General features: G+C 46.0%; 2 protein-coding genes across 2 annotated transcripts; both read left to right on the forward strand.

Annotated features, from left to right (window-relative positions):
• Positions 1-25,284: 25,284 nt before the first annotated feature.
• Positions 25,285-31,427, forward strand: SPATA31F3 (SPATA31 subfamily F member 3; the record flags this gene model as incomplete). The annotated part of the gene is made up of 4 exons (XM_080708943.1): positions 25,285-25,453; positions 26,687-26,747; positions 27,686-28,176; positions 31,099-31,427. 4 exons carry the CDS (start codon positions 25,285-25,287, stop codon positions 31,425-31,427), a joined length of 1,050 nt encoding a protein of 349 aa, XP_080565069.1.
• An 11,011-nt stretch (positions 31,428-42,438) lies between these two features.
• Positions 42,439-58,248, forward strand: LOC308272170 (protein SPATA31F1-like; the record flags this gene model as incomplete). Its single annotated transcript, XM_080708944.1, has 6 exons — positions 42,439-42,561; positions 42,671-42,854; positions 52,099-52,223; positions 53,304-53,349; positions 53,855-53,915; positions 54,690-58,248. The coding sequence occupies 6 exons, from the start codon at positions 42,439-42,441 to the stop codon at positions 58,246-58,248; spliced, it is 4,098 nt and encodes a 1,365-aa protein (XP_080565070.1).
• Positions 58,249-72,089: the final 13,841 nt, after the last annotated feature.

Raw genomic sequence — 72,089 nt, forward strand, 5'->3', positions numbered from 1 at the left:
TTGAGGACACAGCTCAGATGTAGAATGTCCCTGGGTTCAGTCCTCAGAACTCCTTTCCCCCCATATTGATGAATAATTGAACAAACTGTGCTATGACAGTGAGCACACAAATTTAAGACTGGGTTTAATATCTTTACGAGAAGCGCCCCTTCCTCTGTACAGAACACGTGTGTCCAGGGTATGCCTGCGGTATGTGGTACGTGTTAGGACCATAAGTTAGAAGAGAAAGGGAAAATTTACGCAAGGAGAAAACTCCATACACGAGGAGTGGGGGCAAGAGAACTGAAAGGATAAGAAAGGGGGAACGAAGCACAGGAATCCCGAGAGGACCGACGCAGATGGAAGACGGAACAAATGAGAGGAGAGAGATTGCAATGGACAACAAGAAAGATGGCATTTTGAAACACTAGCATTTTAATAACAAATCTTATAAGAAAGAGAATTTCTGAGATCTGTGGGACAGTCAGTTATCAACTCCATGAAAGGCGGTGATGGAAGGCCATCTATTCTTCCCCCCTTTCCTCTCCTCCCGTCTAAACCTTCCTTCCTTTCCTTCTCATCCCCTCAGAACTGCATGTGCAGACACCCACAAAGACAGAAAATCTGTAGAGAAACGCACCCACACAGACGTTTATACCTAGGAACACATATGGTCAGGTTTAGAAGAACCGTCGCTGTAGTTTACGTCCATGTGATGCAGAAACACGCACCCACGAGGGTGCATCCACAGCCTCGGCTTCCACACAGACAAGATGAAATCCAGAGCTCACTCAACTGAGATCAGACACATACAAAAGAAAATGCACCCAGGGCCAAATAAAAATTTCAGGAATCCTTCTGTTAGCATCACAGAGACACCAGCAGTTACGCGTGCTGATTCCTGCATTCGGATCATTCCCTCTTCCAATTCCACATATAAAAATCCTCTGCTGCTGCTTTAAGCACCGGCTTAAATTATCATCATCCACATGAAGCTTTCCCAGATCACTTCAGCCAAAATAACCTCTCTTCCCTTTATAGGAGAGTTATATAGCAGTTCATCCGCCAGGCACACTCTCAGAATCTTTGACTATTATTGTATGGGTATCTATACTTCCAGCTATGCAGGGATCATATAACCTTTAAGTTTTGGGATTCACTAGCTAGATAACATTTCTATCCTCCCCATGCCTTAGGCAATAAATAGCTTTTAATGGGTAGTGCCACGTCGCCTCTTAGGGAGGAAACTAGGACGCGCAGGAGGAGGGCGGCTTGGATGGGAAATGGCGGCACTCTCTCCCTTGTTAGGAGGCTGGGGCTGTGGTCACGGCAGCAGCCTGGTGTACAGGGCCATTCTCCCGGCCTCTGCAGGGTCAGGAGGGTGAGGACTAATCGGAAGGAGCAGGGCTCAGCATTCCTCTATGCAGAAAGTGCATGGAAGGCTCAGTTTGGTCAAGTTCTTTGAGCCAAATGGTTTCTTTGGGATGAACCCACTGAAACTAAAGTGAGAAGAGACTGAGGCATAAGTCAGGGTGCTAATGTGCTCATCGGTACTGGGAAATGTAACCCCTGGGCCCTGGCACCCTCCAGCTGCCATCAGGGTATTCTCTTCTCTAAGTAGGTCTATTTGTGTGGCAAGTCCCATTCTACTCAGAAGGTATTTGATAAACCTGTAATCAAGTGTGTGTGTGTTTGTGTGAGCGTGTGCACACGTGTGTGTGTGTGTGTGTGTGTGTGTGTGTGTGACAATCTCAGGTGCTAGTGTCACGGAGCTGTGACAGCCTGGTGCCTCTGTTACAGCTGGGGCACACACCTCACGAGAGGCACTGTGTGCAGCTGAATGGCATTGGAGGCCTCGGGACCCAGCCTTACTCTTTGGCTCCCATTTTTAGATTCCTGTTAGTACCATGGTTCTATGTTCTGTTTTTTTGCAAAATATTTGCCATGTGACTAGTCTGAAGTATCAAATATGTTATTCCTTATCATACTGAGTCTCCTTAGTGTGAGTGAAATGAAGGAGGGCCAAGGCTTAAGGGCATTTTGAATCAAGCGTCTTATCACCACAAAGTTGCTGTGTGACCTTGGGCTAATTATTTTACTTCTTGATTTAGTTACCTTATATATAACATGGGATAATAATTCATAGATCTGGTTGTTGGTAAGGAATGAATGAGGTGAGGTGCGCAACAGGTCTGGCACCTGGTGATGGTGCATAGACGGGTTCGCTCCTCTTTCTTCCTTGTGTTCTTGATTTTTTTTTTGGGGGGGGTGGTCTGGGGACGGAACCCAGGGGCGTTCGACCTCCGAGCTACACCCCCTGCCCTATTTTTTTTTTTATTCTTTATTTTGAAACAGGGTCTCACTGAGTTGTGGAAAGCCTCACTAAGTAGCTGAGGCTGTCTGTGAACTGCCATCCACCTGTCTCAGCCTCCCAAGCGCAGGGATTGCAAGCGCACGCCACCATGCCCGGCTTGTTCTTGAATTTTTAAGCCTCTATTTATAGTTCATTGTCATTGCCAGAGATGGCCAAAGTCATCTACTATACATGGAATTTTCATAAGATTATCCCCAGATAGTTGCTTTGGATCCTGTGGTTCTGTCAGGGTCTTTCTTTTTCAGTCCTCTCTCCCCATGACAGCTCTTTTCTTTTTCTGAAGTGAAATCTTTTGTAGATACAAATTAAATTTCAGAACAATGAAAAGCATTTCTTTAACTGGTGGGAAGAAGATGTAGAATCTGAAAACATTTCTGAAATCATGACTCAACTTTCAACAGGGATTTCTTTTAGATGTATTATTTAAGGCAGATGAAAATGTAATTATTTTCTTTGGTTGAGTGGTTAGTTTGCAGTAGTATTTAAAAAAATAACACATTTGATATAACAATAAGACTAAAAATTTATTTTTGCAATAATAGTAACACATATTATCTGTAAGATATGAATAAAACTTAATGATTTTATTATAAAAGCTTTATTTGCATATTATTAATTCATAAACATTTCTACATATGTCTGTTTACACCTGCTCATGTCATTTTTTATTTGGTACTGGAGGTTGAACCCAGGGGAATTCTACCTCTGAGTTATACCTCCAGCCCTTTAAATTTTTTTTTTTAATTTCAAAATAGGTTCTCATTAAATTGCTGATGCTGGCCTTGCGTTTGCAATCTTCCTGTCTCAGCCTCCCAAGTACTGGGATTACAGGTGTGTGCCAACACACCCCTTGTATGCCTGTCTTTATTATTATTGTTATAACTAATTGCTACTTTTTTTCGGTACTGGGGATTGACTGTGGGCACTCTACCTCTGAACTATACCCCAGTCCTATTTTTTAATTTATTTTGAAACAGGCCTCATTAAATTGCTAAGGCTGGCCTCAAATATGCCATGCTCCTTTCTCAGCTTCCAAGTAGTAGAATTACAGGGTATGCCATGATAACTGGTTAATTGCTACCTTTTATTGGGAATCTACTATAGGAGTTACTAGGAGGCATTTAAGAAAATTATACATAAAAATTAAACATATTTATGGAGTACTATGTGATGTTTCAATACATGTATATTGTATAATGTCCAAATAAGAGTAAACATCTATCTCCTCAAACATTTTTTATTTTTATAGTGAAACATTCAAACTCTTACCTTCTAGTTTCTTTTTTGAAACATGTTCCTATCTTGAGACAGTTTTTATTATTTAGTTAGGTATTTTTAAATTTTTATTTATTTATCTTTTTGGTGGTACTGGGGTTCCTGGAAACCCTTCTACCTCCGGGCTACATTCCCAGACTGATTTTATATATTTTTTTTATATGGAAACAGGGTCTCTTAAGCCAGCGCGGCTGGCTTCGAACCTGTGCCATCCTCCTGTCTCCGCCTCCCAAGCATAGGGATTACAAGCGTGCGCCACCAAGCCCGGCCTAGTAAGGTATTTTAAAGCATGTTGTTTTGGAAGATTCTGGTTTTATTTTTTTAATTTTTTGGGGGGGGAGTACTAGGGACTGAACCCAGGGGGATTCTGCCTCCAAGCTACACCCCTACCCCTATTTATTTATTTATTTATTTATTCATTCATTCATCCATTCATCCATCCATTCATTCTTGAAACAAGTTCTCACCAGTTGCTGAGGACCTCGTGTGCGTGTGTGTGTGTGTGTGTGTGTGTGTGTGTGTGTGTGTTACTGGGGATTGAATTGAACCCTGGGCATTCTACCTCTGAGTCACACCTTCTGCTCTATTTTATTTTATTATTATTATTATTTTAAATTTTGAAACAGGATCTCACTGAGTTGCTGGTGGCCTCACTAAGTTGCTGAGGCAGGCCTCAAACCTATGATTCTTCTGTTTCAGCCTCCCAAATACTAGGATTACAGGCATGTACCACCATATCTGGGTATAATTTATTTCTATTTTTTCAGTTTGTTGGGATCAGAATATAATATAATACAATCCATAAGTTGAAATTAGTTAAAATGTCTCTTCTAATATATGGGTACTGCTCCATTGTTCTTATGTTTTCACCTTAAAATTTTATTGTTGAAGAGAGTAGATGATTTGTCTATAGTCTAGATCATATTACTGTGGTTTTAGAATGTTCATTTTCCTTGTGTATTTTCTGTAAAATAGTATTTATATTCAGGGCTTTGATCACGTTTAAGTTAAATTATTTTTTAGCAAAAATACTTCATTAGTAGTGGTGTATACTTCTTTCAGAATACACATAGTATCTGGCTGTTTATGATGTTGGAAGTGTTTGAAGATTAAAGACCAGATCCATCCAGGCATGGTGGCCCACGCTTGTAATCCAGCATTCAAGAGGCTGAGACCAGAGGATCACGGTTCATGGACAGCCTCAGCTACTTAGGCATTTTGCAACATAGCAAAACCCTGTTTCAAAATAAAGAATAAAAAATAGGGCAGGGGGTGTAGCTCAGAGGTAGAATGCCCCTAGGTTCCATCCCAGACCTTCAAACAAACAAACAAACAAACAAACAAATAAATAAATAAATACCAGGATAATTACTGCATTATGGTCTTCAAAAATTTTGATTTTGAAGTTTTAATTTTGATGAAGCCAGATTTATCCATTTATTATTTTATAGATCATACTTTTGGTGTAATATCTAAGAAATCTTTGCCTAATTTGAGGTGACAAAGATATTTTTCTATGTTTACTTACAGGAGTTTTAGCTTTAGGTTTAATATTTAGTTCTTTGAACTTTACAATTTTTTTAAGCCAGGAATGGTAGTGCATGTCTCTATTCCCAGCACTGGGGAGGCTGAGGCAGGAGGATCATAGGTTCAAAGCCAGTGTGTGGTAACTTAGTGAGACACTGTTTCTAAAGACAATACAATACAATGCAATGCAATGCAATGTGCTGGGGTTGTAGAACTCCCCTGATTCAATCCCCAGTAATACACACACACACACACACACACACACACACACACACACACACACTTCTTGAAGACCATTATTAGAGCTGCATCGTATAGAAATTTGTTTACACTGACAAAATGGTGATATTTCTACTCTATTAATAATACAAAATCTCACAAATGCAAGTAGCATCATATGAGTAATTCCATACAATATTTAAACTAACTGTTTCACTTTTGAGAAAATAGAACTGGTATTATTTCTGCCTTAAGTATTTGTTACAATTCACTGGTAAAGACATTAAAAACAAAATGGAGACCAATGCTATGTCTCCATATGGCAGAAGAGAGAGAACCTACTTCCACAAATCATTTTTAATATATATTTTATTGGTGCATTGTAGTCAAACATCACAATGGAATACAAGACTTGTGTGGTTATACAAGCATATATCATCCACTTAGCCTTTATCCTAACCTCATCCTATTCCCTTCCCCTCCCTCATTCCCATGCTTGATTTGGTGATTAACTTTGATATATTTGTTTACGTACATCATGTGTTTTAAAGAGATTCCATCTTCCCCCATCCCATCCCCTCTGATTGGTCACCTTAATTGCTCCTCCATAGGGCCCTTTCTTCAACTAGATCTCCTATTACCCATTTCTTCCTAGTTTTTGCATATTAGGGAAAGCATCTAATTTTTTATTTTCTGTGATATTTCTCTGTGTATGCTGCATTGGAAGTTCTGAACCCACTCCTGAAGGCCCCGGCGCAGGCCTGGCTACCCGGCAGACTCTGATCCGGGCCTCGCTGGCTCCAGCACCAGCCTTGCCTGACGGCAGGCCCTGATCCTGGCTTTGCTGGCCCCAGCACCGGCCTCACCTCTTGGCAGGCTCCGATCCTGGCCTTGGAGGCCCCAGCACCAGCTTTGCTTTACGGCAGGCTCTGATTCCGGCCTTGGAGGCCCCAGCACTGGCCTTGCCTCACGGCAGACTCTGATCCCGGCCTTGCCGGCCCCAGCACTGGCCTCACCCCTCAGCAGGCTCCGATCCTGGCTTCAGAGGCCCCAGAGATGGCCTTGCCTCACAGCAGGCTCCAATCCCAGCCTCGCTGGCCCCGGCTCCAGTCTCACTCCTTGAAAGGCTCTGAACATGGCCTCAAAGGCCCCAGTACAAGCCTTGCCTCACGGCAGGCTCCGATCCTGGCCTCAGAGACCCCAGCACCAACCTTGCTTCATGGCAGGCTTCGATCCTGGCCTCACTGGCCCCAGCTCTGGCCTCACTGCTCAGCAGGCTCCAATCCCGGCCTCGGAGGCCCCAGCACCAGCATTGCCTCACAGCAGGCTTCGATCCTGGCCTTGCTAGCCCCAGCTCTGGCCTCACCCCTCGGCAGGTTCCAATCTCAGCCTCAGGCCCCAGCACCGGCCTTGCCTCTCAGCAGGCTCTGATCCCGGCCTCACTGGCCCCGGCATCAGCCTCACCCCTCAGCAGGCTCTGATCTCGGCCTTGGAGGCCCCAGCACTGGCCTTGCCTCATGGTGGGCCCCAATCCCGGCCAGGCTGGCCCCGGCACCGGCCTCACCCCTCGGCAGGTTCCAATCCTGGCCTCGAAGGCCCCAGCACCGGCCTTGACTCATGACAGGCTCTGTCCCGGCTTCGCTGCCCTGGCACCAGCCTCACCCCTCGTCAGGCCCCTATCCTGACCTCGGTGGCCCCAGCACCTACCTTGCCTCACAGCAGTCTCTGATCCCAGCCTCGCTGGCCCCAGCACTGGTCTAACCCCTCGGCAGGCTCTGATCCTGGCCTCAGAGGCCCAAGCATCAGGCTGGCTTCATGGCAGGCTCTGATCATAGCCTCACTGGCCCTGGCATCGGCCTCAACCCTCAGCAGGCTCCAATCCTGGCCTCAGATGGAGGCCCCAGCACTGGCCTTGCCTCACAGAAGGCTCCAATCCTGGCCTCCCTGGCCCCAGTGCCGGCCTAGTCGCCTGTCAGGCTCCTATCCTGGCCTCAGAGTCCCTGGCACCAGCCATGTTGTGCATTGGGTTCTGGTCTCTATCACTATAAGTAGGTTGTCTACAGATGTTCCCTTTTATCTATCTATCTTTCTTTCTTTCTTTTTATTTTTGGTGGTACTGAGGTTCCTGGAAACCCCTCTATCTCTGGGCTACACTCCCAGAGACATATCTCTGGGTTTTTTTGTAATTTTAATAATTACAATAATTTTGTAATTTTAATGATTTATTTATTTATATTTTAATGGTGCCCTGTATTCATACATCATAATGGGATAAAAAACTTTTGTAGACATACATGCACACATTGCCCAGTTAGCCCCTACCCGATCCCCACCCTGTTCCCTCCCCATCCCTCCTTCCCATGCTTGGCTTAGTGGTTGACATCTAGTATTATAGCAATTTATCAAAAATTAACATTGATAATCTCACAAAACAGTTTCATTTGTCTGATACCAAGCTTTTGATGACTTAAAGGTAACATTTCAATATTTCTTTTTGCTTTCTTTCTTACCAGAGAATATTTTTTCTCTTTTTTTAGACTATCATACATTTATTTTTCAGAAAAAAATCTATCCTAATATGGAATATGGATTCTAGATACCCAAAACGATCTTGAAAAAGAACAAAGCTAGAAGATGTATATTTTCTGATTTCAAACCTTATAAAGCTATAATAATTGAAACAGTGTAGTACTGTTATAAAGGCAGATATATAAACCATTGGAGTTAAATAAAAGCCTAGAGCTAAATTCTTCCCTATATTGTCAAGTTATTTTTGACAAGGTTTCCACAAACATTTGGTGGAGGAAATAATCATCGTTTAACTAAATATAACTAAATATAACTAAATGAAAAATAATAATTTCATGAAAAAGAATAAAATTGGACCCTTACCTAACACCATATACAAATATTAACTCAAAATAGATAAAAGACCTAAATATAAATCTTAAGACTATAAACTTTTAGAAGAAAATCTGGGTCATAAAACCTCACAACATTGAAATTGGCAGTGATTTCTTGGATATGATTTCAATGGCACAGGCAACAGAAGGGTAAACAAACTCCTTAAAAAATAAAAAATACTGCCGGGCGTGGTGGCGCACGCTTGTAATCCCCGCGCTTGGGAGGCAGAGACAGGAGGATCGCGCAGGTTCGAAGCCAGCCACGCGTGCTGGCTTAGGAGACCCTGTTTCCAAATAAAAAAATGTAAAAATAGGTCTGGGAGTGTAGCCCGTAGGTAGAAGGGCTTCCAGGAACCCCAGTACCACCAAAATAAATAAATAAATAAATAAATAAATAAATAAATAAATAAATATAAAAAAATTTAAAAACTGTATATCCAAAGACAAATTAAACAGAGTTAAAAGTTACTGATAGAATGGGATAAAATATTTCCAAATGCTATATCTGAAGGTATATTAATATTCCAACTAGATATCCTAAAAATTAGCAACAATAAAAGCAAACCATACCATTTAGAAATAGGTAAAAGACTAACATAAATAATGAATCTCCACAGATAACCAATCTTAGTTGTCTGTTGGATGGAAAATCTTGTTTCTCTGGTTCTGGTGTGTGTTACCTATTTCTTCTTTATAGTTAATCTCTTTGAGTATTTTCTCTAGTGCTGGTTTTGAAGACATAAATTCCTTCAGTTTCTGTTTGTCATGGAAGCTTCTTATTTCTCCATCTAATTTGATAGAAAGTTTTGCTGGGTAGGACATTTTTGGCTGGAAGTTGTTTTCTTTCAGAGTTTGGAATATGTTACTCCAAGCCCTTCTGGCTCTCATGACTTGGTTTGGGAAGTCTGGAGTGATTCTAATTGGTTTGTCTCTGAATGTCACTTGGCCCTTTGTTTTTGTTGCCTTTAAGATTCTCTGCTTGGCTTCCACATTGGTCATTTTGACAATTATGTGGCATGGGGATCCTCTTCTCCGATCCTGTCTAAAGGGAGTTCTATAAGTTTCCTGTACCTGTGTATTGACTTCTTGCTCTATGTTTGGAAAATTTTCTGCTATTACTTCCTTGAAGAGATTGTTAATCCCTTTGGTTTCACCTTCTTTTCCCTCCTCTATTCCAATTATTCTTAGGTTAGCTCTCTTAAGATGGGCCCATATTTCTTCAATGTCAGATTCCTGCTGTTGGATTTTTTTTTTCTAAATTAGAAACTATGCGTTCATTTTTTGGAATGATCATCTTCTAAGAGCGAGATTCTGTTCTCCATGTGGTCTAATCGGTTGTTTGTACTTTGAATTGAGGCCTTTACTTCATTAATTGCATCCTTTATCTCTTTTTGGCTCTCTCTCTGAATTCTTTTCGAAGCACCTCTATTACTTCTACAGTTATTTTCCTGATTTGATCTTCTAGAAATCTCTGAATTTCTGTTTTATCAGGTTCTGAAGTTATGGGGTTGTGGGCATTCATTGCTCCATTGTTATTCCTCTTTCCCATGATTTCGGAAGTTTGTGCCTTCTCTGGGTTCTTTCCTGGGTCACTACGACTTCACTTAAGGTGCTCTGGATCTTGAGTCTGTGGTTCTCAGTCACCACTACTCCTTTACTAGGTTGTATCACAAAGTCTCAGACCCAGGGAGTCAATCAAGGCTGCTTTAGACCATGAGGGGTGCCAGGTTGGGCGTTCTCCTGCGGGGAGTTGTGACTATGGTGTGATATATCTGCCACCACCACTACCCCACTGGGTCAAGTCCATGGGAGTGCAGTACTGGGATTTCTCCCCTAGGGGGCTGCAATTTGACTCACTGTTGTTGAGTGTGCTGATGGAGCTGTAGTGGACTCGGTGAATTCACTGCTGCTACCGCTGGTGACAATATGGCACCACTGCCACACCCTCGGCCATGAGGCTGGCGTATCTCTTCTCTGGTTTTGAGCTCCGCTGAGTCCCTGCAGGATGTGCGGAACCCAGCCCCTGGGAGCTTTAGACGCTCCCTGCACCAAAAAATCTGCTGAATTCCGCCTGGCTGATCCACAGTGGCTCACCTAGACTCGCTGTCTGCCGCTTCTCTCTGGAGAGTGGTGGGCTGTTGAGTGCATCGGTCTGGTGCCATCTGGTGAGCTTGCTGCTGCCATCGGCAGTATGGTGCTGCTGCCACGTCCTCAGCCATGAGGCCGGCGTATCTCCTCTCTGGCTCTGAGCTCCGTTCTGAGTCCCCCTCCTCTCTGGAGCCTGGTGCTGCAAGGGAAGATGGCGTCCGCGCCACCTAAAATATATATTTTATTTGGAAACAGAGTCTCTTAGGCCAGCCAGGCTGGCCTCGAACCAGTCCAATCCTGTCTCTGCCTCTCAAGTGCGGGGATTACAAGTGTGCACCACCACGCCCGGTGTTCTTCTTTTCTTTTTTTTAATATGCAAAAGCAGTACATGTTTTTTGCAAAAGCTGGGACCCCAAATACCTAGTGGTAATACATTTTGTCTTCCCTTCAAAGGCAGAGGTCCATAGCTTCTCTTTGGAAAGCAGGCTCTGCTGTTCCACGTGCACCCTGGCCTCCCACTCTGCGCAGAGGAGCGTGGTGGCCATGAGAGCTGATGACTCCCAGAACATGCAATGTGTAGGCCCATCTCGGCTATGCGGGGCTCCCTCTGATACCCCCCAAACCCTTTTGCCACTTAGCATGTTGTCCAGACTTCTCGAGCATGTGTGGTAGGTGCAGTCAGTCTACTTTTGGGGAGATTTCCTCAGAAGCTTAAGGTGGACTGGACTGGATCTGCCTTCCCCACCAAATTCTACCTTTGGGCAATTTCTTCAGAAGATCAAGGTGGGTTGAATCAGGTCTCTGCCTCTCCAAAATAATAGCCTCCACCTCTGCTGCTGGTACTAGCACCCGCTCCATCTTCCTCCTGGTTCTCTGCTGAGCTCCTTTCTTACATGATATGGTGTCCAGAATTCTTAAGCATGTGCAGCAGGGGCACTCCCCTTTCGCGGATTTTTTTCCCAAAAGTTCCAAGTGAATTGGATAGCGTTTGTCTGCATTTCCTGAGTCCTGGCTGCCGCTGCCACCATCTTAGCCCCTCTCCAATAATTTTTTTTTAAAATAAGAGAAGACAGTGTGTGTGTTTTGAAGGGGTTGTGAGATCGAGCACTCAGGAGCAATGAATTTTATCTCCTTTCCAAGAGTGGAGGCCACAGCCTCAACACGTAAAGCAGGGTCTGCTGTTCCGGGCACACCGCAGCCCCTGGCGCAGCACGGGCGGAGCGCAGCAGCCAGGTAGGCAGAAGTCCCGGGATGCGTGGCTTGGCTTCCGCCCAGCTGGGCTCCCTCCACCATGCCCAGCTCATTTTTCTTACAAGGTGTGTTGTTAAGAGTCCCCAGCATGTGTGGCTAAAGTGATCTTTTCTCTAATCCCTTCTGGGGTATTCTTCCAGAAATTGCTTTTCTTGTGTGGTGGGTGCCTCCTTGTCATCTTGCTTCTAATTCTGCCGTTATCCCCTCTCTCTCCTGTATTCTAGATCCGAAGTCATGGCTGGAAGTGTCTCCTTAAGTTGTCCTGATCTGATATTAAACCGAAATCTGGTGTCCAGGGCTTCCCCGAGGAATGCTTGTCCTGTTTGGCGGCTGTGACTACCACTGTGACCGTGGCTGCCGCCATCTTCTAATTTGCCAATTTTAACAGCCAGTCAGCACTTTAATTGTTTTACAAATAAAAATCCAATGCTGATTTTTTTCTGAAGCTCCACATGGGTAGCCAAAGAATATGTCTGGGTCAATATGATGATTCCATGGAGAGTCCTTGGCTGCCTTCTGGTAATTCAACTGGTTTAATCTGAAAGTCTCCATATACTACAATGTCATGGGCTAGAGCCATGCTGGTGACTCCTTTTGCTGTCTCTAGAAGTTCTTCTATTGTCACAAATCGAGGCAGACTAGAGTGAGGTCTTTGCACTCTTTTGGAGCTTGGGGAGTCCGACTGTATTTTTTTCTGTAAAGCTTCATCAGAACATTCCACAGCACCTCCCAGGCCTTGCTCAGAATCATTTGATTTTTATTTTCCTGCTTCGTTTATATGGAACTTGTCAAGGTTTTCAGACATTCTCAATTAAGTTGATTCACTTTCCTGCCACGGTTCATGTTCCCCATCCAGCCGCTCTGCCGCGATCAGGCCGCCCGGGTGACTCCACCATGGCCCCTCAGAGGCTGCATCCCTGGCCGCGCTGTGGGCGGTCCTCCATGCGGCTCACAAATCATTTTTTATAATGGCATTAACACCTCCCAACACTGTTACATTGAGGATTAACTTTCCAACACATAACTTCTTCTTCTCCTTTTTTTTTTTTTTTTTTTTTGAGGAAGGGATATTTATTTGCTCACAGTTTTTGGAGATTTCAGGGTTGATTCCATGTCAGGCCATGTCTGTGGAGCTCAGGGTAAAAGGCAGGAAGCAGAGAGGGAGAGGAAGCAAAGGCTCTGCTCTCACACCATGGAGCCCAAAAGCAAGAGAGCAAGCAAGGGGATTCAAAGACACGAGCACAGGAGAAAAGCAGGGCTTAAGAGCCCCGCTAACAACCAATCTTCATTACCACAAAATCAGCGCCTTTCATAGCCAGAAAACACCATCACCAGAGAAACAAAAAAATCACCAGGCTCCAGAGAGAAAGCGGACTGAGAACAGAGCTCAGAGCCACAGAGGAGATACACCGGCCTCACGCCCGAGGATGCAGCAGCTGCGCCATACTGCCGGCGGCAGCGGCAACTTCCCCGGACGGCTACAGCAAGCCGAGGTGAGCCGCTGCGGAACAGCCAGGCGGGATTTCTCGGCTCAGGGAGCATCTAAAGCTCCCAGTGGCTGAGCTCAGCACACGCTGCAGGGATTCAGAGTGGAAATCAAAACCAAGAAGAAATACGCCAGCCTCACGGCCGAGGGCATAGCAGCGGTGCCATATTGCCACCGGCGGCAGCAGCAGAGAATTCACCGAATCCAGTACAGCTACATCTGCGTACTCAAGAACAGTGAGTCAAATTGCGGGCCACAGAGGAGAAATCCCAGTACTGTACTCCCTGGGACTTGACCCAGTGGGGGAGGGGCGGTGGCAGAGATATCACACCATAGGAGAACGTGCAACCTGGCACCCCCCCCCCCCATAGTTTAAAGCAGCCTCTATCGACTCTCTGGATCGAAGACTCTGTGATACAACCCAGTAAAGGAGTAGTGGGGTCTGAGATACTACTGACTCGAGATCCAGAGCACCTTAAGTGAAGTCATAGTGACCCAAGGGAAGAAGCCAGAGAAGGCACAAACTTCCGAAATCATGGGAAAGAGGAATAATACTGGAGCAATCAATGCCCACAACCCCACAACATCAGAACCCGATAAAACAGAAAATCAGAGATTTCTAGAAGATCAAATCAGGAAAATAACTGTAGAAATAATAGAGGTGCTTTGAAAAGAACTCAGAGAGAGCCAAAAAGAGATAAAGGATGCAATTAATGAAGTAAAGGCCTCAATTCAAAGCACAAACAACCGATTAGACCACACGGAGAACAGAATCTCGCTCTTAGAAGATGATAATTCCAAAAATGAACGCATAGTTTCTAATCTAGGAAAAAATATCCGACAGCAGGAATCTGATATTGAAGAAATATGGGCTCATTTTAAGAGAGCTAACCTAAGAATAATTGGAATAGAGGAGGGAAAAGAAAGTGAAACCAAAGGAATCAACAATCTCTTCAAGGAAGTAATAGCAGAAAATTTTCCAAACACAGAGCAAAAGGTTGATACACAGGTCCAGGAAACTTATAGAACTCCCTTTAGACAGGATCGGAGAAGAGGATCCCCACGCCACATAATTGTCAAAATGACCAATGTGGAAGCCAAGCAGAGAATCTTAAAGGCAACAAAAACAAAGGGCCAAGTAACATTCAGAGGCAAACCAATTAGAATCACTCCAGACTTCCCAAACCAAGTCATGAGAGCCAGAAGGGCTTGGAGTAACATATTCCAAACTCTGAAAGAAAACAACTTCCAGCCAAAAATGTCCTACCCAGCAAAACTTTCTATCAAATTAGATGGAGAAATAAGAAGCTTCCATGACAAACAGAAACTGAAGGAATTTATGTCTTCAAAACCAGCACTAGAGAAAATACTCAAAGAGATTAACTACAAAGAAGAAATAGGTAACACACACCAGAACCAGAGAAGCAAGATTTTCCATCCAACAGACAACTAAGATTGGTTATCTGTGGAGATTCATTATTTATGTTAGTCTTTTACCTATCTCTAAATGGTATTGTTTGCCTTTATTGTTGTTAATTTTTAGGATTTCTAGTTGGAATATTAATATACCTTCAGATATAGCATTTGGAAATATTTTATCCCGTTCTATTAGTAACTGTTAACTCTGTTTACATTGTCTTTGGATATACAATATTTTTTTATTTTTTTAGGGAGTTTGTATACTCTTCTGTTGCCTGTGCCATTGAAATCATATCCAAGAAATCACTGCCAATTTCAATGTTGTGAGGTTTTATGACCCAGATTTTCTCCTAAAAGTTTATAGGCTTAAGATTTATATTTAGGTCTTTTATCTATTTTGAGTTAATATTTGTATATGGGATTAGGTAAGGGTCCAACTTTATTCTTTTCCATGTAATTATTATGTTTCAACAATATTTAGTTAAAAGATTATTATTTCAACCACCAAATGTTCGTGGAAACCTTGTCAAAAATAACTTGACAATATAGGGAAGAATTTAGCTCTAGGCTTTTATTTAACTCCAATGGTTTATATATCTGCCTTTAGAATAGTACTACACTGTTTCAATTATTGTAGCTTTATATGGTTTGAAATCAGAAAATATATATCTTCTAGCTTTGTTCTTTTTCAAGATCGTTTTGGGTATCTAGAGTCCATATTCCATATTAGGATAGATTTTTTTTCTGAAAAATAAATATATAAATATATGATAGTTTTACCTAAAAAAAATTGAAAAAAAATATTCTCTGGTAAGAAAGAAAGTAAAAAGAAATATTGAAATGTTATCTTTAAGTCATCAAAAGCTTGGTATCAGACAAATGAAACTGTTATGTGAGATTATCATTTTTAATTTTGGATAAATTGCTATAATACTAGATGTCAACCACTAAGCCAAGCATGGGAGGGAGTGATAGGGAGAGAATGGGGTGGGGATCGGGTGGGGGCTGACTGGGCGATGTGTGCATGTATGTCTACAAAAGTTTGTATCCCACTATGATGTATGAATACAGTGCACCAATAAAAAATAAAATTAAAAAAAATTTTTACAAAAAAAAAAAAAGACACGAGCACAACCCCAAAGCCACACCCCCAGGAACCCACTCCTTCAGCCATATGCCACCTGCCTAGGTTACCACCCAGTAAATCCATTGCAATCCTAATGACTTAATTTTATCAACTCTGAATATTAATACATGGGCTCTCTAACTATAACAACTTTAGTTGCCAGTAACATCCACAGTATAAACTTAAGCTTTATTGTTGACACAAAGTACTGACCACATGTCCATTTTATCCCTGTCTTTCTCCCTTTCTCATATTAAAGATAGAATGCTATTGTGGCTCCGACAAATCTTCATGTACCATCAGCATCCTTCAGAAGACAAATGGAAAAAAGTGGGTCATGGTGGAGCATGCTAATAATCCCAGCATTTGGGAGGCTGAGACTGGAGGATCATGGTTCGTAGACAGCCTCAGATACTTAGTAAGGCCCTTTGCAACTCAGTGAGACCCTGTTTCAAAATAAAAAATAGGGCTGGGGGGGTATCGCTCAGAGTCTGTAGAATGCCCCTGAGTTCCATCCCAAGTACTGCCCCCCCAAAAAAAACCCCATCTGTGGAAGCTGTATACTTTCATACAAGTGGAATAATCTCAAGATTCTTTACTGAATTATATCTGCCAAGTCCAGTACATTTTGTGCAATAAAAGTTATAGTTTACAGACACTGGATTAGGAAGTGGACATCTTTTGGATAGAACATTACTACTACAGTTAACCATATGACCTATAAAGATTCACATCTGGCCCACATATAAAATATATTTATTCAATCCCAGTAGACTCATAAGTCTCAACTTATCATGATGTTAAATCAAGTCTAAAATTTTATCTACATGTTTTAGGTAGTTTAAATAATTTATTGAAGATCACCCAAGTACATGTGGTGAAGCAAAATTTTATTCCAGATCTAGTTTCAGGACTAATTTTAAAGCCAACATCCTTAAAATCATTAACAACAACAACAACAACAACATTTGTTACTGGGGAATAAACCCAGAGAAACTTTGCCACTGAGTTACATTTTCAGCCCTTTTTATTTCTTATTCTGAGACAAGGTCTCACCAAGTTGAGGAGGCTGGCCTTGAACTTGTCATCCTCTTACCTCAGCCTCCTGAGTAGTTGAGATCACAGACATGAGTCACCTTGTTCTGCTAATTTTCTAGCACATGAATTTTGAATTAAAAACATAGCAGTCCATTTCATCTAAGTTGCCAATATATAGACATTAGAGATTATTTATTTACTTTTTTATTTATTGTGGTACTGGGGATGCAATCCAGGGGCATTCTACCTCTGAGCGACACACCCAGCCATAATTTTTTATTCTTTATTTTTGAAGCAGGGTCTCACTGAGTTGCAAGGAGCCTCACTAAGTAGCTGAGTCTGTCCACGAATCGCAATCCTCTGGTCTCTGCCTCTCGAATGCTGGGATTACAAGCATGGGCCACCGTGCCTGGCTACAGATTTTATACTATGAATTTATTATCTTTTTAATATCTTGGGAATTTGCAATGAACTATTTCTATTGGCAGTTTGTGTCTCTCTCCTCTCTCTCTTTCTCTCTCTCTCCCTCCCTCCCCCTTCTCAATTTTCCTACAACTTCTTAGAAGATGAAAGATTCTGGTCTTGATGAGGATCCTATCTCTGGGCTGTGGACTTATGCTTAGCATAAGCCATTCTTGAGTTTCTCAACCATATTACTTGAGTTCCTTAGGATGTCCACAAGTGACGTCCATGCCCCTGAAATTGAATTAAATTTTGTATGTGAGAGAGGAAGGTAGTTTCATCAAAGACTAACAATGTTGAGAATTGTTGCTCTTCGGAGGTCAGTTGCTCCCAAATACATGCCATTAGCCCAGTGCCCTATTGCTTAAAGATCCTTGTGTGTGTGTGTGTGTGTGTGTGTGTGTGTGTGTGTGTGTGTCTGGGGATGGAACCCGGGAGCATTTGACCTTTGAGCTATACCCCCTGTCCTAGTTTTTTTATTCTTTAATTTGAAACTGGGTCTCACTGAGTTGCAGAGGGCCTCACTAAGTAGCCGAGGCTGTCTGTGAACCACGATCCTCCAGTCTCAGCCTCCCGAATGCTGGGATTACAAGCGTGCGCCACCACGGCCGGCTAAAGATCCATTTTAAGACACATTTAATATATAGTTGCTGAAACCTGCCTTGAAAGATTTGGATGTGTTAGGACTGGGGTGAGGAGAGGGAATCTATATTTTCACAAGCTTTCCAGTGATTCTGACGTAAGGACAAGACTGAGAGCCACGGAGCAGGGCTGGTAAAGTTCCTGTTGTCTGAGACAGTGCAGGACGAGGAGTATTGGGTGGGCGGGTGCTGCCCTCTAGTGGCTCCGGTTGCCATCTAGAGATACCGGCCACGCCAGGGTGCCAACGTGCTTGTGAACGCAGGTGGCCTAGGTACCCTGACGCTGGCCTGGAGGTCCCTGTCAAATTCCGTGCAAATTTGGGGTCTTGATCATTAACGCTGATGTTCTTGTGTAAGTGGTGATTTGTCTGTCCCCAGCACCTTTGCACATCTTAGGTATTTGTTAGTATTTTCTTAGTGAGACCTACTGAAACTCCTTAAGGTTTGTGTGGAGGGACAAGACTCTATTGAGATTTTTCTTAAAGAAAAATAAAAACACTTGTTGCTGCATTATAATTACACATAACTATGGGATTCACTGTGACAATATTTGTACGTGCACATAACATAAAATTTGGTTAATTTCATTCCCCAGAACCCCTCCTTTGCCTCTCCTTTCCCCAAAGGAGTTTCTTTATTTTATTTTATTTCTTTATTTTTGTGTGTGTGGCACTGGGGATGGAACCCAGGGGCATTCTGCCTCCAAGCTACACCCCCAGCCCTATTTCTTTTTAGTCTTTTTTTTTTAATTTTTAAACAGGGTCTCACTAGTTGCAAAGAGCCTCACTAAGTAGCTGAGGCTGTCCACGAACTGTGGTCCTCTGGTCTTAACCTCCCAAATGCTGAGATTATAAGTGTGTGCTTTGATGCCTGGCAAGTTTCTTTAAATGGCTGTATGACCCATGGCATTATGAATTGTTAACCATGAACAGTTCCATGAAGGAATTTGATGATAATAATTGTGGCACTGCAGCCTTATCATGGAAGCACGGTCTGGCTCAAGCAAGTTTCCTAGAAACAAATGAGTAAGAATCCTTTACAGCCGAGTAGCCCAGCATTTCTCTTGTTGCTGTGCAAGCCATGAGGCTGGAAGGTCAAAGGGATGATCCACATCCTCCTCATTCAAAATGACAGGCCTCGCTTAGGAAGATTGATCTCACTGTCCGGTCTGCACAGGCGCCCTCTGTCAGTGAGCGCCAGATCAGGGAACAGCCCAGGGTAAAGGTTACTCTGCAGGAAGACAGAGGCCTTTTCTGCTCAGTGCATGTCGGACTCCTCAGCTGTGACACTGAGGAGCAGGGGCTGAGCTAGTTGCTGGAGAAGAGTCTGCAGCAAGAGGTTTTAAGGCATTAGTTGGAGGACAGGGGTTGTTTTAGCTGTAAGGTAAGCAGTGACCTGGTTGGAGCAGGTGTGAGGTTTTCAGAATGTGCTGATTTTGCCCGGGGCAAGAGGTCAGGTGAATGAGGGACAGAACTGTTCCTGCAGCATAGAGGGCAGCAGAAGCTGCTAGAATCTAGAGCTAGTTGCCTGGGAGTAATAAAAGTAATACAGTTGGGCATGATGGCTCGCACCTGTAGTCCCAGCACTTAGAAGGCTGAGGCAGAAGAATCTCTTGAGTCCAGGAGTTTGAGACCAGACAGGACAACATAATGAGACCCTGTCTCAAAAATTAATAAATAAGGCTGAGACAGGAGGATCTCAGTTCGTGGACAGCCTCGGCTACTTAGTGAGGCCCTTTGCAACTCAGTGAGATCCTAAAAAAAAGAAAAGAAAAGAAAAGAAATAAAATAGGGCTGGAGGTGTAGGTCAGAGGTAGAATGCCCCTGGGTTTCATCCCCAGTACTGCAATAAGTAAATAAATAAATAAATAAATAAATAAATAAATAAACAAAAAGAGTAGCACAGATTGAGTATCCCTTATCTGAAATGCTTGAGGCAGAAAGTCTTTTGGATTTTAAAAATATTTGCATATATATAATGAGGTATCCTGGGGATAGGACCTCTTTGAAGTCTAAATATAAAATGTTTTGTTTCATGTATACCTTATTCACAAGCCTGAAGATTATTTCATGTAATATTTTCAGTGTGCCTGAGTTTTGACTGTGACCTGTCATACAAAGTCAGGTGTAGCTGGGCGTGGTGGCACACGCTTGTAATCCCCGCTCTTGGGAGGCGGAGACAGGAGGATCACGCAGGTTTGAAGCCAGCCGCGCTAGCTTAAGAGACCCTGTTTCCAAATAAAAAATATAAAATAGGTCTGGGAATGTAGCCCGGAGGTAGAAGGGCTTCCAAGAACCCTAGTACCACCCCCCAAAAATAAGTAAATAAAGTCAGGTGTAGAATTTCCCACTGTGACTTTTTGTTGGTACTCAGAAATTTTCAAATTTTGGAGCATTTGGGTTTTGCTGAACTACTACTAAGAAGCTGACACAAGCTGCCTTTGACTTGAGTTTTGGTAACCTGTCATACAGTGCTCTTTGGTAGAATAAGTTTTCTCATTCCTGTGTTTTGAAATTTCACAAGGTCAGAAAAGATGTTGAAATGGCTCAATTTTATCCCATCCAGATGGGTTGTTCTTAGGTTATTTTTACTATAAAGATCTATTTGTTTTGTAGATATGAGGCACATTTTTAAAAAGACATTCACTAATCAATTTGTCAAATTATAGAATATTCTTCCTTATAGCTGGTATGTGTGTGTGTGGTTTGTGTGGTATGTGTATGTGGTGTGTGTGGTATGTGTGTGGTGTGTGTGTGATGTATGTGTCTGTGTTTGGTGTGTGTGTAGTGTGGTGCATGTGTGTGTGTGTGTGTGTGTGTGTGTGTGTGTGTGTGTGTGTATGTGTGTGGCAGGGGGTCCTGGAAGATGAATCCTAGAGGCATTCTACCTCTGAGCTACAATATTGTTTCTACAATAGTTGAGTTTGACCTAGGGCAGGTGTATTTAAATCTCCTCCTCTTCTCCATCTTAAGGCCACTCTGCCTAGAGGGAGCTGGATATCGCTGTAGTTTTTATACTTCTGTTGGTGCACTGTAGTCTTACATCGTGCTGAGGTTCAGAGTGTGGAGCCGTTCACGCATGCAGCCCCTAGTGAGCCCCCACCCGGCCCCCACCCGGCCCCCACCCGGCCCCCTCCCGGCCCCCACCCGGCCCCCACCCGGCCCCCACCGGGCCCCCTCCCGGCCCCCTCCCGGCCCCCACCCGGCCCCCACCCGGCCCCCACCCGGCCCCCTCCCGGCCCCCTCCCGGCCCCCACCCGGCCCCCACCCGGCCCCCACCGGGCCCCCACCCGGCCCCCTCCCGGCCCCCTCCCGGCCCCCACCCGGCCCCCACCCGGCCCCCACCCGGCCCCCACCCGGCCCCCTCCCGGCCCCCTCCCGGCCCCCTCCCGGCCCCCACCCGGCCTTCTCCTTGCCATACCCAGGAGTGAGGTTGGCATTGGTCATTCTGTAAATGGACATTGTGTCAGCTGAAGTGTTTTCCTCATCAAATATCTCCCCCTCCACGCACCTTCCCTCCCTAGACTCTCTCCATCACTCCACTGGGGCTTCTCCTCCTTTGTCTGGAGTCCCTAAAATATACCTTCATTGGTGCATTGTAATCACACATCGTCATGAAGTTCAGAGCGGTCGGAGCCTACATGCACACAGCACGTGGAGAGCCCCAGATCCCACCCCGATGAATTCTTTATATGTCCTAGATATTGATCCTCTGTTGGAAGAGAAGCTAGAAATTTCTTTCTCGAATTCTATAGGTTTCACTTCGCCCTGTTTTTTCCTTGCTGTGCTTTTAAATTTGATGCCACCCTATTTATTGACTTTTGGTATTATTTCCTGAGCCTTAGGAGTCCTATTGAGAACATTCCTGACTACACCTATATGTTGGAGTATTTTCCCTATATTTACTTTTTTTTTTTTTTGGTGGTGGTACTGGGGGTGGAACCCAGAGGCTTTCTACCTCCAGGCTATAATCCCAGACCAATTTTATATTTTATTTAGAAACAGGGTCTCACTAAGTTTCTGAGAGCCTCGCTAAGTAGCTGAGGCTGGCTTCAAACCTGTGCAATCCTCCTGTCTCAGCCTCCCAAGTGCGGGGATTTCAAGCATGCGCCACCATGCCGGGCTATATTTACTTCTAACAGTTGCAAAATTTCTGCTTTTATTTCTAGGTCTAGATCCATTTTTAATTGACTTTTGTGCAGGCTGAGAGTTGGGGATCTAGTTTCAATCTAAGATGTCCAGTTTTCAGAGCACCATTAGTTAAAGAGGCTATATTTTTAGCTAGGCATAGTGGTGCATGCTTTTAATTTCAGTGCTTCTGAAGCTGAGACAGGAGGATCATAGGTTCACAGCCACCCTCAGCAACTTAGCAAGGCCCTCCACAACTTATTGAGACCCTGTTTCAAAATAAAAAATAAAATTGGCCTGGGGTATAGCTCGGAGGTAGAATCCCCAGTACCAGAAAACAAAAAGAGTCTATTTTTTTTTCCAATATAAGCTTTGGGCTAGAATCAGACGATTATATCTGTGTGGGTTTGTCTCTGTGTATTTTATTCTGTACCATGCTGTGATTTTGTTATTTTGTTTTGTTTGTGGTACTGGGGATTGAACCCAGAACTCAGGGCATTCTACATCTGATTTATACCTCTGGCCCTTTTTTATTTTCTGTTTTTAAACAGGGTCTTTTGATAGATTACTGGTAGCCTTGCTACATTGCTGAGGCTGTTCTCAAACCTGTGATCCTCCTGTCTTAGCCTCCCAAGTCCTGGGATGACAGGTGTGTACACCATGGCTGGCACCATGCTGGTTTTGTTACTAAGTCTCTGTAGTGTAATTTGAAGTTGGTCATTGTGATGCTCCAACTTTACCCTTTTTGTTCAGAATTCCTTTGGATGTTCTGGGTCTTTAGTTCTTCCATATGCATTTTAGGATTGCATTGCATTTTGGTTGTTTTTTTTCTTTCTTCATTTTTGTGGTACTAGGGATGGAACCCGGGGACATTCTACCTCTGAGCTACACCCCCAGCCCTATTTTTTAGTCTTTTTATTTTTGAAACAGGGTCTCACCAAGTTGCAAAGGGCCTCGCTAAGTATCTGAGGCTGTCCATGAACTGTGATCTCTGGTCTCAGCCTCCCACATGCTGGGAGGCGTGTGCCACCACGCCCAGCTTTGGTTGACACTGTTCGTCTCAGGGCTGGACACACACTGAGTTCTCATGATGCCTGACTGGTGGAGGACTGGATGCTGGAGGAAGGCCTACATGGCCTTCTCAGAGTTTTCGATACTAAGACCATCCAAATACCAGGGTGAGGACTCTCAAGGAAATTCAGAAATCTCAGGGTGTTGGAGGCACACTACCATGTTTCCAGGGACCATCCATGTGTGAACTGGTGAACACAGAAATGGTGGTTACTAGAGTTGAGTGGGGGAAATCCTTCCTGTGCCTAAAGGTGTCTAGATGCAGAATTTCCTAAGATACTCTTTCAGCCACAAAGTGCAACTATGGCACATTCAACAAAGAGCCACATGCTTGTAGTCCTTAATCAGAAGTCTAGCCAATAACCTTCCTTTCTGAATAGGCCAGATGCCAAATCTGTAGAGGAAAACCAGCCCTCAGCTAGAGCTCCCAAATGCACCTCACTCATATGCTTCTACAGGAGATAGTGTTTATATTTTCTATTCGTCTCAAACTGTATCACATGGCCTAGAAGTCCTTTTTTTTTGGTACGGGGGATTGAACCCAGGCAAATTCTACCTCTAAGCTAGACCCCCAGCCTGATCTTATTTTTTATTTTGAAAAAGGGTCTCAGTAAGTTACAAAGGGCCTCACTAAATCACTGAGGCTAGCCTCAAACCTGTGATCCTCCTGTCTCTGCATCCCAAGTACTGGAATTAAAAGCGTCTACCACAGTGCCCAGCTAAGAGTCCTTCTTTTACTCCCAAGAATAACTAAAAGGACAGCAGCTTTGTGATTTTCTTGACACATCTTACATGATCCTTTTCATGAACCTCTTGATACTAACCACCATTGAAACGGGGGTTTCTTGAGAGGAAACCTGGCAAGTTCTTGTCTACAGTGAGCGAAGAATGATACCCGCAGACCTCAGGAAGGGGAGTAAAAGGTTTATTGGAAGCAGCAGGGAATGGGGGGGGAGGGTGGCTGAACACCCCAAAAGGGGCTGAGTCCAGCAGCTGCCTTCAGGACAATACTTGAGAGTAGCCCAAGCCAAATTGCCTTCAGGTGCAGGCTGCTTTCTTCCAGAGTCCATGCAATCTGCCAGAAGGGAATAGAGAAAAGTGGCCGAACACCCTAAAGGGGCGGTCGGAACTCCGGGATCCAGTAGCTGCCTTCAGGGTCACTACCCGAGTGTCGTCCGAGCCAAGTGCCCGTCAGTTGCAAACTAATTTCTCCCAGAGTCCACGCGATCTGCCAGAAAAGAGGTACAGGTCACCCCTAGGGGCCTGGTCAGCCTTGATGTCCAGCAGAGGCCTTCAGGTCACTACTCGAGAGTCGCCCGAGCCACGTGCCCTCAGATGCACTCTGCCTTCTCTCAGGGCCAACACGACCTGCGAGAGAGAGAGAACAGCTCCCCAAAAGGGGAGGGGGTCCCGAGAGGGAAAGTCCCAATTTGCCATCCAACTAAGGCGAAGGCCTAATCGTTTTCAACTTCTTTTGGTTGGGGTGACTTTTGGGAATTCTGGGAAGCAGCTCTCAGGATTTGCATAGGGTATTTGCAAGTCCTTTGAAGGGTCTCCTTTCAGGAATGCCAGACTTTCTCAGTGGGTTTGTTGATTAGTAAATAGATGGCTTTGTGAAGCTCTGGCCTTCTTATCTCTGAGCCTTTGGAATTTCACGTATTTGTCGCCCCTCAGGAAACTCAGGAAACTCAGGAAATTAACTTTTTTCTACCTAGGCATTTTCCCTATCTGCCTATTTCCTTTCTATCTCCTCACCATCATTGTCTGTGACACCAAAAAACATTATTTCATGGCATAACAATATAATGCTTGTCCTATTGTATTTTTAGTTATCAATTTGGTTCATAAAGTTCCTCTGACTTAGCCACAATCTTTCTTCAAGTGACCACAGTGTGTCTAAAAACTAAGTTATCTGGGAGAATAGATACCACACTATCATTATATAGAAAGAGCTTAGCCATCCGGGTACAGGGAGTAGCGAGAGCTTGAATGGGGGTGTGCTGCCTGTGACCTTGGCATCTTTTATCTCTGGCTCTATAGTCTCTAAAGACATAGACTAACCAGACATAGTCTAACCAGACACCCCCATCTCTACATTGAATCACCATACAAGTTTCTCTAAAACAGATAAGTCTGCGATGCTATGCCTCCTTTGTGAAACAGGAAGGCTTTGTGATGTAGCCTGACGGTCTAGATCCATCCTCTGTGAGGCAGAGACGACAAGGTCTAGAATCTGGAGGCAATGGGTTCCAAGACACTGGAGGCCTGGCAAGAGGAATGGCTCATGCAGTTTAGATCATGGTGATCCCTACCTTTGTTCTGTGGGATGTGGGATATTCCTTATATACCTATGGATCCATCTTTATTATTGCTTTAATTATTTGGCAAGTGAAAAAGAAGCGCCGAAAATCAAGGTTGGGATCTAACAAAAGCTGTTGCCAGGTAGGGAAATACCATGACCATGACTGTATTGATAAACTTCCAATGAGGAGATTTTATCCCTCACTTTCTTTTGATACTCTTACCCCTTGTTTCTTTTCTTTTTTTTTTTCTTTCTTTCTTTTTTTTTTTCCTTCTCATGGGAGTTTCCTCACTAGATCCCAGAACAGCTCACAATTTGGGTGATCTTCCTGGTTGGTGACCATTTAGGGGATTTGATAACTGAAGCCCTTTGGTTATTAGTATCTCCTATCATTTAATCTGTTCCAATTTTCCTTCCATCTCATCTTGAATTCCCCACAGAATGGGAAAGCTTCTACTCTCAGTCCATGGAATGGGACTAGCAGAAGGTTTGAAGTATGGAAGTACTTCAAAGTGAGTAGGAAATAAGCAAAGGTGGAAAAGGTTGGGTGATGAAAGACAGGATCTGGAAAGGAAAGGTAGAGAAGTATAGAACTGTAACGGTGGAAAAGACTGGGAAGTGCTTATGTGTTTTGAATCATTTTAGACATGAAAAGAAAATACTGACCCAGCTTCACATTCTTATGTTTTTGTCTTTAAGCATCACCGAAGAGTCAAACAAAGGTCCAGAGATAGAACATCAAGAGGTAAAGTCCAAGTCTCTCCTGATTTCTTCACTGTGAGTTCCCATAGGGCCTTACCTTGTGATCCCTGATGCCAGAAGCCAGGTGCCCTATCCACTGAAGGCTTTAATATCCTCAGTGACGACTACTAACGGAAGACTTAGCTGGGAAATCAGAGTCTAGGAACACTCCAAAATTCTCTATCTGACCTTCCCAAGAATGAAGCAGGAAGTAGGCAAATGTCCTTGTATCACTTACTAGTTTTACAACCCTGTAGAAATCACTTCATTTCCTTATCTTATTCTCCATAAAATTGGTGTAGCAGCAGTAATCTTGCTTCACGCACAGTGCAGCTGTGAAGATCAAGTGAGATTAGGGGCAGGACTGTGAATGAGAGAGAGAGAGAGAGAGAGAGAGAGAGAGAGAGAGAGAGAGAGAGAGGGAGAGGAGAGAGAGAGGAGAGAGAAAGAGAGAGAGAAGAGAGAGAGGAGAGAAAGAGAGAGAGGAGAGAGAGAGAGGAGAGAGGGAGAGAGAGAGAGAGAGAGAGAGAGAGAGAGAGAGAGAGAGAGAGAAGAGTTGGGGTTTTCAGTCTCCTTTTGTTCAAAGGCCTTCAACTTCTTATAGGATGTCCTCAAATCCTCTCCTGCTCTACCTAACCTTGTCTCCTGGTTCCTCAGCTAAGAGAACTTCAAAGGAAGAAGCTGAGAAGCTGAAGAAGTTGCTCTCTGTCATGAAAAGGTGATCTATTGCTCTTCGCAGTCTCCCAACTCCCAGTCTGGCTTGGGGCAGGGATGAGGAGAGGGACAAGAGCTGGGAGGGACACACACAGCAGAGGTTGGTTCACTTGTTGAGAGGGTTGCCAGAGCCAGCGGCAGGGGGCTTCAGATATCTCAGAAGGGGAGAGTGACCCAATTCTACTCTTTGCTAAGGTCACAGTAGTTCCTTCAATTCAGGATTTGACTCGTGCATAGTTCATAAAAGATGTTATTGGGTTTGCAGTCAGCCACGGGTCATCCAGTCAAGAGAACAGATTTTGCATAGAGAAGTCATCATTGCCTATTCTCTTTACACACACACCCTTTCAAGGGCAGTTTCTGGGTTTGGCTGGACTCTGCTGACATTACCCCATTTGGTCTCAGGGAGGCCTGTTCATCTTATCTTCTGTTTAAAATTTTTAGAGAATAGGACTGATTTGCAATAGATGCTAGAGATGGCATCAGGGACATCCCATACTTTTCAGTATGAAGATCTAATCTTTCACAGTTTAGATGTTCTAAGCTTCAGATGTCTTTGCCCCCAGTGGAACTGATCCAGGTTGGTTCTCTCTGGTGATGTTCCTGGTGATGCCCCATCAACTAACCACTTGGCGTCTCCATTTGCCTGATTCCTTTCTCCTAGTTCAGCTTCTCAATAAGGGTAACAGAAAACTGACCTAAGCTCTCCATCTTATCTGAGGGCTGTGCCCTCCTCTAGGTTGTCTGGACTTTGCTCCAGACCCTTGACCTCGCCCACCATCCCTTGCTAAATGGCATTTTTCTAGGAAGAAATCAGAAGGGTATACCCAGGAGGTGTAGGCTCAGGACTTAAAGGAATCAGAAGGGCTGCAGGTCCAGCCACACCGTCCAAGGAGGCAGATGTTCCTCCATCAGTAACAGTTCCCGCGATTCCCTTCCCAGCCAGGGCTGGTTTCCCCAGGTGGAAAGTGTGCGGCGGCTCCTCTGCACAGACCCCTGCTGCCAAACCTGCAATGCCGTGGCTCTGGAGATTCAGCAGCTGCTAGAGGGTGAGGACAGCCAGGTGTTCCCTGCTCTGCTGGGGACATCTCAGGACTCTTCTTGCCTAGAAATGTTGTCCACATCAAGTGTGCCTTTTGATCAGAGTCAAGATCTGGGCTCCAAGAACTCTAGACAGATTTCACTGGTATCTGGATCCATGCTGCCACAATTAATGGGCCAGAAATCTTTAACTCAGTCAGCTACCCAGTCAGTTGGTACAGTCAGCGTCCAAGATCACCAGTGGCCTGATCACCTCCTGCAAGGGGAAAAATCTCAAGTGTCAGATATGTCCTGGAACACGGGAGGTATGTCTTCAAGTATTGAGGAGCCTGAGGTTCCTGCGAACCAGGAGAAAAGGAAGAACAACTTCTCGCTTTTCTTGAAGAACCCAGGTTAGTAGCTCTTGAATACTAGATTCCCTTTCTTTCCCTGGACCCCGAGCTTTTAAAACACCCTATGACCTTGCATTCCCTTCACCTGAGTTCCTGTGTTCAAGACCCTGGGGTACTGGTAAGTAGGAGGATATAAATGCATGCACTTCCACACGGAGGGTCCCCATGGTCTGTGGGGGGAGTTCTTGTGGCAGTTTGTACCACACCTATTCCAATATTTTCAGTCTCAAAAGCAAACAACAACCTTTCTTTTTTTTTTTTTTTGTCATCTTGAACGCTACATCTAATGCCTCTATTTAAAAGATAGCTTACATCCCCCTGACTTTAGGGTTAACGGAGGTCAACCAGTCCACTGCAAAGCAGAAATATGACTGTGAGCAGGGCCCAAGCCCCATTCCACGGAGCTGGCTGTATCCTTCCCGACTTTCATCTTTTACTGGGGTGTCTGGCCATTGCCTGGGGGGACACACTTAGGCTTCAGTGTGCTATCTCTAGGTGGCTTTTTGTAGTTTATCTTCTGCACAATGAGCTCCTGGTTCACCTCTCTCCACAACAAGGCAGCCCGGGGCCTTTTCTCTTTAGTCCTTTTCCCTTCATTTATGTACTGCCTACAGTTTCCTCCATTTCATTTAGTCCTAGCCTTTTTCCATGTTTCTAAATTGGGCTTCTCTACCTGATCATTGGTAAGTTCTGATCAATGCCTCACATTTGATTCTGGCCAAATGTGAAGCCTTGGTGTAGTATCCATTAGAGAGAAAGCTTCAGCTCCAATATGGGCTTGCCAGCTATTGTCCAGAAATAGCTTTAGATACAGAGAACCACATAGTATACGTCCTGGAACATATTGTAGCCTGACCTGCCAGATCTAGGACTGTCCCTGATTAAAGAAGCCCATTTCAGTCCTCCAGAGGGTGGCAGCATTGTCCTGGAGCATCACAAGCTGCTGGAGTTCCACCCCCAGAGGCTGTTAAAATAGCAGGTTGAATTACCATTCCTGGGGCCTGCTTCCAAAGATTCACCTGTTTACCCAGTCATTCCTATCCTCAGATAACCAACAGCCCCTGCCCTAGAGCAGCACAGATGTGATCTGTGTGTCTCCTGGAACATGTAGCCCCAGAGACCTTGAGGACAGTGATGTGTACTGATCCATGGTGGCAGCAGTCCAGTCCAGTACTAGTCCACAGTCGCTTGCTCAGGCCAAAGCAGTGTTGCAGATTATAAACGTGAGACGATCCACCAAAGCAGCATCCCAGCTCACATATGTAGTTGCAGGGACTTGCAAATCACTGGGTCTTTAACATGCCAGGGGTTCTGGCAGCAGCATGGTTTCTTTGTCCTCTGGAAAGCAAGTTCCTAGACTTGGAGGCAGAACTCAGTTGCTACGCAAATCAGGAAGTGATTCACTTAATACTGACAGGACTTGACCAACACCATGTCTCACCAGATGCTGTTACTGACAATCCTGAGCTGCTTGGACCCTATCCAGGGGGCCACTGAGAAACTGGAGACAAGTGTGCCTTCCTGTAGGGCTGTCTGCTCTCTGTTTTGTGGCTCTCTCCAGGGCCGTGACCCTGGCAATCACTAGCCAATCTGCAGTCACAGAGATGGCACTTGGGCCTATCAGAGCCTTTGACTCAACCTCATCTGAGGAACAATGTTTTAAGTTCTGGGCCAATGAGACTTGTGCAGACAATGTACACGCATTACTGGTTGAAGTACAAGTGAATGGGGGTGCTGTCTTTATAGTGCCAGACAGGTCCTGACATCCCTTAGTCACCCAAGGCACTATCTTGCCCAAGCTGAGCTTCTACCTGAAAAATTCCTGGAGGTGCATGTGGGCAGGTCCCATAAAGACAAAGGATGCAAGGGAACAAAATTTTGCCATCCCAAAGACTATCTTCACATAAATGACCTTTAGGAGTTTAAGCAACCAAAAGAAAACGATGCTCTAGGAACTCCCTACCCCACCAGGCATCCCATATGCCCCAGATCCAGAATGAGTCTGCTTAAAAGAAAAGCTAATAGTCAAACTAAAAATAGCGCAGCAGAGTCAGAGGCAACCTAGTTCCCTGTCAATGCCTCATGGTTCTGCCCACTGTGCCTTTGAGATCTCACAACCCACTTGGGACATGGCAGGTGTCCAGGTACTTTGTGTAGAGCTGGAGGCCAAAATGAGCAACCCAGCCTGAAGAAGGGCCCCTGTTGCCCTCATCCCAGGCCTTTGCAAGGGTGAAGACAACTCTCTGCCTGACAGAGAAAGTGGAGGACCCAGTGGGATTCAGAGCAGCTGGGAATCACAAAGAGGGAGGTGCGGCACTGGGGCCAGAGAAAACACCGCTTTGCCAAGGTTCAGGGGACAGCAGGGGACTTCTAAGTAGAACCCTAGGCTCCCTGGCTTCCCACATGTATCTCCAGGATCATTCTCAGATAGGACTTTTGTTCAGCCAAGATGGTTGCTTTGGGTGAGTAAGGATCTGTCTAGATCTGTAGAGTCACCGTCTCTGTCCTCTCAGCTTGGTGTTCCAGGCCAGAACCTTCACCAGTTTCTCCCTCACCTGGAACTCCCAGAGCATCCTCCAGGATTCCTTGAGGGAAAAAAAGACCAGATAAGAATGTTTTGCAGAGCTGTTGGACTAGCTGAACGATTTCCCCCAAACATTCCTGAGAATTCCAGGCCTTATGATGTCAGTCTTTACAGGACCAATGTAATGTACCATAATTTGCTGGGCTAAATTTTGCTAGTGCAATATTTGAATGGGCCATGTTTTTCATATACAAACTTTTCAGGGACAAATGTTTTAGGGCCAAAACCGATAGAGCAACACTTGGCAGGGTCATATTTTTCAGGATCACATTTTCCAGAGCCAAGAGTTGGAGGGTCAGTAAGGAAAGTCCATACTCACAAAAATTCCACCTTTCCAGAAACCGTAAAACTTGACTTGGGAGATGAGATGACACTCTATTCACACTGGATTAACCCTGAAGTAAAGGATCAAAGGCATGAGGAACCCCTTCTTCTCTCCAAGGCTGAGACAGTGGACAGATCCAGAACAAAAGAAGCTGGGAAGGATCCAACCTACAGTAAAGATCATGTGAAGAGAGGTAGCTTGAAGAAGACCACGGAAGACCCTATGGCCCACCCTCCCTCTACTAAGAAGGAGCACTTGACCTTCTTTGATGCCCCCAGCCACAGCAACACTCCCCTCACTCCAGCCACTCCCCCAACTGCTCCAAGTCCTGTTCTCAACTGACTCGTGCCACCCAACCAGGAAATCAATCCCAGCTCTCAACTCTCCTCTCAGCAGAAGGTACTGGCTTATACCAGAAAATACCCATTCCAACTAGAAAGAGTTTGTAGATTTCCAAGTCTCTGCATGCCCCTGAAAAAGATTATCAATTGCCATTTCCATTAGCATGAAAGCAAGGCATAGCATTCTCCAAATATACTCTGTACCCATAAACAAAGGGCCACCTGTTTGTGTCTCCTTCTTTTCTTTTTTCTTTTTTAAACAGGATCTCACTGAGTTGCAAAGGGGCTTGCTAAGTAGCCGAGGCTGTCCATGGACTGCGATCCTCCGATCTCTGCTTCCCGAATGCTGGGATTATAATCGTGCAACACCATGCCCGGCCGTGTATCCTTATTTTCAATGCAGCATGTGATAGAGTAGAGAAAGAAAAAAAAATGCTTCCTATGTGGTACAGGAGCTTAAATTCACATTTCATTTCAGATGGGTCAGCATTTTCTATGACTTCTCCCAGCCCCACCCTGTACAATGGACAAAGGGACTAAAACAAAGAAGGAAACCCCTTATTTAAGGTGCACTGAAGGTATAGCTCAAGCTTGAATTGCATCACGGTTCCCCATGGTGTGCTTGGTCCTCACCTCTTTGAGGGGGTGCTTTTGTGCTTCTCAGAAGCACACAGCTAATAAGATAAATGTCAAAAACAAATGGTAGGATCTCCTCTGACTTTTTTGTGTTGCTACTGAAATCTTTAAAGGTAACCCATCTGGGACTCAGTCTCAGGGCTCAGTCTCATCTGAACAGCAGTGTATTAAGTTCTGGGCCGTGCTTTAGAGGGCCAATGAGACTTGTGCAGACAATGTTCAAGTGTTGTGGGGTGAATACTCCAGATACTATATCCTCATTGCCTGTTCCAAACCCCCATTGTTTCCAGCTGCATGGAATGAATAAAGATCATTTGATGAGGATGTGCCCCAAAGGATCACAACAGAATGACCTTGCTGAGTCTTATATTCAAATATTCAAGTATTTACTATGTTCTAAGCACTATGCCAGACAATGGAAGAGACAACAGTGAACAATACACAGGACTTCCTCTCATGGAGCTCATGGCCTTTGAGGCAGTCATATAAAAAGTTATTAGAAGCACTATGACAAAAGCTGGAGATTATATATATATATATATATATATATATATATATATATATATATATATTGTTCAAGGGATCAGAATGAGCTGGTTAATGGATGGCAGTCATTCACCCATTCTTTTATTCTTTCAGCATATACAGAGAACCTAATATATACCAGGCACTGGGAATACAGCAGTGAATGAAAGAGGAAAACAATCTGTTTCCAAGGAGCTCACACTGGGATTATGCTAGGGAGAGAGAAAAAAAAGCATAAATTTAAGAAAATAGCAGGTAGAGGGTGACCAGATATATGCACAGAATCAGGCTGCTTAGGGGAGACTTAAGTGAACTATGATTTTAAATAGGAACATGTGACTGGAGAGAGAGATGAGATAGTAAACCACATGGATAGCAGAGGAAGAGGAATTTCCAGCCTGAAATTAAAGCTAATACACATACCTGGAGACGAGAGCATGTCCAGCATGTTGGAAGGAACAAGCAGGCCGGGAAACATGAAGCAAACAAGGAAGAGGGCGAGGCCAGCGCAGTAGGGGCCCGATGGTAAAAGGCCTGGCGGGTCCGGCCCTGTTTACTCTGTGTAGATAGTGAAGGGAAGCTGTCAGAGGGTCTGCGTAGATCTGACACACTTTGAAAGGATCACTTACCTCATGGTGCTAATAATAGAATTTTGGAGGATGTAGGCTTGGGTGGAAGCAAGATTCGTTATGAGGTTACTCCACTAGTTTGGCAGGAGGGGGGATTAGAAATATTTAGATGTTGCCGGGCGTGGTGGCGCACGCTTGTAATCCCCGCGCTTGGGAGGCAGAGACAGGAGGATCGCGCAGGTTCGAAGCCAGCCGCACGCGCTGGCTTAGGAGACCCTGTTTCCAAAAATGAAAATGTAAAAAATAGGTCTGGGAGTGTAGCCCGGAGGTAGAAGGGCTTCCAGGAACCCCAGTACCACCAAAAAAAAAAAAAAAAAAGAAAGAAATATTTAGATGTTGGATTTCTTTTGAAGGTAGAGACAGTAGGATTTACTGACAGATCAGATGTGAACAGAGGGAAAAAGTCAAGGATGACACCAGTGTTTTGGCCTGAACAACTAGAGTTGCCATTAATCGATGTGTGAAGTACTGACATCAGAACAGGTTAGATTTGCATTTTTGAGGGGTGGTGAGAGGATAGGGAATTAATTGTTCACTTTTGTACAGTTTCAAATAAATATTGGACATTCAAGTGTATATATTGATTAGACAATTTGGGGCTATGAGCCTGGAGTTCAGGAAAGGGCCCAGGCTATAGGAAGACAGACAGCTAGACTAGATTAGATAGATAGATAGATAGATAGATGATTGATGATAGAGAGAGATGATAGATAGACAAACTGTACATGAAACTATGAGGCTAATCCAGGTGTGGTGGTGCATATTTGCAATCCCAGTACTTGGGAGGCTGAGATGGGAAAATTACAAGTTTGAAACTAGCCTCAGTAACTTAGCAAGGCTCTCAGAAACTTAGTGAGACCCTGTTTCAAAGTAAAATAGGGCTGGGGCATAGCTCAGAGATATAATTCCCCCTAGGTTCAATCCCTAGTAACACAAAAAAGGAAAAAAGGAAAAATTAGTCAATTAAAACCATGAGTATAGATATAGCCACCAAGGATATAAGTGTAAAAGAAAAAGAGAGCCAAGGAATGGTCTCTCAGATGCTCTAATGTTAAGAAGTGTGAAGGAAAGGAGCCAGTAGGCTGAGGACAGAGAAACAGCAGCCAATAAGGCAGGAGGAAAGGCAGAAGCGTGTGGTACCCTAAAAGCCAAGAGAGGAAAGTTTTCCAAAATGAAATGAAGCTAGGTGCGGTGGCACACGCCCCCTAATTCCAGCTGCTCAGGAGACTAAGGCAAAAGGGACAGAAGTTCAAGGTAAGTCTGAGAAATTTAGTGAGACCATGTCACAAAATAAAAAGACTTAGAGATATATCACTGGGTTCAAGCCCCAATAGCACCCAAATCAGCTGAATAAAAAGTTCCAATCAGAAAAGTTCTTATCGGTCAAGTAGGATGAAAACTTGGAGTTGACAATTAGGTTTAGCAAAATAGAGATTATTTGTGACCTTGAGAAGGACGGCCTCTAGTGAGTGAGGAGAAACACCTGACTTGGTGGATTTGAGATGGAATGCAAGGAGAGCAGTTAGTGATGGCAAAGGTAAGCAACTCCTTCAAGATTCCTGTTCCAGAGTGCAGGAAAGGAGTTTTGTTTGTTGTTTTTTTTTTTTTTAAGATGGGAGGCTTAGCCTCTTAGATATTGATTGAAAAGCTTCAGTCAAGAGGGATTAAACCACGATGCAAGAAAGCAAGAGGAGAACTTCTTAGAAGAATTTTATGGTGCAGAAGCGAGAGCAAGAGCAAGCACCCAATTTCAGCTGGACGTGGCTCAAAGCATAGATGTACTTCTGGTGTTAATGGTGGCATTGATGAGGGAGGACTGTGTGGCAGGGGAAGGGTGTCTTCCATATATGTGTGGGCAAAGTCACCATCACCCTGGCTGAGGGCAGTCAAAGCTGGAAAGCTGGAGGTAGAAAGGGATTCTGAAGTTACCATAGAGAGTTTCTATTAGGACCCAAGGAGTTGGCAGTGTGAGTCCAGGTAGACATTAAAAGGTGCCTAAAATTGAGCTTCATGCATGTTGAAGCAGGTGCTTTTGGAACACTGGTAAGCAGGAGTCATTTCATAGAAAGCTCTACATGCGTGAGCCTGAGCAAGAGCAGGGGGCTAGAGACAGACAGGGAAGGGGAGGCATCCTAGTGCTCAGTGAGGGACCAGGGAGGATTTGGAGGTGGATGGGGAAGAGGCCTGGGAAGCAGGAAGACAAAGACTGTGCTGAGAGGATGGGATGGACCTGTGTTTGGCCACCAAATATCCATCAGAAGGTGCCACCCCTGCATCCTCCTCCCAACCTACCACAGAGGAGCCAGGAGCTTGAGAATGGCAGGACATGCTGGGCTTGATGTTATGAGGGACAGGGGATGCCTCTGGTTCCTAAGGAAACCAGGCATCTCTCAGCATCCCATCAGGACTTGCTTCCTCGGGTAGAACCCCGCTGTTTAGCACAGTATTTCCATGACTAGCTCAGTGCAGAAAGCCCAGGTGGGAAGAAGTGTGGCTGTGTCCCCCCCCCCCCCCCATGAACGGTGACTCTGTGCCTAGAGGACGGAGGCCCAGCCCCTAGCGCACTCGGGCACCAGGCCAGGGCTGCTGAGCCAACACTCACCAGGTGTTTTCCTGAAGCATCCTCAAAGACCAAGGCGGCCTTGTGACAGGCACATCCTCTCTGCCTGGTGGGAGGTGGGCACAGAGCCACAGAGATGGGGAACTCCGGGCGAAGGGCGTTGACTCGGGGTCAGAGCGGCATCAGGTGGGAAGCCGGGTTAGTGTGCACGCATCCTGGTGTCAGGTGAGCGGGTCCTTCCCATGGTCCCCACAGGGTTATCTGCCCCAGCAGAATTCTGTTACGGGAATCTCAGGCAACCGATTCCCATGACCGCTCGGCATTTGCGCCTGCTCACTCCTCCCTGACAGGAGCTCATAGGATACATGCTGAGCACAAGAGTGAATGTTTGGGCATTCAGGTTTTAACATCTGCATATGACATTTGTACTTTTATAAATTAGTACAATGTCATATGCAGATGTTCAAACCTGGACAGGGAACATGAGCAGGACAGGGAGTTTCTGTCCTGCTCATGAAGTCCCAGTCCTCTGACGGCCAGAGGCTGGCATGACAGACCTGAACAAAGTAAGATTAAATGTTCCTCCTGGTCAGATGTGGTCAAATCATACTAGAACCCTAGAATAGAGCAGAGTCGGGGAAGACAAAAATTACCAAATACAAATACAAAGTCTGGAGCAAATAGCAAATTGGCAAATTGGCTGGAACCTGACTGGGCAAGTGGGACTATATAAAAGAAACCACACAAAGAAGAGAAATGAGTGGACTGGGAAAGCATGTTAATTATTATATACACCTTTATGTTTGAAAAATATTAAATCTCTTGATTTCCCCAGCACAAGGTGGGGGTGGGAAGCTGCTACTTTTGTTTTCTTTACAACATAGACCACAAAACAGCAGTAGAGCTTCACATTATTTTTTTGGTTCTTGGGGATATACAAAATATACCTACACTTTACATGCTCAAGAGTGTCCCCTCCCAAAGGTTGTCTCAGAAATTTTAAGGAGCAGCCGTATTTTTGTGGTGGTGGTGGTGGCGGTGGTGGTGGTGGTGGTACTGGGGATTGAACCCAGAGGTATTCTACCTCTGAGCTACACCCCCAGCCCTATTTTATGGTTTTATTTTTGAAACATGGTCTCACGAGGTTGTTGCGAGCCTCACTCTAAGTTCCAGAGGTTGGCCTCGAACCCGTAATTCTCCTGTCTCTGCTTCTCAAGTACTGGGATTACGGGCATGTGCCACCACACCTGGCTACAGCCATAAGATTTTATATTCTAAAATAAGTTGGGAAACATTTCTTTGAAGTCCTGGCGTAAACACACTAAATTCACTCTTTCAACAATTACTCCTTGGAAGAAAATCAATACACATGTGTTTCTTATTGGCATTTTTTCAGAGGACATAGAGTTAATGTGTCAGTCACTTAGTTACTCTACAAGTAAACCGATGCATTTATCAGCAAGTTAACCACACGAATCTCTAAAAACACTCTAGTCTTGCTTCAACCTATTATTTAAGTATAACAAGAATAACTTTATCAGTTGTTAAAGATGTCATAGGAGTGATTTGGAGAGTTTTTTTTTTTACAGGAATTTCCATTAAGATTGTAATTATAGCCGGGTGTAGTGGCGCACGCTTGTAATCCCCGCGCTTGGGAGGTGGAGACAGGAGGATCACGCTGGTTCGAAGCCAGCCGCCCTGGTTTAAGAGATCCTGTTTCCAAATAAAAATATAAAATAGGTCTGGGAGTGTAGCCCGGTGGTAGAAGGGTTTCCAGGAACCCCAGTACCACCAAAAAAATAAAAAATAAAAAAATAAAGATTGTAACTACATTCACTGATAAAAATAAAGAATACTTTCACCAGGTATAGAATTCTGCATTTGTTTTCTTTCCGAACTTAAGAGATGTTGCTCACTTTGCATTTGCACTGTTTCCGATGAGAACTATCCATCCCTCTTTATTGTTCCTTTGTACATGCTTTTCCCCCCTCTGGCTGCTTTTAAGTTTTTTTCTCTTTATCATTGATTTTGAGAAAGTGACAGTTACATACTTTGATATAGTTTTATTTATTTCCAGTCTTAGGGGTTTGTTGAGCTTCTTGAATGTGGGGTTATGGTTTTCATCAAATTTGAAAATATTTCAGCTATTATCCCTTGAAATATTTTTCTGTCCCTACCCTTTCTTCTTTCCTTCAGAGACTCCAATTACATGCATGTCATGCTGCTTAAAACTGACCGCAAGCTTATTGATTTTTTTCCTTTTGCAAAATTACTTTCTTCTACGTGTTTCTGTTATTCTATGGTATATAACTATTTAAGTTTACGCATGTCTTCTTCAGTATTATCTAACATGGCTATTAGACATGTCTTTTAGACATAGTATTGTCTAGTCATATATGCTTCATCTCAGATATGGTAGTTTACGTCTTTGAAAGATCAGTTTGGATCTTTTTTTTTTTTACTTCTATGTTTTTGTGTAGTTTTTTTTTTTTTTTTTTTTTTTTTTTGGTGGTACTGGGGTTCCTGGAAGCCCTTCTACCTCCAGGCTACACTCCCAGACCTACTTTATATATTTTATTTGGAACCAGGGTCTCTTAAACCAGAGAGACTGGCTTTGAACCTGTGCGATCCTCCTGTCTCCGCCTCCCAAGCGCGGGGATTACAAGCGTGCGCCACCACACCCGGCTTTGTGTAGATTTTTTGACCAGTGAAATAATTCTTATGTTCAGGTGAGTTCTGGATAAGTTACAAATGACTGATCTATATATTTCTGCTTCCTTTCATAATTTGTTATGAATGTAAGACTTTGTGAATGGTAATTTGTTGAATTTTTATTCTTATACGTGTTATCAAGCTTATTCTGGAAAGCAGTGAAGTTATTTGGAAATGGTCTGATCCTCTGTGGTATTGTTTTAAAGGTTTGTTATGTCAAATCACAACAGTGTTTATTTTGGGGCTAATTTATTCTCTACTGAGCCTAGACCTTCTAAATATTCTACTCAATGACCTGTGAATTATGGAGTTTTCAGGTCTGACTGGCAGGAATTAATACTAGCCTTTTATAAATTCTGGGCACTGCTTCCTCTAGCAGGTAATATTTTCCCTGATCTTGGGTGATTTCCTCATGTGCATACACTGCTGAATATCTGAGGGTCAACCTCTACAGATCCTTAGAGTTCTCCTTATGCAGCTGTCTACCCTCCTGAACTCTCTCCTATGAATGTTATCCACTTGGTCTACCTAGAGTCTCAGCTCTATCTTCTCAATTCAATGATTCTTTTAGGATCCTCCTGATTTCCCCTTTCCTGTGCCACATCCTGGAATCTCTCTTAAGGAACTAAGCTGGGGAAATTATAGGGCTCATTTTATTTATTTATTTTTTAATTGGTGCATTGTAGTCATATATCTATCACACTGGAGTACAAGACTTGAGAGGATATACAAGCACACATCATCCAATTAGCCCTCCTCCAGCCCCCATCCCATTCCCTCCCCCTCCCTGGATCCCATGCTTGTTTGGTGATTAACTTTGATACATTTGTTTATGTACCTCCTGCATTTTAAAGAGGCTCCGTCCTCCATATTCCATACCCTCTGATTGGTCACATTAGTTGCTTCACTATAGGGCCCTTTCTATAGCTCAACCTCTTCCTGTTGATTAGGGGAAGCATCTGATTTATATTTTCTGCGATATTTCTCTGTGCATGCCATGTTACAAGTACTGATCCCACTCTTGACGGCCCCAGTAGTGGCCTGGCTACCCAGTGGACTGATCCAGACCTCGCTGGCTCAAGCAGCGGCCTTGCCTCATGGGAGGCCCCAGTTCTGGTCTCGCTGGCCCCGACAGCAGCCTAACCCCTCAGCTGGCTCCGATCCCAGCCTCGGAGGCCGCAGCAGTGGCTTTGCCTCATGGCAGGCTCCAATGCCGGCCATTGGCCCCGGCACTGGCCTAACCCCTCAGCAGGCTCCAATCCCGGCCTCGGAGGCCCCAGCACCGGTCTAGCCTCACGGCAGGCTCTGATCCCAGCCTCTCTGGCCCCAGCACCGGCCTAACCCCTCGGCAGGCTCCGATCCCAGCCTCGGAGGCCCCAGTAGTGGCCTTGCCTCCTGTCAGGCTCCGATGCTGGCCGTTGGCCCCAGCATTGGCCTAACCCCTCGGCAGGCTCCGATCCGGCCTCGGAGGCCTCAGTAGCAGCCTTGCCTCACGAAAGGCTCTGATGCCGGCTGTTGGTCCCGGCACTGGCAAAACCCCTCAGCAGGCTCCGATCCCGGCCTCGGAGGCCCCAGCACCAGCCTTGCCTCACAGCAGGCTCCGATGCTGGCCATTGGCCCTGGCACCGGCCTAACCCCTCAACTGGCTCTTATCTTGGCCTTGGAGGCCCCAGCACCAGCCTTGCCTCATGGCAGGCTCTGATCCCAGCCTCTCTGGCCCCAGCACCGGCCTAACCCCTCGGCAGGCTCCGATCCTGGCCTCGGAGGCCTCAGTAGCGGCCTTGCCTCACGGAAGGCTCTGATGCCAGCCGCTGGCCCCGGCACCGGCATAACCTCTCGGCGGGCTCTTATCCTGGCCTTGGAGGCCCCAGCCCCAGCCTTGCTTCACGGCAGGCTCCGATGCCAGCCTCGCTGGCCCCGGCACCGGCCTAACCCCTCGACAGGCTCCAATCCCGGCCTTGGAGGCCCCAGTAGCGGCCTTGCCTCATGGAAGGCTCCGATGCCGGCCATTGGCCCCAGCACCGGCCTAACCCCTCGGCAGGCTCTTATCCTGGCCTTGGAGGGCCCAGCACCGGCCTTGCCTTATGGCAAACTCTGATGCCAGACTCACTGGCCCCGGCACCGGCCTAACCCCTCGACAGGCTCCAATCCCGGCCTTGGAGGCCCCAGTAGCGGCCTTGCCTCATGGAAGGCTCCGATGCCGGCCGCTGGCCCTGGTAATGACCTAACCCCTCAGCAGGCTCCAATCCAGACCTCAGAGGCCCCAGCACCGGCCTTTCTTCACGGTGAGCTCTGATCCTGGCCTTGCTGGCCCCGGCACCGGGCTAACCCCTCAGCAAGCTCCGATCCCGGCCTTGAAGGCCCTAGCACCGGCCTTGCCTCATTGCAGGCTCCAATCACAGCCTCACTGGCCCCAGCATTGGCCTAACCCCTCGGCAGGCTCCGATCTCAGCCTCAGAGGCCCCAGTAGTGGCCTTGCTTCACAGCAGGCTCCGATGTCAGCCATTGGCCCCGGCACCGGCCTAACCCCTCAGCAGGCTCCGATCACTGTCTCTGGGGTTATTATTTCAAAGGTTCCAGGTGTAATGTATCAGATCTCTGCCTCCCCTGAGTACTGGCCACTGCCATTACCACTGTCTCCACCATTTCAAATTCTTCCCAGGCTCTTTTTCCACTCTGAATGTTGTCCAGTGCTCCTAAGCATGTGTGACGGTAGCATTCGACATTTGGTGTAATTTCTCAAAAATAAATAAATAAATAAATAAGGTTGGTAGGATCCGGTTTCTGCTTCTCCTGAATATAAGTCTCCACCACCATCGCGGAGACCGCTTTCAACACCGCCTTTCTCCTTGGTCTCCGCTAAACTCTCTCCTTACAGGTGATGTCCAAGATTCTTAACAATATAGAGAAATAGCAGTCCTCCTTCACGGGGAATTTTTCCATAAGTTCCAGTGCATTTAGATAAGTTTTGTCTGCATCTCCAGTGTCCTGGCATCCACAACGGCTTTCTTAACTCCTCTCCGATATTTTTCTTTTTCTTTTCCCTTTTTTTTTTTTTTAATAAGAGAAGACAGAATATGTGGTTTGAGGAGGTAGTGGGATCAGGCACTCAGTAGCACTGTGACCCGGTCGGTTTCCCCATGGGTTCAGAGTGCTCCGCACTACTTTGCCTGGGGCCCAGGGTCCCGTGACCCAGGACCCAGGGTACTGGGCCCGGTTTCTCCAGGGGTCTGGTGTGCTACGCGTGTTCCAGCCCGGGACCCAGAGTCCGGCGACCTGGGCCCCGGCTTGCGTGCCCTGCGCGACCCCCACCTGGGACCTAGCGTCTTACTGTGCCCGGCTTCTCCAGGGGTCTGGGGTACTACGCGCATTCCGGCCCAGGGTTATAGGGCTCATTTTGTCTGTCTCTCAGCTCCTGTGAACCGCCATTCTTTGTTGACTGACATCCAGTGTCTTTTTTTTTTTTTTTTTTTTTGGTGGTACTGGGGTTCCTGGAAGCCCTTCTACCTCCGGGCTACACTCCCAGACCTATTTTTACCTTTTTATTTGGAAACAGGGTCTCTTAAGCCAGCGCGGCTGGCTTCTGACCTGCGCGATCCTCCTGTCTCCGCCTCCCAAGCACGGGGATTACAAGCGTGCACCACCACGCCCAGCAACATCCAGTGTCTTGACAAATATTGGTTCACATATTTGTCTAGTGTTTGTCAGTAGTTTCAGGCAGGAGGGCAAATCCAGTCTTTGTTATACCATCTTGGCTGAAAGTGGAAGTTTGAAGGCCTTTGAATATTCCAGCCTGAATTTGTCCTGCAAAAGCAAGAAGATGAAGAGGGTCAGGGGTCTATGGTTGTTATTGTCCAGAGAGTAATGAGGCCAATTTAGGCTTAATGTCTAGAATAAGAGAGAGACGGCTTAAATGATTAAGTAGACACCTTAAAGGGGCAGTATTCGGGATGGAAGAAGAGGCTCCCACGGTGAAAGGTTATGAAAGACAGAGGGAGAGGTTAAAAGAGAGAGCGTTAGGTAAGGATAAGAGAGAGATAAAGAGAGAACGGAGAGTTCCAGTGTTTGAGGAGGTGTGAGTGAGAGAGAACGGAAAGTCCCAGACCGGTAAAGGAACAAAGGACCAAAATGGGTGTCCCCAGATGGCCGATTGCTCCCGGAACCCCCAGTGGGGTCGGATAGGCTGAAGACGTGGTCAGGTCGTCACCCGAGAACAGTCTGCCTGGACCGGAGCTGGAGGTCATGGGACACCTAGCGCTAGGATTTTCGGGCGGGCGGAAGTCGGACTTTATCAGTCAGATGGAGTCGGCCGGACTTTTTCAGTCAGACAGATGGTACGGAATGGTATTCGGACTTTATCAGTCCGGTAGCCGGTTGGACTTTATCAGTGGACCGATGGTATTATCAGAATGGAGAGTGTTAGGAGGAGGAAGGAATGAGAGTGGAAAGAATAGCAGGGCCTGTTCTTCCTTCCCGTTATCTCGTAATTAAATGAAGCAGTAGACTATCATGAGAGTCCACCATAGCCTTGAAGGCCGTGGTGGGGTGCAGTCTCCCCCCAAGCCTGGTGTCAGGGCAGAGCCGGACGATCACGGTCAGATACCCTGCTATAGCCAGACTCAGGCAGATAGCCTAAGGGGGACTTACCCAGCTGGCGGAGTGACAGAGATGGTCGGGATGGCCGGTGGTGGTGGGTGCGGAGAGCGAGCACCCAAAAAGAAGGACGAGGACGGCCGGCCGTGGGGAGAGCCAGGAGGAGGGAGTTCTCTAGATAGAGGGGTCTTTCTCCCAGGTTTCGGCACCAATGAAGGGGTCTGGGGGTCTTCGAGACCAATGAAGGGGGGTCGTAGGAAAGACCCAAGGCAAGCCGTCAGAGATAAGCAAGCAAAAGCTTTATTAAGACAGCCCAGCTCCCTTTATATCAGGCAGCTGGGAGGAGGGAGCTTCCACTCACAGCGGAAGATCGCACAAAGTACGGGGCGTTTACTGATTGGGTGGCTCATACCCCAGTGAGTGTGTTATCAGGGGACTGGTTGTTGGGCATCCCGTGGCTCCTTTGGCAAGCTATGAGGTAATCAGCACAATCCGGAAGAGAAGCCGGAGAGGCGCCATCTTTGCATGACTGGGCTGCTTATCCTAACAGAAGAGACTTTTTTTTTTTGCTTGTTTATTTTGTTGATACTAAAGATTGAACCCAGGGGCAGTCTACCTCTAAGCTATAACCCCAGCCTTTTATTTTTTATGTTGAAACAGGATCTTGCTAGGTTGTTGAGGGCCTCACTAAGTTCCTGAGGCTGGCCTTGAAACTTTGATCCCCCTGTCTTAGCCTCCCAGGTACTGGGATTATAGACATGCACCACCACACCCAGCTCAAGGGAAGTTTTTGACCACACATACACGTGTGTGTGTGTGTGTGTGTGTGTGTGTGTGTGTGTGTGTGTAAATATATTTGCTATCTTGGCTGTTTTTCTTAATCCCAGCATGTCTGGAAAGGTCTTTTTAGAATCAGTGAGTAATGAACTGGTATGTTTCCATAGTTACCCCCAAATCACGTACTGACAGGAAGGAAAATCCTCCCTATGCGAGTTTAGTATAAGTTGGGGGGAATTCCATTTTGAAAGGTCCGTGTATTTCTCCAGTCCCTTGTCCCAAACTGTATTTCAACATCAGCAATTTGAAAGGCTCAAGGCTCATATTGGCCTCTTTTTAGCCTATAGATTTCCTCATTGGGCTTTGCTAATCACCAGGGGATGGGCAAAGGGGTAGGCTTGAGTTGTTGGGGGACACAAAGGAAAGCTTCTTAGTAGGATCTGAGTGAGAATAAACCCTTTTCTGTTGGGATGGGGTGATTAAACCCAGAAAGGAAATCTCTAAAATACCTTCTTACAGAACAAGGAAAGGGAATTCTCTCTGACAGGCCTTGAAATAGCTAGACACGGTGATAAAAACTAATGACTATTGCTGTGGATATTTGTATTTATACAGCACTTTACAGGGCTTTAATAATCACTAGTGAATTCTGTCCCCTCAATAGCCCTGTTACTTAAGTTGCTCATATTTTCCTCAGGAACAATATCTGCACTGCTTATATAACAGCCAGTGGCCAAGGATTCAAATATCCTCAGAGCAATTTCTTTGCTCGCTTACTTTGAAATATTAGAAATGAAAACTTGATCATTATCCACTTACTTTGTGGCTTTGGGAGTCCAAAATATAAGTACTTGACTAATATCCTATCTTATGTATTTACCATGGGGAATAATTTATGAAAATTACCCAGTATTCTACTAAATTAAAGGAAAAATCACATTTATGTACCTAATAATGAATAAATTAGGTTTGAAAAATGAAATTAATAATATTAGGTCTTCCACTTCTGGGAAGATGAAGTAGATACCTTTCTCTTATTTTCCCCATAAGTTCAATTAAAAAGCGGGAACATTATATATTAAGTAAATATAATATTCTGAAAGGTGGAGAGGAGGCAGTCCGGCTGAGTACCTCAGGACCCAAGGAACACAGTGGGGAGTTCCCTGGGTATTCTTTGTTTCTCATGTATCCTCGCCTAGATGTCAGAGAAGAGCCTCCCCAAATTACCTATGGGCACAGAAAAAACAACAAAGACAAACAAACATAAAAGCCAAGCATGAAGAAAGGCCTTCTCTCTGTAGCCAAAGGATCAGGAAAGAGATGCTAAATAAGACAGAAAGTTCTTAGGTCGTAACTACTCTACTCCAGTTAAACACCACAGAAAAAAGTGCAGCCACACTCCTTCCCGACACCAAAGGCTGAGTGCAGAGCCTCCTCTGGCAGGGACAGGAATGGTACAAACACTGAGAAACTGCTTGAAATTCTTTTTTAAAAGTTAATATACATTGCTGTGTGCGTGTGCGTGTACGTGTGCGTGTGTGTGTGTGTGTGTGTTACTGGGGATTGAACCCAGGGGCATTCTACCTCCAAGCTATACCCCCTGCCCTATTTTTATTCTTTATTTTGAAACAGGGTCTCACTAAGTAGCTGAGGCTGTCCGCGAACTACGATCCTCCTGTCTCAGCCTCCCAAATTCTGGGATTATAAATGTGTGACACCATGCCTGGCTCAAAAGACTACATTTGCATATATTAATTATAGAATATTATAATTGTTCTATTTTATTATTGTTTCTAATCTCTTAATGTGCTTAATTCATAAATTAAAACTTTATCATATATCACATATAAAACATGATTAAGTATGTAATCACTATATGTAGATATAGATATCTTATAAGGCTGAGTGCAAAGCCTTCTCTGGCAGGAATAGAAATGATACAAACACTGAGAAACTTCTTGAAATTCTTTTTTAAAAGTTAATATACATTGCTGTGTGTGTGTGTGTGTATGTGTGTGTGTGTGTGTGTGTGTGTGTGTGTGTGTGTGTGTTACTGGGGATTGAACCCAGGGGCATTCTACCTCCAAACTTATATGTGATATCTATATCTACATATAGTGATTACATACTTAATCATGTTTTATATCTACATATAGTGTTTGTGTGTGTATGTGGTTTTAGGCATCCACTGAGGGTCTTTGAATGTATCCCCCATGGATGAGGGGGTACTAGTGTGCAATTAGACCATAGCATACACCTATTATATGATATAGCCAGTCTACTCTGAAGTATTTACTGGAGGAAAGGAAGCATATGTTCATGTAAGGATTTGCACATGAATGTTCATAGCAGCATCACTCCTAGTAGCCAAAAACAGATCATCCAAATGCCCATCAACAGTGAATGGACAAATAAATTGTAATATATGCAAACAATGGGATACTATTTTGCAGTAAAATGAATTAACTAATGATACACATAGCGAGTACATGTATTAAAATAATTGGGCTGAGTGAAAAAGGTGAGCTATAATGTGTACACGTAATATTATTGTATTTTTATAAAACTTAGAAAATGCAGAATAACCTGCAGTGAGAGATAGTAGATCATGGCTACTTGGAGAAGAGAGGAAATGAAAAAGTTTAAAGGAAGGATTATAAAGGGGCATAAGAAAGTCTTGAGGGTAAGCCAGGCGTGGTGGCGCACGCTTGTAATCCCCACGCTTGGGAGGCTGAGACAGGAGGATCGCACAGGTTTGAAGCCAGCCTCAGCTACTTAGTGAGGCTCTCAGCAACTCAGTGAGACCCTGTTTCCAAATAAAATATGAAATATGAAATAAGTCTGGGACTATAGCCCGGGGGTAAAAAGCTTCTGGGTTCCACCCCAAGTACGACCACAAAACAAAACAAAAAAACAGTAAAGACAAAGCTAATTCTTTTTTTATGCTTTTATTGGTGCATTAACATCTCACATCGTAATGTACATGAGTGACAGCGACAAACATGGATACAAGACTGGTTGGATTTCCCCCAGCTCTCCATCCTCCCCCACCCATACAGAAAATGAGATTGGCATTGGTATTCTCACATATATCCATATTGTCAATGCAAGTCATTCCTCCATCGGTCCTTCCTCCCCCTCATCCCTTCCCTTGCGCTACCTCCCTGGCTCCACTGAAGTCTCTCCATCATCTAAAGTCCTTCCTGTATCCTGATTACTCCCGAGCTTCTGCATATTAGAGAAAAATATGACCCTTCACTTTCTATGACTGCCTAATCTCACAGCATAATGTTCTCCAAGTCCATCTATTTTCTTGCAAATGACATTTTGTTTTTTACCACTGAGTAGAATTTTATTGTTTATATCCCATAAATTTGTAATTCATTCATCTGTTGATGGAGCCTCAACTGGTTCCATAATTTGGCTATTGCAAATTGTGCTTCTATGAACATAGATATATTACTATTGTATTTTTATTTCAGTCCCTTTGGAAAGATACCAAGAGTATTATAGCTGGATCATATGATGGATCCATTCCCAATTTTCTGAGGAATCTCTACACTGATCTTTATAGCAGCTGCACTAATTAGCAACCCCACCAACAGTGTGGAAGAGATTCTATTTCCCACATCCTCACCAAAATACATTGTTTGACTTCTTGATGACTGCCATTCTAATTGGGGTCAGATGGAATCTCAGTGTAGTTTTTATTTGCATACCCCTGATTGCTAATGATATTGAACATTTTTTCATGTATTTATTGACCATTTGTATTTCTTCTTTTATGAAGTGTCTAGTTCAATTGCCCATTACTTTATTGGGTTGTTTTTTGAGTGCTAAGTCTTTTAAGTATCTTGTATATTCCAGATATACAGTTCTCCTTCAGAGGATTAGCTGACAAAGATCTCCTCCCATTTTCTAGGCTCTCTCTTTAGAATCTTAGTGGTTTCCTTTGATGAGTAGAAGCTTTTTAGTTTAATGACACCCCATTATGGGACTTTAAGATTACTAATATTCCAATATGTAGGCACAGGAAGAAACTTCCTCAGTAAGACTCCAAAAGCTCAAAAAATTAAGACAAGATTAATTCATACAAAGAAAGAGTCAACACTTTGGGACAAATAGAATTTTATTCTGATTAATAATTCTGAAAAAACCCTTATAACTCATTTGTGAGGCCCTGATTACAAAAATCTCATTTTAAAAATCATCTCATTTCAAAATCACAGTAATGATCATGCTCATTAGAGAACGCAAAGAATGGTTCATAGAGTTCATTTGGCCTTAAGAAATGCAGGCTTTCTGTGGCAGAGGTGCCTGCGGTAGATGGGGAGGTAGATGAGGAAAGACTGGAGGAGCAGGGATGGAGTCTGTAGAAGGAGGGCCTTTGCATTTATCTTCGTGCAGGCTTCGAATCTGCACGATCCTCCTGTCTCTACTTCCCAAGCACAGGGATTACAAGTGTGTGCCACCACGCCCAGCTTCAAAATACATACTTTTTGATTTAGTTATTTTACTCATAGGAATATTCCTACTTATATACCCAAACCTATTTATGACAACTTATAGGGATTTTGTCAGAATTATTAATCAGGGAAAAAGAATATATATAATTAAATATTCATGAATAGACCATTGATGATGAATTGTGTTATAGCCATATCAAGAAAGACATAGGAATTATATATTCATTTTATTAAATAAAATAAGAAAGGGAAACTATTCCATTTATAAAGAAAAACAAAAATTTTCTTTTGTTTATGCTAAACTTGTTTGGAAATACATAAAAAAATCAAATAGGAGAGGGCACCAAATATAGTTTAAATGTATACCATTTATGTTCCATAAAAAAATTTGTTTAAAAAAATCAAATAGGAGGGACTGACTTAGGGGAAGAAAGCTGTGAGATAAGCAGCAAGGCTGAGAAAAGACATAATGATACATTATACTCTGCTTTGTCATTTGAATTTTATACTCTGAATATGTTTGTCCAGTTTCAAAAATATGCTTAGATGATGTTTATATATCTGTGGCCATGTGGCTTATATAACAAATTCGTATTCTTTATTTGGTGTCCTGGAGCAACATTGTGAGTTAGGCAAGGGAATATATGACTACTTTTTAAAGACTTAGTTAATCTGATTGAATAAGATAAATGCAAAGGCCCTCCTTCTACAGACTCCATCCCTGCTCCTCCAGTCTTTCCTCATCTACCTCCCCATCTACCGCAGGCACCTCTGCCACAGAAAGCCTGCATTTCTTAAGGCCAAATGAACTCTATGAACCATTCTTTGCGTTCTCTAATGAGCATGATCATTACTGTGATTTTGAAATGAGATGATTTTTAAAATGAGATTTTTGTAATCAGGGCCTCACAAATGAGTTATAAGGGTTTTTTCAGAATTATTAATCAGAATAAAATTCTATTTGTCCCAAAGTGTTGACTCTTTCTTTGTATGAATTAATCTTGTCTTAATTTTTTGAGCTTTTGGAGTCTTACTGAGGAAGTTTCTTCCTGTGCCTACATATTGGAATATTAGTAATCTTAAAGTCCCATAATGGGGTGTCATTAAACTAAAAAGCTTCTACTCATCAAAGGAAACCACTAAGATTCTAAAGAGAGAGCCTAGAAAATGGGAGGAGATCTTTGTCAGCTAATCCTCTGAAGGAGAACTGTATATCTGGAATATACAAGATACTTAAAAGACTTAGCACTCAAAAAACAACCCAATAAAGTAATGGGCAATTGAACTAGACACTTCATAAAAGAAGAAATACAAATGGTCAATAAATACATGAAAAAATGTTCAATATCATTAGCAATCAGGGGTATGCAAATAAAAACTACACTGAGATTCCATCTGACCCCAATTAGAATGGCAGTCATCAAGAAGTCAAACAATGTATTTTGGTGAGGATGTGGGAAATAGAATCTCTTCCACACTGTTGGTGGGGTTGCTAATTAGTGCAGCTGCTATAAAGATCAGTGTAGAGATTCCTCAGAAAATTGGGAATGGATCCATCATATGATCCAGCTATAATACTCTTGGTATCTTTCCAAAGGGACTGAAATAAAAATACAATAGTAATATATCTATGTTCATAGAAGCACAATTTGCAATAGCCAAATTATGGAACCAGTTGAGGCTCCATCAACAGATGAATGAATTACAAATTTATGGGATATAAACAATAAAATTCTACTCAGTGGTAAAAAACAAAATGTCATTTGCAAGAAAATAGATGGACTTGGAGAACATTATGCTGTGAGATTAGGCAGTCATAGAAAGTGAAGGGTCATATTTTTCTCTAATATGCAGAAGCTCGGGAGTAATCAGGATACAGGAAGGACTTTAGATGATGGAGAGACTTCAGTGGAGCCAGGGAGGTAGCGCAAGGGAAGGGATGAGGGGGAGGAAGGACCGATGGAGGAATGACTTGCATTGACAATATGGATATATGTGAGAATACCAATGCCAATCTCATTTTCTGTATGGGTGGGGGAGGATGGAGAGCTGGGGGAAATCCAACCAGTCTTGTATCCATGTTTGTCGCTGTCACTCATGTACATTACGATGTGAGATGTTAATGCACCAATAAAAGCATAAAAAAAGAATTAGCTTTGTCTTTACTGTTTTTTTGTTTTGTTTTGTGGTCGTACTTGGGGTGGAACCCAGAAGCTTTTTACCCCCGGGCTATAGTCCCAGACTTATTTCATATTTCATATTTTATTTGGAAACAGGGTCTCACTGAGTTGCTGAGAGCCTCACTAAGTAGCCGAGGCTGGCTTCGAACCTGTGCGATCCTCCTGTCTCAGCCTCCCAAGTGTGGGGATTAAAAGCGTGCGCCACCACTCCCGGCTATAAGTCTTATCTTTAAAACTAGATTTTTAAATTTCTTGAGGCCAGGCAGGGAGAACACAACTCCACAACTCATGTGTCTGTGCACCCTTGGCACTGCCCGGCTGAGGGCCGGGCACAGTGAGTGCTGACTGAGCTGGCTGGGTGGACTGAGTGCTGGAGGCAGAGTGAAAGAGCCTCTTCAGAGATTTGGAGCCTAAGGATTTCCTAGCTTGAACCACTGTCATCAGGGTCATCCCCTCAAGAAAGTTCAGAAATGGTGGGGTATTCAAGGCTCACAATATCCACAGAAGCCAAGCAGAGAATACAAATGTCTAAGTAAATAGTCAAGATATAGAATGATGGGTCCTGGGGCAGAACATCAGCCAGGCATGGTGGGAATCCTAGTACTTGGGAAGCTGGGAGACTGAAGGACCACAGGTTCATGGGCATTTACAACTTAGTGAGACCTTCAATAAAAGAAGGGCTAGGGGTATAGCTCAGGTAGAATGCCCCTGGGCTCCATCACTAGTAAAAAAAAAAAAAAAGATTTCCAAAGTTAGATTTGGAGAGGGGGAATTCTTTAGGCAAACAGTATCCATCCAACCGGGAGCAGAAAGAAGGTTGTGATCCAGAGTCACAGGCTGCTATCCCGTCTCTGCAGGCTTTCCCCTCCCGGAGCAGGCAGGATGTGTACCACGGGTAGAACGGCTCTGGAAACCGAGCCCTGGACCTCTCCACAAGAGCTGCCTTAGTGCACCTCCAGGGAAGGCAGTGTTCACAGCCTCCCGCCCTCGCAGATGCCCACGCCCCTTCCTTCCTCCCACAGCGCCATTTAAAGACGCATCAGCCATGGTCTCCCCTTCTTACACCTCTGATCTGTGGTCACCGCTGGCCTGAAAACAGCAGAGCTGTCCACTTCCAGCCAAGCCACATTCTGACCTCCCTAAACTCCCGTGCGCTTCTCCGGGGTGTTTCCAGGACAAGTGGCAGGTTGGGAAAGGTTCCTCTGTCCCAGCCCCTCTCCCGCACAAGGTGGCCTGCTCTGTGTGCTAGGGGCCTTCATTTCCTGAGGACGGGTGACCAGACACTTGTGGAGGGGAGAGCTGAGCCAACAGCTGGTGTAGGGGAGAGAGGGAAATAGACACTGCTGTGAGCCCGACACCTTTAGAACCTGAGGGGCAGACCCCTCACCTACAGACTGAATGACCAGCGAGCTTCCCTTATGAGACAGAAGGGCTTTGTGATGCAGTCTGGTGGCCTGGTTCTGTCTTCTGTGAGGTGGACACCACAAGGCCCAGCTCTGAGACTCATTAGGCCCCAGGATCCTGAATGTCTGGATATGGGATGGCCGGTCTCCTCGTGCTGATGAGGTTGAGACTATGTGGCGCCTTACATTAGTTCTTCTGGACATTGGATATCACATGTATACCTATGGCTTCATCTTCATCATTATTCTAATTATCTGGCAAGTGAGACGGAGTTACTGTGGATTGAAGTCTGAACGTAAAAGGAGCTGCTGCCGGGTAGGGAAACACTGAGTACAATTGAACTAGTTTAAGCCTCAGATAAGAAGTTTTTAAGCTCTGAGGTTGCTCTTTGTGACCTCACTACCCTTCCTTGACCATTTAAATACCAAACTTTATGTACTTTTATATATTTCTTTTTTTTCCTTAGATTAAAGTAATTCCTTCCCAGGCCTTTTCTGTAACATAGTCTATTTGAAAAGCTAAGAACCTCTCTGGCTTGAGACCTGGATATGGGTTCTGTCTCACTGGATCTCAGAAGATCTCCCCAAATGGAGGAAATTTTCTGTTTACAGTCTTTGAAAGCATTTATAAGCTGACGTCCTGTGACAATTAGAACCACATATCTATTAAAGTGTTTCATTCTTCATCTTGTTTCATCCTCAGTCTCCAAGCAGAACTTCTCTGGGTAGTTGGATGGGAAATACAGGGTTTGGGAAATCCATGAAGTGACCAGAAATATGCGAAGAAGAGCTGGGTGTGGTGACACGTGCTTTTAATCTCAGTACTTGGGAGGCTGAAGCAGGAGGATCACAGGTTCAAGTCCAGCCTCAGCAACTTAGCGAGAGTCTCAACAATCTAGTGAGACCCGTTTCAAAATAGAAAAGAAAAAAGATGCCGGGCATAGTGGTGCACACTTATAATACCAGCATTTGGGAGGCTGAGACCAGAGGATCATGGTTTTTGGCCAGACTCAGCTACTTAGTGAGGCTTTTGCAACTCAGTGAAACCCTGTTTCAAAATAAAGAGTAAAATATAGGGCTGGAAGTGTCACTTAGAGGTAGAATACCCTGGGTTCCACTCCCAGTACCGAAAAAAAAAAACAAAAAAAGAGCTGGAGTGAAGCTCAGAGGTAGAATGCCCCGAGTTCAGTACAAGAAAGAAAGAAAGGAAAGAAGAAAGTGAGGAAGGGGGGAAATGTTGGGGTGAAAAAGGTGGTGTATAGGTAATGTAGGGCGGGCATATAAAGTACAGATAGATAACAAAGAAAGAATAAGAAATGTATGTGAACTTTAGATGTAAAGAAAGTGGTGTCCAAGCTTCATTCTAATATTTTCTTGTTGTTGTTTTATCTTTAAGCGTCACCGAAAAGTCAGACAAAGGGCTAGAGATGCAGCATCAAGAGGTAAAGTCACAGCCTCTCCTCGGAGCCCCACGGTGGGGTCGCAGGCCAGAGGCCTGTCCTCCCTCTACGGCCCCTGGTGCCCTGGGGCCTCTACCCACTCACCGCTCCAATTCCACAAACTGTGACTTTCACAGAGGACTTTTGTGGGTAGGAAAATGGAACACGGGGATGTTGCCCAAATTCTCTATTTTCCTGAGAATAAAGAATTGAGGAAGTAAGGCAGATGTCCTTAACTGTGGTTTATGAGTTTTTAAAATCCTGTGGAAGTCACTTTATCTCGCATTCCTGTTTCCCATGAAATAGGCAGCTCAAGATCCTCCTGGAGAGGTTGTGAGGATCAGATGAGATTAGGTGCAGGAGAGCCAGTCATGAAAATTCGATTTTACATGCAACTGTCATGGAGATTGTGCAGTTAGAGGCCTTGGCCCCCTCTTGCTAGTCCTCGAGATCCCTCGAGTATGGCCCCAAAACACACACATGACATAAAACTGTCTTCCTTCCTCAGCTCGAAGACTTTCCCAAGAAGAAGCAGAGAAGCCATGGGAGCTGCTTTCTGTCATGAAAAGGTAAGCTCTCGCTCTTTGCGGTATCTCAGCTCCCAGCCTGTACTCTGGTGACTTTTTAGAATTTTTTATTGGTGCATTGTCATCATACATCTTAATGGAGTACAAGCTGGTGGAGGCATACATGCACACATCACCCATCAACCCTTTAACTCTGGTGATTTCTTGGCCTGGGCTGGAGCAGGGATGAGAAGAGGGACAGTGGCTGGGAGGGACACACGGTGGAGGCCAGGGGGTCACACAGGCCTCTGAGGGTGGTTCAGACATCTCAGGAGGGAAGAGTCACTCTCTGCTGCAGTGTGCTAGGGTCACAGTACTTCTCCAGCCCAAGATTTAATCACTGTGTCATTCATAAAAGACACCATATTGGGTTGCACACAGCCATGAGACAAGTTTTCCAGTCAACAAAATGAGTTTTGCATAAAGAAATCATTGTTGTCATATTCTGTTTGTACCTACACCCTTTCAAGGGATGACTCCTGGGTCTAGCTGGACTCTGCTGACATTACCCACTCTGATCCGTCTTCAGGGCCAATTCCTGGGACACCCTCATACAGGAGCCTATCATCTTTTCTTCTTAGGGTGTCTAGGGAGCGGGACTGATTTTCAACAGATGCAGGTACAGAGCAGGGACATCCTATAGTTTCCACAAGGTCCTATCTGCCACAGTGAAGGGCCAGGTCATGTAGGACTCGGAAGGGCAGCAGGCCCAGCCACACCCTTGCAAGGAGGCAGATGTTCCTCCATCAGTCATAACTGCCACGTTTCCCTTCCCAGCCAGCACTGGCTTCCTCAGGAGGAGAGTGTGCGGCGGCTCCTGTGTACGGATCCCTTCTGCCAAACCTGCAATGCCGTGTCTCTGGAGATTCAGCAACTGATAGAGGGTGAGAACTCCCCCGCTTTACTGGAGCCACTGCAGGGCTCTTCTGGCGCGGAGATGTTGTCCATGGCCGGTGTATCTTTTGAGCAGAATATGGAACTTCAGTGCCAGCAATCCACAGAGTTTTCACTGGCAATGAAGACACAACAAACAGAATACTTAACCCAGCCAACCAATGTGGCCAATATCCAAGAATACTGGGTTAATCATCTCCCCCTAGGGCAGGAATTTCAACTGGCAGATATGCCCATGGACCCAGAGACTATGGCTTTTTCAAGACTTGAGGAACCTGTGGTTCCAGTAAGTGAGCAGGAGATGGTGCAGAGCAGTCCTTACCTTGTCCAGGGGAACCAGGACAGGCAGCCTTTGGACTGCCACGCTGCTTTTCTACCCCAGAACTCAGAGAACACTAACCTGATACAACCTATGGCCTTGCATATCCTCCCCTATGCCCACCTACCATTCCTCAGCCATGAAGTCCTAAGGCTTCTAGAGATACATGTGAAAAAATGGATGCATTTCCAAAGATGGGGGCTCCCCAGGCGTGTGGAGGAGTCCCTGAGGCAGCTTATGCCAAACCCACAAATTTGTTACCAGCCTGAAAATAACCAGCGACTTTCTTTTGTCCTGAATAATACTTCTGAGCTCTGTGTTAATAGATTCGGGACGATTACCCACAATACTTGGTGTTCCTACATGGCTGGCCAACCCACCCAGACTTTCTGGGTTTCTGAATGGTCCTTTATGGATGCAAAACACAGACAGTACAGCCAGCAGATACAAAACTCTAAGGCACTAGCCATGTCCTCTCCAGCTGTTGGTGTGCTCAGTGGCCTCTACCCACTCCCTGGGGGACAGGCTGATGACCCACAGAGCAACCTACAACAGAAATACAGCCAGCTATTCTGTGGCCACCCTTCTCTGCACAGTGAGTCCCTGGTTACCACTTTCTGGGGCTCTCAAGCCTTCTTCAAAAAGAAAATTCCCACTCTCCCCTTGAAGGACCCACTTCTCAAGGCTCTCTCCTTAAAACCCCTGCAGCCACCAGAGGCCACCCCGTGCTCTTCCGCAGCTGACCCACACTGCTTGTCTCCCTCTGAGCACCCGCATGCTCAGATCCGGGTCCCGCTCCTGACACTGGCTGAGTATGAAGCCTTGGAATGGCACCTGCTACAGAGGCAGCTCCAGCTTGAGTGGGGGCTGCCGGCCTTCTCCCAGAGGTTTCCGCAGGTCCGCAGCCAGGTGCAATGCGAGCCATGTGACCAAAGACGGTCCCCTGAGACCGTGAAAACTTGCTGGCCAGGGAGGGCCTTCTCAGTCCTCAAAAGGGAGCTGCTCTTCTTCCCTGAGCATGCCCGCAGGCTGCTGGAGTTCCACCTCCAGAAGCAGCTGATTCACCATCGCTGGGGCCTGCCCACGAGGATCCAGCAGTCCTTGCAGTTGCTCCTTTCTGCCACTGACCAGCAGGCCCTTTCCTGGAGCAGCACACCCCTGGCCAGTGAGAACGCCCCCCAGCCTGCGGCCCTCGAGGCCGGCGGGGCAGGGGCCCTCCAACTGCTGATCGCCGTGCCGCACTTGTTTGCCCAGACCAAGGCGATGCTGCACAGCCACATTGACGTCAAGTGTGGACAGATCCACCAGGGCAAGGTCCCTGCCTGTGTGTACAGCTCCAGGGAATGCAGAGGGGCTGGGGGCTTGGCAGTGACCACCTTCCCCTGCATTCCCCAAGGCCAGCACCTGCAGCTAAAAGCAGCGAGCGACCCCGACTTACACCGCAGAGCGCGGCCCTGGACGCCCACAGCCCTGGGTCCGCAGCCATGCGCCCTGCAAGGGTTGGGCACCGAACGCCCTAAGCTGCCCCAAGCCCTGTCTAAGAGAATCATCGAGAAACTGGAGACGGTGTTGCGACACAAGTATCTGGTCTTCCTGTCAGGTCTGCCTGTGCTATACTATGTGGCTCTCTCCCGGACCATGGATCCCGCAGTCACCCGCAAACCTGTGAACTCAGACATGGTGCCTGGGCCTGTCAGAATCACGCAGGAGCCTGGGACTCAGCCGATCTCTCTGGATGACCCCCGTAGGGCACGTGGGCCATGTGCTCAGGATGACAAGGCTCGTACAGACACTGGAGAAGACTTCCCGCCGGAAGTGCAGGTGGAAGAAATGGCAGTGGGGCCTCTGGAGGGCGAGGCGATTCCTGCAAGCCCCTGCTCTTTCAAGACACCAATGCCAACCAAACTAAATTTTCACTTGAGAAAGAAGAGCCTAGAGATAAAAATGGGAATCCCCATAAGGGCACGGGAATCCACGGAACCCACTGAAGCGGTCCCAGGGCCCAAGTCCACACACCAGCCCCTCGGGGGTGGGAACAACCCAGGAGGCACAGTGATCTGCGAACTGCCCATCCTGCCATACTCTGCTTCTCCAGACTCAGAATGGGTCCACCTGAAAGGACATCTGACCACCGAGTTGAAGGCAATGAAGCTCAAACAAAAGCCAGCAGGCTCCACGGCAGTGCCCCATGATGCAGCCCCCTTGGCCCCCAAGGTCCCGCCGCTCAGTGGGGACACAGAGGCCCGGGTGCTCTGCGTTCAGGTGGAGGCCGGTGGGAATGGCCTGGGCTTGGAGCCACCCTGGAGCCCTGAGCCCCAGGACCCTGGCAAAGGCCAGGCCTCAGCCCATGTGCCCACACTGGCAGACAAGAGAGAGGACCCAGGGAAAGCCAGAGCAGCAGGGGACCTGGGTGAAGGGGACGCAGGGCTGGGGCGCCCCTCAGCCGGTCCCGAGAGACGCCCTGCTGAAGACCAGCAGCCAGAGGGGGTGCTTCTGAGCAGGGTTCCCCGGGGCTCCCGGAGGTGGAGCCACAGCTCTCGCCCTGAGGAGCCCCGTCCACAGTCCCCTCCAGGAGGGCCGGGGGGCAAAGGACCTGGGAGCGCCCAGCCCGCGGTGCCCCGGGCCTCCCAGGCCCAGCCGCTTCAGGGACAGCCTTTGCAGGGCCCGACTTCACAAGGTACAGTGTCGCAGGGGCATGCAGCACCAGCCCATCCTCACAGGAAACTCTGCCCCTCAGAGTCCTGCTTGAGAAACAAGATGAAGTCCTTCCTGCACTGCATTAACCCTGCGCCAAAAGACAAGGGGCACGAAGAGCCCACGTTCTCTACAGCTAAGAAAGGGGCCAAAACCAGAAAACAAAATGTTGAAAGGAGCCCGACTCCAGCCAAAAGCCCCACAGAGAAAAGGAAGACGGAGAGGCCAGTGAGGCCCCTCAAGGCCCCGCCAGTCCCCGTGGAGACGCCCGTGGGCCCGGCCACCCCACATGTCCCCCATTCCCCAGACACTAAGCTGCGGCTTCGCTCTCGACAGCCCAGCTCTGCCTCCGCTGCCGGCCATTCCCGCCACTGCCCTCGACACTGTCCTCGAGTGGCCTGTGCCACCCAGCCGGGAAACTCGCCCTAGTGCCACACCCTCACCTCACAGGCGAGGTCCTGCTGGAGGAGAACACTCAGGCAGTGAGCCAGGGTCTCTAGGCCCCCGACCTCTGCACCCCCCAAAGGGTACTGGGATTGCCGTTTCCGCTAAGGAACAGGCGCTGCAAGCGCCACCAGAAATACACGCTATATCTCTAAGCAAATGTGTCTGTCTCTTCATCTCTGCTGTACTTTGTTAAGAAAAGGCTGATGGAAGCCAACAGGTCCTTATGTAGGGAAGGAGCTTAACCCACATTTCAGATGAGTCGTTTTTTAGACGTGCCAGTGTCCCCTTTCTTTTGCATTTACTTTTTTGTTTATCCAAAGCAAATTTCCAATGAAATGATCGCATGTTCCTCTCTGCTCCCTAAGCATGGGTAAGATCTTTCTAGAACCCGCCCGGGAACCTGCTGTAATCCTGTTACCTGTTTTTCACTCCACTGCCTCCGGGAATATGGCTCACAGTGGGAAAAGGCGCGGAGGGGCTTGTCCCTCCCCGGGAGGGAGGAGAGGCCTGTACTTGGGGTCTGTGTGCCTTGGACAGAAGCCAACAGGTACTGACCGGCTGATAAGCGACGGAAGTCAGTTTTCTTGGCACTTAAACAAAACTAGAGCCAGGAGGCAAACTCGAGGCCAAAGGTTTTTGAGGAAGGGAGGAAGTAAACAGCGTTGGGGGTTCCTTGCCCTAAGTTGATGATGCAGTTGAGCCCTGAAGTTCCCACGAAGCGCGGACACAAGGAGGCACCTGATCCTATCTGAGCTTGTCAACTCACTGCCAGCGGCGTGCATCCAGCCCTACTGCGGTGTCTGTTTCCATACCACCTACACCTGGGGTCCTTCTCCACCACCCTCACTACCCAAATACTCCTTCATGGTGATTGTTGGTGTTGAATGATGCCCCCACCAGGACCTGCATGGCATCTCCCCTCCAAGGGTGACTCCTGTACTTTTCCCCTACCCCGGTCTGCACTGAAGACTCATGCTTCTAAGCCTTGGTTCCTATCATCCTTCCTTCCATCTCTTCATCTATCTCTTTGTCGCATTTCAGAAGGCACTAAAAACATTCATCTTGATTGTCAAAACAAGGCTTGATGGTTTTTTTGGAACGTGTCCTATTAACCAGCCACAGAAAGTGATCAAAAATCTAGAATTTAATGCCACACATGAGTCTCTACAACCAAATCAAACTTCTGGCCCCTTTGCCTTTCTTTCTGGGAATGTCCGATATTTTACTATTTCAGGGAAATATCTGTTTATCGTTAAAATATGTGCAGTTCTCTGAAATCCTTGTAATAAAAGGGAGAAATCCAAGATAGAGGCTGACAGACAAGCTGAGATCTGTAAGCAACTGCTAAGATATGCTAGCTCCTCCAAACTGTACCCTTTGCACATTCACCCTCACGGACAAAATGAAGTCCCTCCTGCAGACCTGTTTAGGGCTCTCGAACAGCTCGCTCTACTGAGATATTCCTGGACCTCTTATGGCTACACAGCCAAGCCTGCACTCCTACCCCCACTCCCGTCACAGAGCAGATGATCCACCGCCAGGGCAGCCTTGGTGACCTGGACCACACAGGTGGGACTCGTAATGGCAGCCAGCATAGCCAGGGTCCCTTCAACCTCTGGAGAGAGTGAACCCTGTGTTTGCTTCTCTACTCACTTGAGTTGGGGAAGGCATTGGTCTCCCTGGCAAGAAGGCTGGAACCCTACCCTTTGAAGAAGCAATAGCAGAACAGCATAGCTCCTGGCTATACTTGATCCATAAAGAAAAAGACCTGGATCATTTCCTTCCCTGTGGAAGGAAACTTCTGGCTGAAGTGACCACAGAATAATTTTAGGGGAAGATGACAAAGGGCAGGAGAAAAAAAAGAAAAAGCACAGCACAACGAAAATATTACAAACTCTTCAAGGAAGTGTTTTTACAGTGCTCAGGCCAAATGCCTGACCCCTTAGGAGAATGCAGATTTTAAGGTCAAAGTTACGAGAATGGAATGTAGAAAATAATCATCAGGGTTAGAATCCTAGGTCTGACATTTAACAAGTTACTTAACATTTCTAAGCGCTGGTTCCTTTATCAGGGAAAGAGATAACAGTACAGGCATAACCCAGACTTCAACCATAAGTAAGAAACTAGTGATTCCCAGAGGCATTTCTCATCCCAGTCTTTTTCCTGAACTCCAGTCTATACAGTAAATGGCTGCGGGGAAATGAACTTGCTTCAAAGATAATGTAAATTAGTTCAAAATTTCTGAACACTCTCCTCCTTCTCAAACAATATCAGGGAATGATATAATCATACAGTCGCCTTTTTGGTCATATATCAGGGCTGCCACATGCTTGTAATCCCAGTATTTAGGAGGCTAAGAGAGGAGTTTCATAGGTTCAAGGCCACTTAGTGAGACCCTCAGAAACTTAGCAAGATCCTATTTCAAAATAAAAGATAAAAAGAGCTGGGGGTGTAGCTTGGAGATAGAATGCCCCTGGGTTTAATTTCTAGTACCAAAAACAATGACAACAAAACCCCCAAACAAGCAAAAAAGAAACTAAGTTCTAGCCTTGATAACTCTCAACCTGATTCCTTCTTTATTTTTACTGATTCTCCTTGAAGTTGAGTTTCTCGTTCTTAGCTTGCTTTGTTGATTAAAATAGCATCTCATACCTCCAAGGTCCCACATGGTGCCTTGCACAGAGTAATACATTAATAGTAGTTGAAGCCAGGCGTGGTGGCTCAAGCTTGTAATCCCCACGCTTGGTAGGCTGAGACAGAAGGATCACACAGGTTCGAACTCAGCCTCAGCTACTTAGTGAGGCTCTCAGCAACTTAGTGAGATCCTGTTTCCAAATAAAGTATAAAATAGGTCTGGGTGTATAACCCGGAAGTAGAAAGCCTCTGGGTTCCACCCCAGTACCACCAAAAAAAAAAAAAGTTGAATCCGAAGTCTAGACTGTGCGGCAGACACGTTATTGCATTGTATGATGCGTGCGTATGAGGTATAGAGCCATACCACACAAGGGAGCACTCGGCTAGTGAGGAGGACCCAGGGAGCTTACAATGAAAATGGCCTTCAGAGGCACCTTGCATTCTACAATTAAGATATTCAAACTCATCCACTCACACATACCAATCCTGCCCCAATCGCAGTATTTCTTAGATCAGTTAATGGCAACACCATCCCTCCAGTTGTTCAGACCATCCAAATGGTGTCATCCTTGACTTTTGCCCCAACAATCTACATGCAAAACACCAGAAAAATCCTATTATCTTCAGAAAGGAATCCAGACTATCACCACTTCTACACCCTCAATTGCTATCATTCCTGAAATAGGATGACAACTGCTCTGTCTCTCATCCTGAGACCTTACTCCTACAGTCTATCCTCTACCCAAGAACATGATGTCCTCAGGGAGAGTCTAGGCTACATATGATTGATGGATAGATGATAAAAAAAGGTAGATCAATAAATATAAAACCATGATAAAACCACCAAGGGAGTGAATGTAAATGAAGGCGAGACCTAAAGACTGAACCCTGAGATAATTCTACTTAAAGAAATTGGAAAGTAGAAGAACCAGTAAGCAGAGGAAACTGAAAGGCAGCAGTCAGTGAGGAAGCAGGAAAAGCAGAAGAGTGTGGTATAGTGGAAGCCAGGAGAGTACTTCAAAGAGAAAATAACTGACTGCAGTGAAAGCTGCCAACTGGCCAAGTAAAAGGAGGACCATGAGGTCTCACAACATGGAGATAATTTGTGGTCTTCAGAACAGTCTCTGGTGAATGGTGGAGGTAAAGGTGTGACTGGAGAGGATTTAAGGGAGAATAGGAGAGAAATTCATGACTGCGATTATAAGCAATCCTTCACGAAGCTTGCACTACAAAGGTGTACAGAAAAATGAGGGTATATCTGGTAAGGAATGGGGTGATCCAGAGAGGGTTTTATTAAAAGGAAGTTGCACAGTATGTTGAATGTGTGTGGAAAAGATCAGGTCAAGAGGGATAAAATGGTAATAGTAATAGGACAGCAAGTAAGAAAAGAACTGGGACTTTGCTGGTACAAAGTACTGTTGTATAGATGAGGGGGCTGCTACAGTTTGGCTCTTGAATGCACCTGAAGGTCAATGGACTGAAGACTCAGTCACCAGTCAGTGGTACTATTGGGAGATTGTGGTGGCATCTTTAAGGGTGGGGCCTGATGGAAGGAAGTCCAGTCACTGGGAGCGTGCCCTGGAAGAGGATATTAGGACCCTGGCCTCTTCCTGTTTTCCTCCTTCACATCCTGTTTTCTATGAGGTGAGCAGCTTTGCCTTCCAACATGCTCCTGACCTTGATATCGCCGACTCATCACAGGCCCAAAAGAAATGGAGCCCATTCATCACAGACTAAAATTTTGAACCAGAATAAAACTCTCTACCTTAATAAATTGATTATTACAGGATGTTTGTCACAATAAAAAACTGGCTAATGCTATGACTGAGAATTCAAGGCAAGGGGTTAAAAGTATAGACAATTCGCTGGTAGTAGAAAGAAGGTAGCATTGTTGAAGGAGGACTTTGTGACTAAAAGCAAAGGTCACTCCTACACATAAGGGACTGCAGGCAAAGACCCAGAGAGATGCGTGAGGAGCTGGAAAGGGTATCAAGAACCAAAACTGGAAGTGGAAGTAGAACATCTTCTTCTAGGACCTAAGAGCACAAGAGGACATGAAAAGGAAATTCAGACTGCTGCTCAAGTATACATGTGCTTTTGGAACACTGGAGTAGCAGGAGACATTCCAGAGAGAGCTTGGAATGTGTGAGGTCTGAGAGAGCAAAGGGGACAACCTTGTGCTCAAGGAGGGATGCAGAGGATGAAAGGTGGCTGAGAGGAGAGAGCTGGGGAGCAGAAAGACAAAGAGGCTGTGCTGAGAGGATGGGATGGTCCTGTGTTTGGCCACCAAATACCCCTCAGAAGGTGCCACCCCTGCATCCTCCTCCCAACCTACCACAGAGGAGCCAGGAGCTTGAGAATGGCAGGACATGCTGGGCTTGATGTTATGAGGGACAGGGGATGCCTCTGGTTCCTAAGGAAACCAGGCATCTCTCAGCATCCCATCAGGACTTGCTTCCTCGGGTAGAACCCCGCTGTTTAGCACAGTATGTCCATGACTAGCTCAGTGCAGAAAGCCCAGGTGGGAAGAAGTGTGGCTGTGTCCCCCCCGTGAACGGTGACTCTGTGCCTAGAGGACAGAGGCCCGCCCCTAGCGGGTCCCCAGGGCACTCAGGCACCAGGCCAGGGCTGCTGAGCCAACACTCTCCAGATGTTTTCCTGACGCATCCCCAAAGACCGAGGCGGCCTTGTGACAGGCACATCCTCCCTGCCTGATGGGAGGTGGGCACAGAGCCACAGAGCTGGGAACTCGAGGGAGGCCCGGGCAAGGGGAGTTGACTCGGGGTCAGAGCGGCATCAGGTGGGAAGCCGGGTTAGCGTGCACGCATCCTGATATCAGGTGAGTGGGTCCTTCCCATGGTCCCCACGGGCGCCTGCCTGCCATGCCCAGCATGGCTCATGCTGCTGACCAAGGAGGCAGAGCTGAGCTGGAACTGAGACCCACAGCATCCTGAGTCCTGAACAAAGTGCCACTCTGAGAGAGGACAGAGCAGGAGTCCATGTTTCACGCAGGATGCGGATGGAGGCAAAGCCTCCTCCTCCACCATAACCCTGCTCTGGCCCTGCCTTTACCTTACCCTAGGCTCAAGGGAGGGAACATCAGAGGGAGCAAACACCTCCTGAGGGCACAGAGTCAAGAATTTGCTACTCCATTTGGGAGAACACATCACCGTTCAGGAACTTTGGGATTCCCTCCAGCAGACTGCGATACGGTGAACACCCTGGCCTAGAGCCCTTCCTTAGGCCCTCTGGAAGGGCACTTCAGAATAGTGTGGAAGGCACGTCAGAGAAGGGACGCCGTAGGGGAGGACGGCGGCCTCTCCACTCGCCACCTCGCTCTGCCCGACGCTGGGACACAGGGCAGGGACCTGCAAGGCAGCTGCTTCACTTTGGTGCTGCTCACTGCAGCCGGGCAGGAGGGCAGAACGCACAGGTGGGCACAGGGCAGGCCGCTTCCTGCCCCATGGGAGCTGCGGTGCCTCTGCTGTTGACCAGCAGACCAGGGCCCAGAAATCCACCTGAACTCTGGAGCCCATGGCCCAGCCAGGCCCACTGTCCTCGAAGGACGAGAACGGTCCTGTGTGCGCTGCAAGGAGAGGAAAGCAGGGGGAAGCCTGGGGTTCCACAAGGATGGAAGAAGCAGTGCGATGAGGGTGTGTGAGGTGCGGGACACAGAGGGCCACACCTCGCCGCTCCAGCTGGGCTTGCAGAGGACCGTCCATTCCCACACCCAGAGATGGTAGGGCCAGGACCCTGGGCGCTTGGCCTGGATGACAGCTCAGGAGAAGGGGCCTGGGAAGGGGCCAGAGGCAGATCCTGTTTCCAGAAGGAGGGGAGGGTGCTGCCAAGGGCCCCTTGCCTGCCTGCCCCTCCTCCTCAGCCCAGGGCCAGGCAAGGAGCACAGAGGGGATTTCCAGACTGTGCCGCCCCAAGGTCAGGCCCCCACAGAGGCCACAGGGCAGGACCCTGGGCAGGCAGCCTGAGCATGGAAAGCCAGTGCTGGGAGGGAAGCCATGCTGGTGGTAAACAGGGCCGGCAGCTGGGGCGCGTCAGGGGAGACTGGAGCACAAATTGAGAGCACAGCAGAGTCATTCAGGGCCAGACGCAGGCACCCAGCCACACAGGTGCATGCCAACCGTGCCACCAAAAACCAACTGGGAGCGCGCAAGCGTGTCTCGGAAACACTCCTGAGCAAACTCAGGACCTCTGCGGGTCAGGCAGGTCCAGCAGACACAACCCCAACACTCACGCAGACGCAGAGGCAGGTTTGCACACAGAACCCACAGGCCCTCGTGCAGACCCACAGACACAAGTGCGGTCCAAATCCATCCTTCAACCTCCCTGCCAGCAGGCCCTAGGCCTCCTCTCACCAGCCCTTTTCTCCCATTCTGGTTTGTAATATCTGTCCTATGCTTGTCTTTTAATAGAATAGTCCTGAATTCACGTGCGTACCATGGGTCTCTTTAAGAGCCCGTGTACTCTTAAAGAACTGTCAAGGTCAGGAAGTGAGTCCACTGCTCCCCTCAACGACCCTATCCTTCCCTTACATATCCATTCCCACAAGGCTCCCAACTCTACTGCTGGATCCATACCACCAGGGTTTTTTTGTTTTTGTTTTTGTTTTTGTTTTTGTTTTTGTTTTGCGGGTCTGGGGATAGAACCCAGGGGCAGTCGACCTCCAAGCTACACCCCCTGCCCCTATTTTTATCCTTTATTTTGAAACCGAGTCTCACTGACTTGCAAAGGGCCTCACTGACTTGCAAAGGGCCTCACTAAATAGCTGAGGCCTCACTAAATAGCTGAGGATCGCGAACCACGATCCTCCAGGTCTCAGCCTCCCAAATGCTGGGATTAGAAGTGTGTGCCACCACGCCCAGCTCCCCAGGCTCTTTGACACAGGAAATGCAAGAGAAGAACAAACCTTGGCCAGTCATGGTTATCCTCAGGAGCCATAAGGAACCAGGTCCTGGGTCTCCAGGAACGAGCCCCTGACACAGCAGGGCCACTCGTGTAGCTCTCCCCCAACTGTAATTACTGCTATCTCCAATCCCACCCCTATAAGCCTACACCTAAACTAACTTCAACCCCATTCCAAGAGACAACATCAACACCCTCAGAACATCTGTACTTCAGAAAGGTAATGTTGCTGGGTAGTAACCAAGTATGTTTACATGGCCAAATCAATTTGACATGGAAAATGAGAGTTTCTCTTTCCCCAGGATCTAGGTACTTATCTGGGCTAGTTTGATAACTATGGGGACACTCATAGCCCTCAAATGGAGAGGGCCCAGAAAATAGCCAACAGTGTTTCACTTATACCAGATCAATACCCCACATTATAGTAAACTTAAGCCCTTCTCCAGACTCTTGTAACAGTTTAAAACTAACCTCCAACACAAAGTTTTACTCCTTGGCCAATCTTAATCCCGGTCCTCAATACAAACCATGCCCTACTCCAACCCTGACACAATCCTAATCCAAGATCCACTACCGCTTATCACAGAGCCACAGGCCAAGTCCAGGTCCCACTTTCACCTCAGCAGGACTCCGGCCCTGTGCTCAGCGCTGTCCAACTCCAGTCCTCACCACCCTGCCGTGCCGGGCTCAGCCTACTCTCATCTAGCCCTGGGTAGCGGGCGCCTCTGCACCGGGCACACACATTCCACCTGTGAATGAAGGTTGTCTCATTCACACCCTCAGGGACCGCTTCCTTTAGAACAGCTGCATGGCCCCCAGGGCATCTTGTTCCTGGAGGGCTCAGTGCTCTGCTGGGAACCCAGGAGCACCAAAGCACCCAGGGCCTTTGACCCATGCTGGATTTGCAGGCCCATGGGGCCCAGCCCACCCAGATCCTGTTCCAGGACTACCCGGTCTCTGAGCTGAAATTCCCGCCATACCCCTCCCATACCCCCCCCCCGCCCCGTGCTTGCCAACTGGGAGCATCTGCAGCCCTGTTGGGCAGGCGGGGGCAGGCGGCCTGGGCTGCAGGGAACATGATGGCCCTTTCCAACATGGGGATTTCCAGACTCTGGCAATGCTCACACCTAGGACTTCTACTGCAGAGCCGCCCAGGTGCCCATCCTGAACAGGTGGCAGGGCTGCTGACACAGCCTGAGGGAGGTGTCAATAAACATGGCTCCTCCACCCTTCCAGGGCCCAGGTCTGGTGAGAGTTCCTGCACCCCGCCTCAACATGGGGGGAGCTGATGTCAGCCACGTGCACCTCCCCACCACCCTTCACCCCCAAGCCAAGTCCTCCACCCTCAGGACTGGAACTCTTAGATAGACACTCACATCTCAGATGCGCAGCTGGCCAGTCTCTGGGTCCCTTCCCCGGTGTCTCCAGGCAGCCTGGCCAAGTACTTGGGAGGCTGAGGTTCAAAGCCAGCATTAGATACTTAGTGGGGCTCTCAGCAACTTTGAGAACCTGTTTCCAAATAAAATAGGTCTAGGAGTGTAGCCTGGAGGTAGAAAGCCCCTGGGTTCCATCCCTAGTACCACAACACACACACACACACACACACACACACACACACACACACACACACACACACGAGGGAGGACCAAAGAGGCCTGGGTTGTAGGATACAAGCTCCAGGCTCCTGAACCCAGAAAAAGGTTTTGAGTGGGACTGTGGGGTGGGATGGGCCCAGAACAGCAGCTAGGGACGGAGGAATGACTGTGTGGGCAGCCCCAGTGTCACAGAATCCTTAGGGTCCCAGAGAAAGGTCACTAGTACTCTGGTCATCTCCCCTGGGCTCACTGCCTTCCTGGCTCCTGGGTCCCCCTCTCCTGCCCCCAGGTCCACCCACAGACCTGGGAGGGGCTGGCATGGGCCTTCTCCTCTGCTTTCAGGATTTTTTGTTGTTTTTTTTTTTGGTTGGTTAGTTGGTGTAATAATTAGGTATAAAATGTCCCCTAAAGAGCCTCCCTATTAATGTTTGGAGTTGATATAATTGAGTCATGAGGGCTGTAATCACAATAATGGATAATCCATTGTGGATTTATCTGGTGGCCCAGGCCAGCAGAATGTGGCTGGATGTGGGTCCCTGGGGTTGAGGCCTTGGGGATTTTATAAGTTCCCCCCTCCCCCTGCTCTCTTGCTCTGACCGCCGTGATGTGAGCACAGCCCATGTGCTCTCCTTTCTGCTTCCAGCCACCATGCACTGAGATCCTCAATCCTTGGCCTCACCTGGACAGAACCTAAAACTGTAGGAAAATGAATCTCCTTCCTCTAAGTAAAGGGGCCAATCTTATAGATTATAGTTGTGAGAATGCTAAGCAGAACAGTTGGTTTTGTTTTTGTGGTACTGGGGATCTAACCCTGAGGCATTCTGTCTCTGATTTACATCCCCCAACCCTTTTTCGTTTTTACTTTTTTTGAAGCAGGGTCTCACTAAATTGTTGAAGCTGACCTCCAATCTGCTCCTCCCATCACAGCCTCCTCAGTACTGGGATTATAGGTGTGCACCACCAGATCTGGCTCGCCCAGCCATTTTTCAATCCTCAGCTTAGTTCCCACTGTTTCTTTCCTTTCTTTTGCAGCCCCTAACTTAGGTTCTAAACCCCAAAAGCAATCATGGAGTCCCCCATCTCTCCAGGATGGAACATCTTTCTAAAGCTGCTCTACCTCAACTCACCCGTTGTTGGCAATTCTTCTGCAAACACCTTAGTTCAAGCCATCTGGAATTGCTTGCATGAATCTCTGCACTAAATCATTTTCCTGATCTTCTTGTTATTCAACCCACAGTCAATTCTCAAAGAGAATCCAGAGTGGCTCTTTTAAAATGTAAATACGATCATGTTACATTTCTGTTCAACCATGTAGCTGTTTTGCAATACACTTGTAATAAGATTCAAAGTTAATCCAAACTTTAATATTGGCCTACAAGTTCCTACATTATCTGGCCCTTGAGAAACTCCAAAATCACCCATAGCTTCCCCACAACTTTCTGCTTTCTTGATAACATCTGTCAGCCCAATTACACTGGCCTTGCTGTTCCTCTTCCTAACTTGGAGCCTTTGCAATTGCTATAGCCTCTGTTCTCTTGCCCAAGGAATTAGCCTGTCTCTCTCTCTCTCTCTCTCTCTCTCTCTCTCTCTCTCTCTCTCTCTCTCTCTCTCTCTCTCTCCCTCTCTTCATTTAGGTTTCTGAAGAAAAGAACGCATGGCAACACAGAAACCATTACAGAAATGACTGAAGCTAGTCAGAGGGGGGGAGAGTGAGCTGTCACTTGAGTCTTGGACCAGAGGCCTCACTCAGGGGTCCCAACAAATAAGTTCTAGCCACTTCCCCCAAAAAACCAAAGGGAAGAAAATAATGGTGAAAAGCAGAAGAGAAACTTTAATCAGTATAACTATATCAGGAAGACAATGGGAACCCGCTTTCCCAGCCCAGTCTTCTGGGGTACTAACATGAGTTTCCAGATGATATAGACAAGACATATTCATGTCAAGCAGTCTTGGTCAAACTGTGATCTGGTTAATCATTATCTCATAATTGTGAGGCAGGGCCTTGTCAAGGATAAGAAAGTTGCTGTTGCTCATCACAAGACGAGTATAAATTATGACTGTTGTTCCTGGAATAGTGACTCAGCAAAGGAGACAGAGACGCCTCCTCGACCTCCTCTGCAAAATGGAGACAGAGATGCAAAGTTTTTTTAATCCTGCTTTTAGTTATCCATTGAACATTTGTAGGCTCAAGTGAAAAGTCGGTGCTATTCCTAAAAGCAGCCTCTAAGTCTTGTTACAGTCTGGGTGCTTTGATGTTGGTTTTTTATAGGTAAGTACAATGGCCATGTATATTTGGTAGCTTGCCTTTCTGGTTTTTTTTTTTTTTTCTTTCTTACTTACTTTCTTTCTTCTTTTTATTCCAGTACTCCTGAAAAGGAAACAGTGATTCATGTTAAACAAAAATTTCTGAGACTGAGAGATACCTGAAATAAAAGGGTTCATTGAACATTCACAGATGATAGCCAGAAAGAAGAAACCAGTCCTGGGGTAAGTTCCCTCAGATAGCAGCAGAAAGCTTAGGTAGCTATGGGGAAAATACACACCAGATCTGAGAAGCCAGAGTTTTGTTTTCTTGTTTGCTTTTTGGTGCTGGGTATTAAACCTAGCACCTTACTTATGCTAAGCATAATATACTCTACCGCCAAGCATACCTCTAGCCACAGTGGATTTTACAGTGGAAGTTTGAGGGGAAAAAAGAAGTCATTGAGTCTCCATTGGCTGTAGACAAGAGGGGCAGCATTACACCTAGCAGGGAAAGCTTTGGGACAGGAGGACAGCCCCGGAAGGGAAGCAGCTGTTGCCTCTGGACTGGTTGATGCTAGAAGCAGACATTGAGGCACCTAGAGGGTGGTAGTAGGATTTGAATTAAGGTTTTAACATACATTCTGGAATGTTGAACAGTGTTATTTTATTTTTGGTTTGTAGCTTGTTTTTTATTAACCCCCCCATCTCTCCTCCCTTCTGTTTTCTCTCTCCTTTGTAATTAAATTTAGGACATCTGAGATGTTTTATCCGTATGATTCATAAAACTGGTGTTTCACCATAGTTACCTGAGCAAGGAGGAGAATGTCACTTCCTGTCGAGGAGGGGGCCAGGGTGTTCTATTTTGAAGAGTCTCTGTACTTCTTCTGTTCTTTGTGTCCAATTTGGTTTGAAAGTTTGGGATTTCAAAAGCTTCAGGCTCAGGCGGACCTCCTTTTTTCCCTATTAATGTCCGTATTCAGTTGACTTACCTGGGAGTAGGAAGGGTAGAGAGAGAGGCTCAGCAGCTGAAGGGAATGAGGTATGGCCGGAGAAAAGAGGACGGTGACTTTCTTTACTGATATGGGGTGGTCCAACTCCCAAAGTGAATGTTGAGAGACAGCTGCACACAGAGAACAGAGGTAGCTATTTTAAGGACTAATTACTGTTGTTGTAAATGTCTTGCATTTCTGTAGCACTCGGTATTTACAAAGAATTTTGTAATCACTTATTAACTTGCCACACAGCCTTGTGACTCGAGCAACTACATGTGTTTGTATTCATCATCTGGAAAGAATCTGAGCTGCCAGGCTCACATAATAGGATTGAGGGTATAATACTCTCACTGAAGCTCTTCTATTCACTGTGTGCTTTGAGACACCAAATAATGAAGACTCGAGCATTATCTTACCCCTTAATTTTATTATCAAGAATAACTCATGAAGGTGATTCTGTGCTCTGCCAAATTGAAAAGGATGCCCTAATGACAACATTAATATTATAGTTTGAATATGCCCCCTCAAGTTTCATGTGTAGGAAATTTAATCCCTAAATTAATATATTAATCCTATGTGGAAGCAGGACCTCTGAGAGGTAATTGGATCATGGATTACCCCATCATTATGTTTACAGGTTATCCAGGGAATGGCTATTATAAAAGCAAACCTAAGCTGGTTGTGGTGACACCAACTTGTAATCCCAGTACTTGAGAGGTTGAGACAGGAAGATCATAGGTTCGTAGACAGCCTCAGTACTTAGTGAGGCCTTCCGTAAATTAGTGAGACCCCTATTTCAAAATAAAGAATAAAAAAAAAGGGCTGGGGATGTAGCTTAGAGGTAGAACAGCCCTAGGTTCAATCCCCAGTACATAAAAAAAAAGCAAACCTACCTTCTGCCCATTTGTCATGAGATGCCCTCCCTTGTAATGATTCGGCAAGATGCCAGCGCCATCCTCTTGGACTTTCCAGCCTGCAGAACCAGGAGCTAAGATAAACCTCTATTATTTACAAATTACCCAGTCTCATGTATTTTGTTAAATAATAAAATGGACTAGGACATCTAACTTCTCTAAACTTCAGTTTCCTTTAGCTTTTTTTTTTAATTCTAAAATATACATTGTAGCTAGCAGAGCCGCCACAGAAGCCCCGGGGTTTGCTGAGCAGGCCTGGCCATCCCGTCCAGCTACCACGTCCCAGGGACACGGCTTTGCTCACCTGCACTGTGGTGACAGTATCAGGTGTGAAGATGGACGGCGCAAATGCGGTCGGTAGGGTCCTCCAGTTGGTGCACATGTTCCCCTTGATGTCTACGCGCGCGTGCGCACGTGTGTGTGTGTGTGTGTGTGTGTGGTGCCGACACATGAACTTTTCTGGGAGACGCCCCACATCCCAACCATAATAGGCCAGGTCTCACTAAGCTGCCCGGGCTGGCCTTGAA

The sequence above is a fragment of the Muscardinus avellanarius genome (genome assembly GCF_963383645.1).
Source record: "Muscardinus avellanarius genome assembly, chromosome: 13".
Taxonomy (NCBI): domain Eukaryota; kingdom Metazoa; phylum Chordata; class Mammalia; order Rodentia; family Gliridae; genus Muscardinus; species Muscardinus avellanarius.